This window comes from Cavia porcellus, unplaced genomic scaffold (genome assembly GCF_034190915.1).
Source record: "Cavia porcellus strain 051 isolate PalLab524CR breed Dunkin Hartley unplaced genomic scaffold, mCavPor4.1 scaffold_10, whole genome shotgun sequence".
NCBI classification, from domain to species: Eukaryota; Metazoa; Chordata; class Mammalia; order Rodentia; family Caviidae; genus Cavia; species Cavia porcellus.
This window is the reverse complement of record NW_026947493.1, coordinates 5,953,587-6,025,675: the sequence shown is the minus strand read 5'-3', so window position 1 is coordinate 6,025,675 and position 72,089 is coordinate 5,953,587. Positions and strand designations below refer to the sequence as shown.

Genomic DNA, 72,089 nt, shown 5'->3' with positions numbered 1-72,089 from the left:
CATAAGCACCTGCCTGGCAAGCGCAAGGTTGTGAGTTCAATCCCCAGTACCCCCCCCCCCCCAACCAAAAAAAAGTACACTTCCAGAGGTTCACCTCATGCCAGGGCCCATCTTCTACCAGCACACTGAGCTATGAACTCATCAACAGATTAATGCACAACTGAATGCAGTATGACCCAATCCCTTCCACAAATTACAGTTCCACATTTTTAGGGACCGTTTCAGATCTAAACCATAACACTATGTTATAAAAATGTAGGGAAAAGGGACTGCTGATACCACACTCTCTGGCTTGCCTATCTTTACATTTATTTTTGGAGGAAAATAAAATTCTACTTTACTCAAAATCTACAAAGATTTTGGATTTGCTGTTATTCCTACATTGAAATAGATGTAGGACTATTGATTACATGCTGGAATTAATAAATATACTAAAATTTACAAAAAAGTAAATAGAAGAAAAATGAAAAAGAAGGTACCTAAGTAAAATTCGAAGAGGAAAGGATTCCCAAACTCAAGACATATATTTCTAAACTTAGATTTCATCTCTTTATTGCTGATGTTTCTAAAAGGGATACTACTTATTTTTGTAGGATAATGGTGTCAATTCCAAAAGTTCATTTGTGCTTCTTTGTTTAGATATAGAATGTGTTTTTCTGTGGAAACAAAATCATGGCTTTGGGTTGATTTCCCTATGGGATAGTGTGACAGAGAACAGTGGTAGGTTCTGACGAACACATAGGAATGGAAAGCAGACTTCCGACACTCCTATCCTCACTAAGTTCTCAGCTGTGAGTATTTACGGTGTGGTGACTATATATGCTATTAATTGCTCAGCCATATATTAACTATGATTATTCTTCCTCTGCATTCTTTAAGCTTTTTGTTTTTCCTAGGATTAAGAGTAGTTATTTTCTTTATTTGCTTGTCTTTCTATCTGCTGATCATCAATTTGACCCTAAATTCTCAACCAGTTATCTAAACCTCCTCTTCATGCACTCAGAAACACTACATATTATTTTTTCTTTGTTTTATTTTATGGAAAAAGATGAAACAAAATTTCATAACTAAATAATAGAAGAATAACAGTTAATACATTACATGTTGCTATCTTTAAAGTAGTTGATCAGTATACGAGATATGGGCATAAAAATTTCTGCAGTTGATATTAGTAAAAACCTTCCTCTTTAATGAACTACGAGGCACTAATAGTATAACTGACTTGATTTTTTTGCTTTTCCCTTCTTTTTCTTTCCCTTTCACCCCTTCTGGTTCCTTCTTCCTTTTGAACAGTTTCTTCTCATTTCACAATATCTATTATACATTTTAGAACTTATTTATTCGTTTAATTTCTCACACTAGTGAGACAATATGATGTTTACATGTGTGAGTCTGGTTTATTTCACTTATGGGTATGCTTTCAAGTTGCATCCATTTACCTCTAAAAGTTTCAAGTTTATCCGTCTTTATGGCTGAATGATACTCCACTGTATAAAAATAACACATTTTTAAAAATTTATTCCTTGGTTGATGAGCATTTGGGTTGTTCCAAGAGTTAGCTATTACAAATTCTCAGTTGTCCATCATTTTGAAACTATTCCTAGGCTTCAGACTGGTTTTGACCTGGAATGGTTTCCGTGGGGATTTTGCACATGGCTGTGATTCTGGAAACTCTCGTCATCTCTCCCATGAGTAGGAGCCTTTGTTTCTTGAACCCTATGATTTCTTCTGCTTGCTTTCTTCTCTTTGTAGTGGATTCCAACTTCCTGTGGCAGTCTCCTCTAAGAGCCTTAATATCAAGGGATCATGCATTTCTGGAATGTGAACATATCCTTACATTTGTTTGATAATTTGGTTTTAGATCTGACATTGATTTCCACCAGGATTTCAAAAGCACTCTTCCAATATTATTCTAGTTACAGGTTTGCTGTCAAGAAGTTCAGGCCATTCAGGTATTTGCATTCTTTGCTTGTATTTGTTTTTTATTGTGGTATAAAAATTACTGCTAATTTAGAGATGTAACACTATAACTATTTATCATAGATTCTACAACTCAGAGATCAGAATAGATTTGGCTGAGTTTCCTTCTTTTTAGAGTAAAAATTAAAGTTTTAATGTTGTACTCAGCTGTAGTATGGAGATTTTTAGGGAAAGTGTACTTCCAAACTCTTTCAGATTTTTTTTGTGTGTGCCTGCTTGTGTGTGTGTGTGTGCCAAATTTGTCTTTCTTTTGCAGGACTCTGACCACCATATTTCACATGGTCACCTAGAGGGAACCCTAACCCTAATCCTCCTCTGCTATTTCCCTCTGCCATGGCACCCTAGAGCCAACCAATCGTGCCCCTTTTTAAGTTGTGGGTGTTGGATATCAGGGACAAGAAAGTGACTAAGTTGGTCAAGTGGCCTCCTCTATCTTTACGGCAGCAATGAGGCACTGGATCCTTCCAGTGACTTCTCATCTCTCTGAGTCTCTCTTCTGAGGCCAGCCAGACAAATTTCCTTTTAAAAGACTCATGGGAATCTGCATGCAGTGACATGTGCCTGCAATCCCAGTACTTTGGGAAACTGGGGCAAGGAAGAAGATTGCAAATTCTAATCCAGAGTGGGCAATTTAGCAAGACCCTGTGAAACCCTGGGTTTAATGAAATCCCCAGAGCTAGGGAAAAAAAGCCACCAACCAACCAAACAAACAAACAAAAAGCTCTAAACTTGTTTAGATAATCTCGTGTTAGCACATCACTTTCACAGTAGCACCTAGAGTAGTGCTCGTGTAAACAGATGATGCAGAACTTGGGAGATCCATCTTTAGGCTTTTTCTCACCATAAAGACTGTTGGTACTTTATAAAAGACCTTCCTTCTCTTGCAGAATGCAGAATGCTCTTCTCTCCTTGAGTCCTCTGCCAGAGCCCAGGTTCCCTTTATAGATCCCATGGGACTTAGGAGGAGCAAGAGAAGGGGACGGTGGCTGCTTTGTAAATCGAAGAATTGTGTGTTGGATCATTACTTTTTTGGCATATGTGTTTATTCAGGTTACAAATTTTTGACTATTCTGTATTATATACTTAGAATTAAATGAGCCCTGAATACCTGATTGTATTGAGATAAATGATAAAAGAAATAAATAGAAAATATTAACTGTGTAGCTGAATGCCTAATTTATGGAGATTTGGGTTAAAGTGTGAATAGAACTTAATTAAAAAATTGTGCAAGCCTACCTAATGAGTTAGTTATACACTTGTTTTCTTTTAACTATTTTATTGGCATGAAATCATAATTAACACTATTTGAATTATTATATTGCCAACTCTGATATGAGTAGGAAAGTGATTATTGTAATTAAAACATAAGAAATTGAAGCTTTTTATACTGAACCAATCTTATTAAAATCAAGATGTTAATCAGAAAAGGCTGTTCATAAAGTTGGGAGCGAGTGATGTTTTGATCACATTTCATGGCTAGATGCACAGGAGAAAACTGGCATTGGACAGACGCCTCTACCTCCAAACCCTGGGGATGGCACTTGATCTCCTGATGAAACCCACAGGGCCCCAGCCTCAGCCCCTTGGGGCACTTGATAATTTAGCTTTTGCATGACACCAAGACTCACAAGATTGGGGTTTCCCCTTTGAGGATATTCAGGAAATAAACTCACTCACACTGAGTTTTTCCCTTTCTACTCTTAAAACAGCTCACTCCTGATGTAAATTGTAAGTGGTTTCCCCCTATGCATCAAGCAAGCAAATTATTGGATACCAGCTGGGCACCCTCTGATTTAATTCAGTTTTAACACTATCTACCTGGAGACAGCTTCAGTTCCCACAGGAAGGGAACTCAATCCCCAAACCTGTCCCATATCCCTACTTCAGATGCCAGTCACGCACCCCAGGTAATTTTGTCTGTGCTCTGATGAGCTGTAACTCAGCACTCCCCGCCCCCCTCACCCTGGTTGGATTACTTTGCTCAAGCTGATTAAAAGAACCCAGGAAAGCACTTGCACTCCCTGGTTGATCATGAAGGCTTCAAAAAGGAAGGACACAGGTGCGTAAATGTACAGGACAGGAACGGGGGAAGGGAGTGGGGCTTTCATGCTTTCTTTGAGGGCATCACCTTCCCCAGACCTCTGTGTGCTCAGCTTCTGGAACTCCTTCAAGCATTGACCTTTTGGGTTACCTAAGCACGGCTGAAACATAGTGTGTAGAAACGCAACTGAACAGAGAGGCTAAGACTTATGCTAATAGGTGGGTGAGAAAACCCAGCAAAGCCTGTCCGTTTAGATTCTTCCTTGGTTCTTTGTGCAGCACCCCTTCTTTTCAGGCAGGACCAGTGCTCCAGGGTGAGAATCTCTGAACCTACTTTTCTACAAGGGAGGTCAGACACACTTCGTTACATCAGCTTCAAGACCACAGGGTGAGGGAAGATTTGAGCCATTTTCGTGACCTTCCTTGGGGAAGAGAAATTCTAGTTTCTGTGGCTTTCCTTGCGAATAAAGGGAGCAGATGAGAGGAACCCAGGAGAAGGTCAACCAGAGATACTCTGCTTTCAGGATTGCTTCAGAGGTCAAAAGAGCCCCAACAATATTCTAGTCACATAGGAAATAGCAAGGGCTATGGGTGGAAATCTCCCAAATATGTGAATAACATACCTCCCAAACAAAGAAAGGGTTTTAGATGTCAGGCAGCAAATAAGGCAAAAAGGAAATAAAACTAAATGAAAATGGATACAAATGTCCATGATAAGAGGCTATTACTAATCTATGCCCAATATGAATGTCATCCACACATTGAAGTTCTCCTGATTTATAGACAGAATTTAAATCAATAAAATAACTGTTTGTAATATTAACATTCACTGATATTAAAAAATTTTAATAACTCACCTTTAATACCTTTTCTAAACATTTAAATCCTATATGAGATCTTGAATCTTTTCTGAAATGCCAGGTATCTTAGGCACTTTTCTAATCAGTGGGACAGAATGCTCTACTGGCAATTTAAAGGAGGAAGTCATTTTGGTTCCTATTTGCAAGTGTCAGTCCTTGCATGATCTTCTACTTTTTTTTTTTTTTTTGTCTTTTTCCTTTTTTACCGGTACCAGGGATCAAACTCATGGCTGCCTGCTTGTAAGGCAGGCGCTTATGCCGCTGAGCTAAATCCCCAGCCCCAGTCCTTGCATGATCAATGGCATGGTGGAAGGGCCTGCGCAGAGGAAAGCTGCTCACCTCTCAGTGGACAGGAAGGATTGAGTCAATGCAGGAGCTGCTGGGAAGGAAGAGAAACCAGGGTCCCACCTCCTCCGACCAGACTCCATCTCCTAACAATCAATCAGCTATCATTCCCCATAATCCATGCTCTGTGGGGACCATACACCATAATGTCCAGGAGTCCTCCCTTTGTTTTCTGGATTTCTGAAAAATGATTGGGCAACAGTAAGGACCTGAAGTGTGTGGCTCGTAGGAGGGACCTGTGGGCATCTGGGCCTGCGCTGCATCTCACCCTGTGATGTCACTCACACAGGTATCACAGTCCCAAGAATGACAACTTAATTTAACTACCTGTCTATTTTTGAGCCAGTTTCAGACTTCCAAAAGAGTTGTAAATATAGTTCTGATAGTCTGTGGGTAGTCTTTTCCGAACTTTCTTTTACGTTAGAATCTTACATAACCTTAGGACATTTATCAAAACCAAGAAATTAATCTTGCTATGTTTCTACTAATTAGAGAATTTATTTGTATTTTATCAGTTTTTCTACAAATGTCTTTTTTTTTTGTATCAGGATCTTACATTACACTTATGAATGTCCCTATTTTTTATTTTGAATACAATATAAGCATTACAAACCTGATCTAGATGAGTTACACAAGGGCTTGCTTGGGATTAATTTATAAAGTTAATAAATATTTCTAAGAAGATTGAATTTATAAGTCATGTGATGATCACTGCATGGAAGTGAAGGGGTATCTGAAATTTGAAATACTACAGAGAGCAAAAATACATGTAGGGTCAGTCAATATGTTTCCCCTTCTTTAACACTGAACCAAATCACTGAATGTTAAAGTTAGAGAAATACGAGAGGTCATCTTGTTCCAAACCTCACTTTGCACATCAAGGAACTGAGCTCATGAAAATTAAGAAATTTGCTTTTAAGAAATGAGGTTTTCTCTAGAAAGATTTCTCTACAGATAAGGTTCTAAGTGTGTGGGGTTCTCTCCTGGGACTCCAAAGAGCATTTGAGGAGACCATGAGATTACATTTTCATAATACTAAGTCATTCTTTAGCTTTTTACACTTTCATTCTTTCCTGAGTTGTATTCTGCACGGTATGTACTGTTGAAGCAGCAAATGCAAAAACAGAAAGAAAATATCGGTGGTTTTCTGTTGGCCTTGAGAGTGAAAGGATTTGAAAACATTTAATATGATGACACCAATTTCCATTACTTTTGATTTTAGAAAATATAATTAGGTTTTGAAAAATGTATTTGTCAGGCTTATCTTTCCAGCACCCAATCCGTTTGTTAGCAGGAACATTGTTCTCAGAGAAAACTCAGCACTTGCCTTCAGCAAACTCTGGAGAGGTAAGATGGAGCATGGAACCTTCCAAGCACTTACCTCCCTAGAGGTAAGACCAGCATGTCCAAGCACTCAGACATCTAAAGACACCCAAACATTCACAGCAGATACCTCAAGGACTTTGCCCACTGAGGCATGGGACATTTATAGAATTTTTTTCAAAGAGCTTTGCACCTATTGTTCCTTGCATTCTTTTAAGCTATAAAGAAGCACTCTCTTTGCTCCCTACAGATGGCTTTTTTGTTCTCTGCCATGTTGTCATTACAAAGCCTAATGGTGTCACCTGGCTTCTGCCTCACACCGTTCCTTATAGTACTACTTGTGGTAACGTGCTACATTTGTTATATTTCTAAATATGGCAAATGTTGATTGATACAATCCACATAAATGAATGGTTTTTTAGAAGTCTTCTTTCATGTTTTAATGAGGTGTGATAAAAATACCGTCACTGCTGGTACCAAGGGATCTCCAAAGGAAAGGCAGGCAGGTGGAGTCATCACAGTGTGCCATCCTCCACCTTACTTACTGCTCCAGCATGGTGTGGCTTCTGGCTCTTCTGCAGAGTCAAAACGACAAAGGTAAATGTCTTGAATCAGTTTAGACCTTCAAGGCAGGCAGACTAACACAACTAAAGACAAAAGAGACCTTCTAGATCTGCTTCAGAAAGTTGGCAAGAGTGATGGGACAAGGGCATTTGAAGTGATGGGGAGCACTCTGAGGGGATTTAGTCTTGATATGTCTTTTACTTGAACGCAATTTTCAAACAAGGATTTGAACACTGTGTTTTTCAAACACACTTCATATGTGCCTCAGAGTTCATAATTTCATGTTCAAGGTGGACTTGATTTAACTTTCTGAAGATACAACTGCTTAAGAATATGTGCAAATCAGAATATGTGCAAAAATGATTATAAGCTGGCATTTTTGTTATACCAACTTTATCTAATTATCCTGTAGTTTTTTCAGAGAGTACTTTTTTTTCTTTTTTGGTACCAGAGATCCAACTCATGACCTTGTACTTGCTGTGTAGGCGCTTATGCCACTGAGCTAAATCCCTAGCCCTATAGACCTATTTTCTACACACTGTCTGATTATGTTTATAGAAGGGCTAATGACAAAAATTCCTTTTCTAGAGCAAATGAAAAGGACAGACACACAAAAATATTCTCTGACAGTGTGTGTTCCCACTCACCCTTAAAATCACTCATCCTTTGCTTCCACTCCAACCAATTTTTTACCTGACAGGTTAAAAATTCCAATCCTATAAGCAGGTAGGCTGTTTCCTTAGGAAATGAACTCTTTTAGGGTAGAACTAGAAGTCAGGGCTGGACTGTGACTCTCTGAGAAGGAGTTCTGCTCCAGGAGTACAAGGACAGCTCTGATATCGTTCTTAGCTTTCACACAACATCCTCTGTGGCCATCTCCAGTTGTCCATGTTGCATGGGGACATGCAAAGGTTGAAGGAATCCATCTTCTAGAGTGGTCACCAATCTAGAGAAGGAAAGGTATTCATGGTCTTATGGAGATGGGAAGCTACATGTTTGTGATTGATGGAAATGGTCATTCCCTCCCTTGGGCTCACCCACTGTTCTCACAAATTAGTTATTATTCCCTTAGTTTCATCATGCATGATTTTATCCTGCTTCGTTAGCAGTCAGTGCTTGAAGGCAAGAGTTTGTGTTTCATCCATTATACGAAAGCAAAACCAGAAATCATTGTGATTTTCCCCACCCTTTGTTCTAAAAGGAAAGAACAGATTCAAACCTTTTCCTGATTTCAATCTTTTGTTCCTGAAATCCTGTCCAGTAATTCATCCAAAGGGAAACAATGTTCTAGTTCCTCGTGTTGGTACGTACTGAACTTAAACTTCCGCAATCTGTTCTCATAGCGTGAATCTCGTATTTCTTCAGCAATTTTAGTCACTCTTCTCTGGATCCATTCAATTATATTATAACATTTGGCAAGTAAAACAATTCCATTTAGGAATTAGGAGAGGAGCAGGAGAAAGGCTTGAGTCTTTTATATTATAGCACTGTGACTACACTCATTTTGAGTAATATAACTCTGTGACTAGAGCAAGTGTTGAATAAGTGATTGTGAATTAAAAGAATGCTAAATATGGATCTGTCGATTTTTTTTTGTGTGTGTGTATTTCTCGAGCCATTTACTAACATTTGGTTTCTCCTTTGGAAAACTGATTTTAAATGATAGTAGGTCTTTTAGTGAACTATTAGGTTAATATCATGGATTTTTTAATGTACCCTGTGTTCAGTTAAGCATAGGAAATGATAGAGTAATGTCCAGTGCAGTTAGCTTATGGTGTAGCTTGAGTTGTGTGGATATTGTCCTGACAATATGAATGAAGGGAAGAGGGAGACAAACACCAAGAACTTTATAATAGGACAAAAATATATACACATACATAATTATAAATAAGATTCCTGACTTTAGCATTGATACAACTGGCTTTTACTTCCAATATTAAAGAGTGAATTTTGTTTATAAATTCTTAATATAATAAGATTCCGCATTAAGGCTATAATTGTTCTAAAAATTTGTTTGATGTCTTGGAACTTAAATAGTATTTCCAATTAATATTGTAAGCAATAAATCATAGATTACTCAGAAAAAGTATATACTCATGAAAGGCATAAAGTATATCAGAAGGAAAGAAATTACATTACACAAATATAATTTATTTTTATGTTTCCTGATTTTAAGCTTAGAACAGAATATGAGGCAACATACTGAAATGAGAATTCTGCCAGAAATACGGGCCTTCATGAAAGAGAATTTTTCATGTCTTCTTTAAACGTTTTATATTTATTTTAAAATGGTATATAGTATGTATAAGATATATTATCATATACTTCCTGTTTATATGTCAAAATGAATGTGCAGGGAGGTAGCTTAGTGGTGTAGCATCTGTCTAGAATCCACAAGGCCCTGGCTTGATCCTGCAAGTAAGGAAAGAAAAAAAAAATGAAAACTGAGTCTCTTAAGAAGGGCTAGAGGTGTAGCTCAGTAGCGGTGCGCTTGCGTATCATGCACAGGCTCTGGGTTCATTCCCCGGTACTGACAAAACAAGACAAAACAAAACCCAAAAACACAAAACAGAAACAAACAGAACAAACAATTCAAAGAACTCTTTTTGAGACAGAATCCCATTTTGTAGTTCAGACTGACCCGCAACTCACAGTGATCCTCCTGCGTCAGCCTCTTCAGATATAGTGGTCACTATAAAAAAAAAACTTGCAAAATAGATGAAGATAAATGTGTGTATTTATTGACTAAATTCAGATCAACACCAACTGGAGACTTGTTTGTAGTTTGTTTTCATAGGTAATTTTTAATGGAGAACAATCACTTGTTTACATATTTCTTTGACTGCTTTCTTTCTATCACAGCAGAGATAAGTACTTGAAATATTGCCCATAGAGGCCTTTCCAAAATTGCTTTTTGACCCCATTTATAGTAAAAATTTTTTTTCAAACTTATTTTAAAAATTCATATGAGAATGTTAATTATCATTTCATAACTTTTTTATGGTACTAGGATAGAATCCAGGGCTTCACGCTTGCCAGGCAGGTGCTGCACTCCTGAGTTGCATCTCCAGACCCCTCTTAACATTCCTTTGCTTCAAGAATTATTCTTCTTGAAAAACTGAGAAGCAATCACATCCGAAGTGTCTAGAAAAGGAGAAACAAAAACATGCAAAATACACATTGATTTCAAATTATTGACACGTGCTGTCTGGAAATTTTTCCTCTCTTCTCAAACTCTCAGTTCTCACCTGCTCTGCACAGCTAATAGACCATCTAATTTTCCTGTAGCCTGAAACCATCTGAAGCCTTCAGTGTTTAAGAATGCTAAATATATGATGCTTAACATAAACTCTGGAAACTTAAATGACCTAAAAAAGACCGACAAAATTTGGATTTTGCTCCAAGTAGTCAAGTAAGTTCTCCACTTGGGCCAGATAATTGTAGGTCAATAAAAATGATAGTTTTCTTTTTTCTTGTAAATCTGTGTGCCACTTGATAGCCTTGCACTAGTATAAAGGAACAAAGACTAATGAAGTAGCCTCACTTTATATTTATATTTTCTTTGGTCTTTCTTCATTTTTTTTCCTTTCCTTTCTTTTTTTTTTTTAACCAGAATTCCTTCGTATCTATCTTGTCCCAAAGGCTGAGTGTATGGAATCTGGGGCCAGACTATTGGCTAATGCATATATCTATATATCTATATCTATATATATTCATAGATATGAATCCTATATTATATTTCTGACATGTCACATTTATGATGTACATTATAAAAGGATGAGATTTCCATTTTTTGAAGCAAGACCTTAACAATTACTATAAGAAAACCTGAAAAAATCATAAACTTTAATACATTTTCTGTTTTTTTTATAATTGTGCAGTTCAGACCATATTCAAAACCAATTTTTATTATGTGTTTACCATTTAGCTTGAAACGTTTAATACGTTTTCTGTTTTTTTACAATTGTGCAGCTCAGACCATATTCAAAACCAATTTTTATCATGTGTGTGCCATTTAGCTTGAAGCACTATCTCTGTTATAGTGTTTTACATAATATTTAAATTACACATTTGCAATAACTAGTGCAATCAGGAAAAACAATTTCAAACATAACTACAATTTACTTTTAGTGAATAAATCACCATATTAGTATGAATGGAAGTTGGGTAGTTATTAAAATAGCTAATCTTGAGATTTGGAATAAGGAAAAATTTCAAGCATAACAGGAGGGACTGAAGACAGTTTAACTGGGAAGTTACTAATGAGGGTGCGTAGATCCCAGGATGGTCACAGAATTGAAAATTGATCTGTGAGGTGTCATTTAAAGAAAGAAATGAAAAATTTGTCAGATACTCAGTTTTTATTTTATTTTTTGCAACAGGGTCTCACTATGTAGCACAGGCTGGCCTTGAACTCATGACAATCTTGTCTCTGCCTCCTGAATGCTGAAATGACAGGTCTGCTCCACTATGCTTGGCCAGATACTGTGCTTTGAAAGCAGGAACAGAGAATAAAACTCATCTGCAATATAGTAGCTATTTAAGCTCTATATTTTGGTTTCATTAGAAAGAAATCTAGCACCACAGAAAAGAAATGATGGGTTCTGCTTGTGTGAAGCTCTGCCAGGCTCAGCGTGGCGCCTGCCCAGCATGGCACTAGACAGCACCTCCCTTCAACACTGACTTCCGCCTTCCTCTTGCAAATCCAATAACTGAAAGTCTTTTGGCAAAGGTGCCAACCTTCCTCCAATCAACTCTCTATACATCACTCTGCCTGCCCCTTCAAACTCCACCCCCTGTCAAACAATAAAAGCACCCAGCTTCTTTATCTGTCCTGAGGGAATCTTGCACTTTACTGCAGTTTTTCTCTACCTACAATAAAGGCTTTTTTCTTGTTTTCCTTTCTTTGCTGTTGCTTTCTACTGCTCTGAGGAAAAACCAATCATGTTTGGTGTCATCACTCAGATTGACAGGGTGAGTGGCTCCAGGGATAACGCCTGGTTTGAGTCCCCTCCCTACCGCTGCCGCCCTTACTAGCCCCCATCGAACACTGACCCACCTCAGTTCTGCAGGTGAGCCATCTCTTGCTTTGGGGTTCCTGTCTCATAAATCACGGACTCATGTCAGGAGTCCTCCGACATCCTTTGGGACTCCCCTTCTTGTTCCCTTGGTGATGGCTGGCGGGTACAGGTGTTGGGGGTCTACAGAGTATGTCTCTCTTGCTCAATTCTGAAAAGGGTGATGACTCTCCAGGGGATTATGGTTCGGCTTTTGCAGCCTCCGGCTCACCTCTAATTTGGCCACAATGGAAAATACTTCTTCCTATCCCCCAAAAGATGTATATACTGCCAGACAGCCTGGCCACAAGCAGTGGCCTGCCACCCTCCACACCTAGACGACGTCTGCTACTACAACAGCAGCCTATGCACGGGCTTTTTCTGCTCTCAGGGCATGTGCCTCCCTCCTTTAGTTATGTGGGGTGGCCCAAGCTCTTTTGGCCCATTCCACACCACCAACACCTCCCTCCATATCCCCAAGAGACTTCCTGCTCTTCTCTGGTGCCATCTTGTCCTTCCTTCCCCATCATCCCTTCTCCCTTCTGCTCCTCTTCCACCCTGCATTCTCCGTTTTCCCTCCTGCCCATCATTCCAGATCACTCTGCCATCCCGTGCACCATCCTGCTTGCCACCACCTTCCAGTCATGCATCACTGCCGCTATCTCCATCCCAAAGTCCTTCAAAATGTCACCCCAACCTCTCTCCTGCCCACGAGGTGACAGAAACTAAAGACTTGATCCATTTTCATGTCCTTTTCCCCTCTTTGTCCTTTCCCATGTCTCACAGCCCTTAGGGTCCTTCGCTATTGACCCATGTAATTATGTCAAAGAGCTCCAATTTGTGATTAATTCCTACGATTTCTAGATAGTTATCTTTGATTTAATAACTGTCTTTGCTTTAACAGGTATAAAAGGATTATTCCTTTTGATTCACTTCAAGATATCTCTGTTAATTTCCTACAAAGAAGATCCTCACTAGTCTATTTATACTTACAAATGTAAAAATTGTAAAAGACTTATTGTAATACAAATTGGCCAAATATATTTGTGTGCATTCTGATTTTTGTTTGCCTGTTAAACTGCATATGTTTATATATCCAATCTGTACTGATTCCCTATATATATTTCTTTGTCATATCTACAACAGCTATTTTTTATTTGAGATCAATAAATTTTCCCTTTCCCATGTCTGGATCATTGGTTCAAAATTTAATATGGGTTATACATCTAAAAGCATGCTTCCACCTGAGTTTCCAGCTTGTCAAAATGCTGGTATAATTGGTTGCATAAATTTAATGTAACTGTCATTTACATATCATGACTTGAGTGTCTCTCATCATTCAAAAAATAAATGTTGTGATTCAGTTTTTCATAAGTCATTAAAAATTATTAAGATAATTAAACAAAATCCCTTAGGGTGAGGGAGATTCTTGGATAGGACTTCAATTGACGAATAAGAAACCAACCAGCTGGTGACATTTAGCCAGTTCTCATTTTTTAATGGGAGGCCCCAATGATCTCCATAGCCTTATGAGAGATGCCTCAACTAAAATTATAAAAGTAATTATTGTAATATGTTCACATTTTTCATCACCAAAATAAATAATACAGTAAGATTTTCAATTTAAAGATGCTCTGATATAAAGGTTTCATATGGCTATGACAGACTGCTTCCACATGTACAAGTCTACCAAAAATGTATAATAGAGATTGTTTGACAAAATTTTGATTCTGATTCAGATCTCTGCTGGTAACAAAAATTTATGAGATGTACATCCAATTAAAGGCAAACAAGTTAAGTAAAAGCTTCTTATGTATTAGGGATGATTGAATAAAAGGTACATTTTTAAGGGAAAATTCAAATTCAAATTGTTATAGAATATCATAATTGTCATGCTACAATGTTATGCATGGTTCTCATTTCAGATTTCCTTGAAAAATGCATAACTGTTAACATTTGTAGAGGGATTTAAGAACTAGAACATCCATGATTGAAAGAAATACCTGTTGCTATTTTATGTTCTAAGGTACTTGATATTCAGATAAGGTAGTAATGTTAAGCTTATTGCCTTATTACACTGTAATGTTATCTATATTCTCTTCTGGATGTTGAAAACTGAGATTTAGAGATCAAAAACTAAAAAGATAAATGGGCTAGGAGGACCCCAATATTTTGGCTCCAGCTCTCTGAGGTCACTGAAGACCTAAAATATAAGAAAACCTTTGCAGCAGCATCCCATAACTCTGTGAATCCCTTGTTTTCTGATCAAGGGGATTATGGGACCACAAAAAACTGTAATCTACAATAAAAAATGTGCCTAAGGAGAGTCACTAGGAGAAAAATCTCCCAAGCTTTAACAGAAAGCAATGGCTGTGACTCATCCTGATGGCTGACACTGTCAAGAACTGACAGGCTTCGGAGCAGCAGCAGCGCAGAATCCCGCCCCAGCCTGGGGGAACTCTTCATGGCCTGGGAGCCAGGCCATGGTTCCCTGCCAGGTCCAGTGAGTGGGGCTGCCACAGGGAACCCATCCCAGGCTGGTGGAACTCTTTCCCACACTTGGAACAACACTTGAAGCTCAAAAATACAGGAAAATGACAAAATGAAAGACCAAAGTGCAATCTCAAACATCCAGCAGATCCCAAGAAAACCTAGGAGCCATGTGCATAGAAAAAAACACATGCCACATACCTGAAATACCTGAAATGATAGTAACTGAAATAAAGAAGCAACTCTGGGAAGCCTTAAAGGAAATCAAACTAGAAATAATCTCTCAGGTAAAAGAAGAAATGATAAAAGAAATGAAGGCGATGCTGAACATATCTAAAGAAGACACAGTTAAAAAATTGGAGGAACTAAACAAAAGGATAGAATCCCTGAATGAACAATATAAGAAACAAACAGAATACATAAAACAGATGTAAAGAGGTATACAGCAAATCAAAAACTCCATTGAAAGTTGTAAAAACTGCCTCAATGAATGTGAAGATAGAATCTCAGACCTCGAAGACAAGATTGCAGCAAGTGAACAGGAAAGGAAAGATCTTTTAAAAATAATAAGAAATCAGGAAATAACAATTCAACACCTGCAAGATGACACAGAGAGGAACAACATAAGGTTGATAGGGATAAATAAAAAAGAAGGGGACAACATAAAGGATGTCAAAAGGATATTTAGAGAAGCAATAGTTGAAAAATTCCCAAACATGAGATTGGAAACTGATATCAAGATCAATGAAGCATATAGAACTCCAAATAGCCATAACCAAAATAAATCTACACCCAGACATATAATAACGACCATCCCAGAAATTGAAGAAAAGAATAGAATATTAAAAGCTGTGAGAGAGAAAAGACAGATCATCTATAAAGGAAAATCTATCAGAATCACAGCAGACTTCTCAGCACAAACAATAAAGTCAAGAAGAGCATGGAGTGAACTATTTCAGATCCTAAAGGAAAATGATTTCCAACCTAGGCTGATGTACCCTGCAAAACTGTCCTTCAAAATTGATGGAGAAATAAGACACTTCCATATAAAGATCAGCTGAAAAACTTCGTGATCACCAAGCCAACCCTGCAAAGAATACTGAAAGACAGTCTAGATACATTTGGGAAAAAACCACTAAACAAAGCAGACAATTAAACAGAACAGAAAGATAAAGATGCAACAGCAGAAAGATAACATGTCAACAATAAACCAATATATAACAGTTCAAACCATTAATGTAAGTGGTCTCAATACACCAATTAAAAGAAACAGACTGGCAGAATGGATTCAAGAAACAAAATCCAACCATAGGCTGTCTACAAAAAACCCATTTAACCCAAAAGGATAGTCATAGACTGAAAGTCAAAGGATGGAAAACAATACTTCATGCAACAGGAACCCCCAAAAAAGCAGGGGTAGCTATTCTGTTTGCAGACAAAGTGAACTTCAAGCCAATAATGATCAGAAGGGATAAAGAAGGTCACTACATACTGGTGAGGGGAAAACTCCAAGAAGAAGAGATAACTATCTTAAATATATATGCACCAAACTCCAGAGCACCCAATTATATAAAACAGGTACTAACAGAAATGAAAAACCAAATTAGCAGTAACACAGTTCTAACAGGAGATCTTAACACACCACTGACACCAGTGGGCAGATCAACCAGACAGAAAATCAGCAAAGAAACAAAAGAACTGAATCACACCTGTGAACAAATGGACTTGATAGACATATACAGAGTATCCCTCCCAACAACAACAGAATACACATTCTTCTCAGTAGTACATTGGACATTCTCTAAAATAGACCATATATTAACTCACAGAATGTATTTAAATAAATGCAAAAGGGTTGAAATTATCCCTTGCATGCTATCGACCATAGCGCTATGAAATCAGAAATTAATGATAAAAGATACTGAAAAATTCCCACAGTCACATGGAAACTGAATAACACACTCTTGAGTAATCAGTGGGTCACAGAGGAAATTAAAGAAGAAATTAAGCAATACCTACAAGAAAATGAAAACACAGATACAACTTACTGGAATCTGTGGGATGCAATGAAAGCCGTCCTCAGAGGAAAATATATTGCACTGAGTTCCAACATCAGGAAAACAGAATGAATACAAATAAATAACCTGATGCTACACCTCAAACAGCTAGAAAAAGAAGAGCAAGTCAAGCCCAAAGCCAAAAGAAGAAAGGAAATTATAAAAACCAGAGCAGAAATCAACGCAATAGAGACTAAGAAAACAATGCAAAGAATCAACGAATCAAAAAGTTGGTTCTTTGAAAGAATAAATAAAATCGTTAAGCCCCTAGCCAACTTTATTAAAAAAGGGAAGAAAAAGCTGAAATTCATGCAATAAGAAATGGAAAAGGTGAAATTGGGCTTTGAGAAAATGGTGGCTTGCTAGGGGATTGGGTGGAGAGTCTCTCTGGAGAAATCATATTAGATGCTAGAATATGATAACATGGAAAGGGCCAGATGAATGGATAATGATTCTTATTAACCAAGACAGCACGGCTGGAGGATTTAAAGTCGTGCTGAGACTGTGAAGGCTGATAATGGGAGGCTGCAAATCCTGTGCCTTTAAATCAGCGAACTGACCCGTGGACCCAACAGGAAAAGCTGTGTTGGCTTTTGGTCACTGCTGGAAATTGAGACCTGGGACCCCGAGAAGCAGCCAGGACTGCCCTGCTGGACCAGAGGAGATTGTGAAAGGCTCTGGAACTCTGAAGCTGAATGCTGTGCAGTTTTCTGACCATTCCACGCTGTGCTGGGAGCACAGTGAGGGCGAGCGACGTGGTGTGCAGTAGACCCAAGAGGAAGACCTGCACCAAACCCTGGTGAGTACTGGGGACTGGGTCCCGTGGCCGCTGGGGTTGGCCAGAGAACATCTTGGAACTGGGCAGAGCCCACCACCACGGGGACATCAATAACACAGAGTCTGGTGGAAGACATCTTAGAGTTGGGCAGAACCTAGGGTTCCGTGACATCACCGAGTCACCCTGTAGGGAGGGCTGGTGGAGGCCATCTTGAAATTGGGCAGAGCCTGATGCTGTGCTGGCTTCAGCATCATACAGATAACTAATGGAAGACATCTTGGAATTGGGCAGACCCTCTGTACTGGTGCTCCTGTCACAGAGAGGTCTGGAAGAGAACAGATGGGATTTGGGCAGAACCCTGTGCCACGGTGACATTCGTCAGCTGCTTCTGGCACAGAGAGAACTGGCAGGATCTGCTGGGGGCTGAACCAAGCCTCTGCTTGGGGCACAATAAGCAGATACAAAATAGTCACAACTCTGTGACATCCAGAAAGTACAGCCTAATTTACGGATTGATTGGCACAGAGGCTGGAGGCTAGCCTGTACCGCCCCTGCATCCCAGCTTACCCCAGATAACAGCAAATTGGGGAGGACAGCAAAAACTCAAGTCAGCATGCTTCTGAAAGGCCCTAAGCAATACGGAGAGGGTCAGAGACCCCCAGGACACTCCACTCTGAAAGAATCCAGAAACATGACAAGAGATAAAAATAAAAAAAAAAACTCCAGCTCCCCAACATGAGAAAATAAGCCCAGGAGAAGTAAACACTGAAGAGAACAAGCACAGTAACCATCCAATACTGGACACAACATCAACCGAAATTAAAAAATACCTCCATGACCTCATAGATGAATTTAAAGCTGTACTCCTGATCCAAGTGAGGCAAGATATAAAGAGATTAATTAAAGAAATGGCAAGCCCCGCCCAAGAGAACTCAGATGGAAGAACTGAGGAAATCAGAAAAGAAAGAGAAACTTCTGAAGAATACATAACTTAGAATACATGAAACAGATCCAAAGAGATTACCAGGAAACTAAAAACTCCATTGAACACTGGCAAAATGCCTTGACAGAAACTAAAGACAGCCTTCTGAAACTTGAAGAGAGATTTATGGCATATGATCGTGAAAGAAAAAGCCTCTTAAAAATAACAAGGAACCAGAAAGAAACAATTCAAAGGCTAGAAGATGACAAAAAGATACATAACTTAAGAATAAAGAATGTGAGTGAGGAAGCAGGAGCAACCAAAAATGAAATACAAAGAATATTCACAGATATATTAAAGCAAAATTTCCCATGTATAGCAAAAAGAAATGATATCCAGAAAAAAGAGGCATACAGAACACCAGCTACCTATGACCAAAACAGATCTATGCCTAGACATGTAATAATCAAGATTCCAGAAATACACCAAAAGAACAGAATATTAAAAGCAGCCAGAGAAAAGAAGCAGATTACCTATAACGGGAAAATTATCAAAATAATAACAGACTTATCAACACAAACTCTTAAGTCAAGAAGGGAATGGGGAGAAATATTCCAAGTCCTGAAAGAAAATAATATGCAACCAAGGCTCATATACCCATCAAAACTCTCTCTCAAAATTAATGGAGAAATAAGATGCTTCCAAGACAAGGAGGAACTGTGAGAGTTCGTGGCCACCAATCCAACCCAACAGAGAGTGCTGAAGGACATTCCAGAGAAAGATAGGAAGGGATACCAGGATTCCAGCAACAGTGGCAAAGAGGCCTCAATGAACGGGGCAGACAATGGAATGAGGGAATAAGGTGGACAAATTATAGCAGAAAAGTGGAGTAGCAGACATGAGGCAGAGATGGTATGCTATAGTCTTCAGTATAGACAGCTCTGAAACACTATAAAAAAAGGCAGAGGTCATTGTTAATAGTGTATAAGGATTTAAAAGACACAGTAGTCTTATTACCATATTTAGTTTGAATTTAATTTGTTCTGGTCTGTCCACTGATGTCAGATTTAAGGGCACAGACATCTGACCCCAAAATAGCAGGTTATATCATGGTAACTATCCTTACTTTCCTATTAACTTAAACTGAAATCCTGTATTACTTACATTGTCTTACTATGACTGATCTTAGTTGAATCTGAATCATAAGACTATGGGTTGGCCTTGGCTGATTTTATTTGAATTTGATATGCTTGTTAGTATCAACCCTAAAAATAGAGGCAACTGCTCTGAAGATGACAAGATGTAAAGGATATCCATACTGGTATTAAGTATTAACAGCTCTCATATCCTACAATGCTTTCAAAGTTGTGTTTTTATAAAAATAGGTAATACTATATTTAACTATATTAAGCCAGTTTTGTGGACAAATCTATTGAAAATAACAAGAGAAAACATAGTAACTACGGAAGATCATCCATATTGTGGTCTTATATGTCTTATCCATTGCATGTTTTTCTAGGAATTTGTTTTGCTGTCTTGCTATGACTTGGTTTTCCCTATAATACAGCGAGGATAGATATATATGTAGAAATTCACACACAAGTTTTTTTTTTAAAATTATTTACAGGAACAGATTATATAATGCAAGATGTAATGAACAGATACTCTGAAGAAGAGATGCTAAGAAACCCGATGGTAATTTTGTAGCATTATGATATAAATTCTAGCAATACTATTGTTCGCTGATTAGAATGACACTGGTCTGGTCTCTTGAGTTCAATTTCAAGAGAGATGGGGATGGCTACCACGAAGAGAATGAGAGATGTGATGGTAGTTATTATTGTCTTCCCTAATGTTGGATTTTGAAAACCTAAAAAGCCTTCATCATCCTGTAATGATTTGATTAGTTCTATAATATGCAGTTAGCATATAAAGTGGGTGAAGATGGGGACAACTATTTGTAAGAAACTAGAGACAGTTAGATAGACAGTGAAGCTCTCCAGTGGACTTGCTTTGAAATCTGTATTTCTTTAAATTGTTTTTTTAACTGTTTTGTTCTGTTTTGATATGTTTAATCTTACCCTCTTTGAGATGTAAAACAAGTGTGTAGGACTGATAACCATATTACTGAGTTTTTGCTCGATCATTGAGCAGAACTGTTTGTAGTGTTACTTTTTAAATGTCATTCTAAATACTTTAATATTGTAGCCTGAACAGCTATTTCTAAGATGACAATATGTAACTTATCAACCAGCAATTTCTTACCATTTGTTTTTCTGTAATTTTGTATTATTTCTACCCTTTTTTAAAATCTCCATGTATTTTTTGTTTCCTTTTCTTTAAATTAAAAAAAAGTTGAAATCAGTACAGACTCTACAGAAACACAGAAGATCACCAACACCTATTTTGAAAACCTCTACTCTCAAAGGTTTGATAACACAGAAGAAATAGACAGATTCTTAGAAACATATGAAGTACCAAACCTATATCAAGAGGATATAAAACTGCTGAATAACCCAATCTCTATCAATGAGATTGAACCTGTAATTAATTCCTTACCTACAAAGAAGAGCCCTGGCCCAGACGGATTCACTGCAGAATTCTACAAGAAATACAAAGAAGACCTAATGCCAATACTCCTCAAACTATTCAATGAAATGGAAAGGGAAGCAATCTTTCCCAAGTCATTCCTGGAAGCATATATTACTCTAGTACCAAAACCTGAGAAAGACCCAACTGAAAAAGAGAACTACAGACCAGTCTTCCGAATGAACACAGATGCAAAAATCCTCAATAAAATATTGGCAAATAGGATGCAGCAAATCATCAAGAAGATTATACACCAAGACCAAGTGGGATTCATCCCAGGCATGCAGGGATGGTTCAACGTACATAAATCAATAAATATAATCCACCATATCAATAAAGCCAAAAGTAAGAATCACATGATCATTTCTATAGATGCAGAAAAAGCCTTCAATAAGGTCCAACATGCATTCATGATAAGAACTTTACATAAAATCAGAATAGATGGTCTTTACCTCAATATAATAAAGGCCATCTTTGACAAATCAACAGCCAGTATCATACTAAATGGCCAAAAATTGAAAGCCTTTACTTTAAAATCAGGCACAAGACAAGGATATCCTTGGTATTGACTGACAGCTTTATTTTGCCATATTTGACTGTATTCTTCCCCCCCCCCCAAAGAAAGTAATAAGCACTAAGGAGTAATAAAATCCAAGATGTGTAAATTTTGTTGTAAAAAAGAGAGGGAAAAAAAAAAAGAAAAAGAGCTCTAACGGATATAACAGCAAGTGTGTTTGGGGGTGTTAAATAGCTGACTTTATCAATGTTTTTGGAACATTGAACACAGCTGTTTGCAGTCTCCCTGTTTGAATGTCCACCTTGTGTTCTTTGATACTGTGATTTGAGGAACTATTTTCAAGAAAATAGTGTGTAATCTACTAGCAGGTAATTTCTTACTGTTATGGTTTTTTGTTTTGTTTTGTTTTGTAGTTCTGTATTGCGTGTACCCTTACGCCGCTTTGGTTTGTTTTGTGTTTTTCTCTTTTTCCTCTTAAATAAAAAAAAAAAAAGACAAGGATGTCCTTTATCACCACTCCTATTTAATATAGTACTGGAAGTACTAGCCAGAGCAATTAGACAAGAGAGAGAAATAAAAGGGGTAAAGACAGGAAAAGAAGAAGTTAAATTGTCATTGTTTGCAGATGACATGATACTCTATACAGAAGACCCCCTAAACTCCATTGAAAGACTCTTAGATATAATAAATTCAGTAATGTAGCTGGATACAAAATCAATACTCAGAAATCAATAGCATTCCTATACACTAACAAGAAAATCACAGAGAGAGAAATAAAAGAAACCACACTCTTCATACTAGAAAGCAAAAAAATGAAATATTTAGGAATTACTCTTACGAAAGAAGTGAAAGACCTATACAGGGAAAATTATAATACACTGAAAGAAGAAATTGAAGATGATCTCAGAAAATGGAAAGACATCCCTTGCTCATGGATAGGAAGAACAAACATTGTGAAAATGGCCATTCTCCCAAAACTGTTATACAGATTCAATGCAATCCCAATAAAAATGCCATCAACATACCTTATAAATCTAGAGAAATCACTCCTAAAATTCATCTGGAACCATAAGAGACCTAGAATAGCAAAGGCAATTCTAAGCAGCAAAGGCAAGGCAGGAGGCATCACAATCCCTGACTTGAAGTTATACTACAAAGCAACCGTAGTAAAATCAACATGGTACTGGAATCAAAATCAAGCCGAAGATCAATGGAATATATTAGAAGATACAACCACAACTACAAACACACTCAACCAACTTATCTTTGATAAAGGACCAAGCAGGTTCACTGGATCAACGACAGTCTGTTTAATAAATGGTGTTGGAAAAACTGGCTCTCCATTTGCCGAAAACTAAAACTAGACCCAAGCCTATCACCATGTACTAAATTAAAATCTAAATGGATCAAAGATCTGAATATTAAAACAGAAATACTAAATCTATTGGAAGGCAAATTAGGTAGAAACCTTGAAGACATAGAGGTAGGTAGAGAATTCATGAACAGGACTCAAACCACACGGGAAATACTTCCCAGAATCAATAACTGGGACTACCTCTTATTAAAAAGTTTCTGCAAGTCATAAAAAATCTCCAGCATAGTGAAAAGAAAACCCACAAACTGGGAAAAGATCTTAGTGAACTCCCCCTCAGACAAAGGACTGTTGTCTAAAACATATAAAGAATTAAAAAAAAACTCAGACCCCCAAAATTCAAAGACCCAATCCAAAAATGGGATGTAAGATGAATACACACTTCTCAAATGAAGAAATACAAATGACAAATAAATACATGAAAAAATGTTCATCATCATTAGTCATAAGGGAAATGCAAATTAAAACCACACTGAGATTCCATCCCACTTCTGAAAGAATGGCCAGGATCAAGAAAACCAACAACAAATGCTGGAGAGGCTGTGGGGAAAAAGGAACTCTCCTACACTTTTGGTGGGAATGTAGACTGGTACACCTTTTGTGGAGGTCAGTCTGGAGATTTCTCAAAAAGCTGGGATTGTAAGTCCCATTTGTTCCAGCTATTCCACTTCTAGGCATATTCCCAGAAGAACTGAAAGCCTCATGCCACAGTGATATATGTGCACCTATGTTTATAGCAGCACAATTTGTAATCGCCAGATCTTGGAAACAATCCAAGTGTCCATCAACTGAGGAATGGATAAAAAAGTTGTGGTATTTCTATACAATGGAGTATTATTCAGCTATAAAGAAGGATCACATTGAGATATTTATCAATAAATGAGCACATCTTGAAACCATATTCATAAGTGAAATAAATCAAATTCGCATCTGTGAATACCAAATAGTTTCCCTAGTGTAATAAATGATTCAAATATATAAAAGTATGTGGCCATTATGTGGCCTTGAAGCCTTATAAAGTTTTCACTCATTAATTGGAATGCCATTATTCTGGGCTGTTTGATACTATTGCCTGTGATGCAATGAACAGCTATTTTGAAGAAAACAAGACATCATAATACCTTGTGCTGATTTAATACCATCTTGTTGTAAAGCCCCACCGAACTATGGCTCTTCTGTCTCCATTGGTTTTATCATGATGTATCTTGCTGGATTTTATTATATGTGACAGTATAAACAAAAATTGTTATAGGCAAAGAGATAATGTAGAAACCATTGTTCGTTTTTCTGTTAGCTGGTTCTAAATCCTCTACAATGCTTTCATCCACTTGAATGGTTTTACACTGTCTTGATATGTTTGATGCTATAGTATATGAAGTTATATTCAAATATTTAAAGGAAAAAGACACTATGGTAACTACTATTAAGTCGGGTTATTTGGTAGTGAAGCACTAGGTTGCTGAAACTGTCATGCTTTAACCTGTACTGTTATGTTGTTATGCCCTCTTTTATCTCAATCTCTGCCTTATTCATTAAAAAATTATTTAATTATTTTTTTATTACTTTTTTAAACTAAGGGGAAAAATAAAAAAAAACCAGCAGGATATAATATAGTATCTTTTTTTGATTTCCTATAAACTTGATTTGAATTCCTGTAATACTCCCACTATCTTGTTTTGAATGATTAGACTCTGTTCCATTCTGTATGATAGTATCAAGTATCAGAGTATAGACAACTACTTTGAAGGCAATAAGATTCACTATGATGCCCATTCTGGTTTGACTATTATCCTCTTTTGAAGTTCTGTAATGTTTACATTGTTTAGGTTTTATTAGTCTTGTTCTCTACTGTTTTGTTCAACTTTGTAATACCTAATGAGGTAGACAATTCTTCTTAAGGAAGCAAGAGGCATTATGGCAACCATTGTTGATAACCTTGTACTCTGGTTTTACATCATGTGCTATGTCTATCCTTGGTTTTGACTGACAGCTTTGTTTTATCATGTTTGATTTTATTCTCTTCCAAAAAAAGTAATAAGATCTATGGGAGCAATAAAACCCAAAATGTGTAAATTTTGTTATGATAAGGAGAGGAAAAAAATGTGCCCTAAAGGATACAACAGCAAGTGTGTTAGGTGTGTTAAATAGATGACCATACTAATGTTTTTGAGTGGATCATTGAACACAACTCTTTGCAGTCTCACTCTTTGAATATTCACTTTGTATGCTTTGATCCTGTGACCTGAACCACTGTGTCTGATAGTGTGAAATCTATTAACTGGTGATATCTTACTGTTTTTTTTTGTAGTTCTGTATTACTTGTACCTTTACACTGTTTTGTTTTGTTCTGTTTTTTGTCTCTTTTTCCTTTAAAAAAATATCATTAAGATTGAACATAGAATGCAAATTGATAGGAAAGAACATGTATTTTATAATATCGACCTCCCAATTTATAAAAGAAGATATATGTTCACTTTACTTGGGGCTTTAGGCATTGTAACAGTAATATGTAATTATGTAGAAACTAATCAATAATATATGATATAATCAATATATTGTATATCAATATGTGATATATGAATATTAAAGCATAACAAATAATGAAATATTCAATATGACTTAATATAACCCATTATGCAATGATACAGAATAATTTTTTCATAGAATAAAATGTATTGCTATATAATCTATACAATGTACATATTTCTGTGTATGCACCAGTGCTGTACACCTGCTGATTTATTTCTAGGTATACAATGTTTCTTGATGAAATTGTAAATATGTACACAAAACTTGTTTTGTAATTGCTGATAGTGAATAACATTTTCATATCTATTGATACTGATAATTTCAAATATAGATTCTTAAGGTTTATTTAAACATATCCAAGGTGGTTCCTTCATGTTACTTGAGTGTAAGTCTACTATATTTTAATTTCTTCCTTTTTGTCCTCATAAACCCAGTTTCAGTTTCTTCTCCTATAGCATTAAGACTTCAGTAAAATGTCTCAATCAGTGCTGTGAGAAGCCTTTTTTTTTTTTTATCCCTGATTCTCGGAGCAAGCTGGCTGTATTTTACCATTGAGCACAATCACTCAGAAACATTTCAGTATTTTTCTGTATTGCTAGGATGATGGTAAAGTCCTTCTTTTCCCTGTTCCTATTCGTAACCCTTCTCCTTATGTATTAGGTAAAAACAGTAAACAGATGAATTTTTTTTTCTTTTTTGTCGGTACCAGGGATCGAACTCACGACTGCCTGCTTGCAAGGCAGGATGTTATGCCGTTGAGCTAAATCCCCAGCCCCAAACAGATGAATTTTCTCTGGTGTCTGATCCATGAGCCTACAAGTCCCTAACCATCACTATCTATGATTGAACACTTACTTGTTCAATCCCAACACACAGAAAGTAGTTTCTAAGTCACTAACCTCGGCCCTTCTGGGAAATAAATTTATAAACCAGAGGACAGTGCTCTGTTCTTCTGGCTCCAGAGTCAGAGTAGCCGAGTGAGCCCAAGTCCTGTGCAGACAGGTGACCTAGCTTACTTCCTTCTCCCTGCCCTGCCACTCTAGTTTGTGAAGCAGTTCACTTTGTCAGTCTGATTCCTGCTACAATTAAATCTATTTTGGAACAATAATCAAGGATTAAAAGCTAAAACCAGAGAGGTTCCTTCTGGTGGTTCACTGTCAACCAGATCGATAAACCAACAAAATGCAGGCAGCGTTCACATGCACACATAAACCCAAATTCAGATATTAATTTGAAAACATGCTGCATTCAAAAGTTCACAGGACAGGTGTTCAATGTTTTGCATCTAAACCCTGGTGCTGAGAGATTCTTACACATAGTGTTTTTCCTATAATGCAGCTGCTTAGCGTCCACAGTTATGAAACTGTGGTCTCAGGCTACACAGAGGGGCACTCGGGAGAAGTGGGGAGCTCTGTGCATTCTCTGGAACTTTCTGAAAGCCTAGATGTTGCTGGTAGGGGAGTTGGGGGTACGTGCTATTTGCACAGGATGATGAAATGAAGGAAATTATTTTACTTTCCCCAGCTTTGACTCTGATGAACTCAACAAACTGAACTCCAGGAAACTGCAGAGTATGACACTGACATCAAATGTGGTCCTGTGCATAAGCACGGTGGGGGTTCATGTTCAAATAACCTCTGTCAAGCAGATTGTGGAGTCTGTGTCAAAATGCCAGTGGTCACAGAAATCCCTCCATCTAGAACATCTCAGCCCCCCGCTGCACCATGGAACGGGGCTGGGGTGAGAATTGCCCCACAGGGATGCCTGTGCATCCAGTAAAATCCAACGCCATGAACTTGAGGTGATTCTTCTCATCTGATAACATAGAAAGTGGTTTAAACAGCTATGACTGAGTGCTGAGGCATGATGGGAACCCATGGGGAAAATGCGGTCCAGATGTCTGAGCTAGAAGTGGACAACGAGCGTTCCTAGATGATGAAGAACAAGGGTAAGGATGAAGATGGTTTTGCCAGCTATTGTCTGGTACCAGCACCAGTTTTCGAACTATACCTGTGCCAAGAAGGAATACAGCAGTAGAAGATGTCATTAGAAAAAGTCCAGAACTTTGAATAACTGCAGATTTACAGATCTTTATGGCACATTTATCACTTTGTAAAACTCTGGGATTAATCAGGCGATGCACCAGTGCTGTAGACCTGTGGGAAGCTGTCAGTAAACACTATGACTTTGGTAAACACTAGAATGCTCCAGTAAACACTAGAATGCTCCAGAAACAACTATCCATCAGGGGAGATCCATGAAGAGGAAATGCATGGTGCAGAACCCATGTCTTTCAAGGACAGAGCATTTACATTTAATAGAGTTTTACACAATAATTCGTTTCAGGAAATATGTACAAAAATGAACTTTAAAATTTCAGTATTCTTTATTTTGCAGGAAAGGTATAAGTACTGCAGAGGTAGCTACCAATTTTGATAACATTTTTATCCTTGACAAAATATTTTAGAGACCTTAACAAAGTTTTCTGTACCAAATTTTTTTAAAAAAATAAAGAATTTAGATATATATTATTTGTTTTAATACTTTTTATTAAAGCTAGATAGACTAGGTTAATTATAAAGTAAGAGGTACATCCATTGGTCAATGATAAACTTTAAAGCTTTATTTAAATGTTGAAATATAAATATGCATTGATACAAGTAGTCAAAATCTTTTATCAAAATTATTGTTTAACATGTATAGGCTTATATATACCTAGAACTTCACCTAAAGGGCTCACAAGAATTGATTTTAGCGTGTGTGACAGTATTAACAACTACACTGAAGAAAATGAGACACCATGGTAGCCATTGCTGATTTCCTATCATTTTGATTCAAAATCCAAATAACGCTTTTTTTCTTGGTTTTAGTCTGTTTTCAGTCATTTGATTTCAGTAGGTGTGAAGATATGGACAGCTATTTTGAAGAAAACAAGAGGCATTATGGTAGCCATTAATGATTTCCTAGTGTCTGTCTTGAAAGCCTTGAAGTCTCTCATTCTTGTGTTTTGATTGCTTTTACAGTATTTTGAAGTGTATTAATTTATTGTGTGTGAAGGTATGAACAACTATATGGAAGAAAACAAGAGACATTAGGATAGCCACCATTGATTTCCTGCTGTCTTTTTCTGAAATCCTGTGTATTTGCATTGTTTTACTTTGCTCTGAGTTGTCTGTTTTGTTTTATTCTCTTTAAAAAAAAAAAAAAAAAAGAACTGACAGGCTTTTTCCATGGTTCCAAGACAAATCCTGAGGGAACGTAAGATACCAAGAGGCTAATTTTAATTAGTACAGGTCTCAGTTTAACTTGTTCTTAAACATCCATCAAAAAATATAATCAAAAGATATATTTAAAAAATGTTAAAAGTTAAATATAAAAAGGGGTTCTAATCTTTTTGAAAAATTTTATTTAAAGAAAGACTAGACAAAACAGAAAATAGGTAGAAATAATACATATGTTCAGAGAAAAAAATGAACAGTAAGAAATCACTAGTTGATGTTTATATATTGTTGTTTTACAACTAGTTGTTCAAGATACAAAAATGGAACATGTAAAGTGGGAATTCAAACAGCGAGACTGCAAACAGTTCTGTTCAACTGTCCAACAGAAACTTAGTAACATGGTTGTCAGTTCTATACTTAAACACTTAAACATACATGCAGTTATCCTTATCTTCATTTATGTTGAGATTAAACAAACTAAAGCTGGTTAAAATCATTCTGAACAAAGAATAATAGTATTGCTGGATTTCACATCATGACACTCCATGATCAGCACTGGGTACTGTAGCGTCTTTTTTAAAAAATTTAATTTAAAGAAAGACTAAACAAAACAGAAAACAGGTAGAAATAATACATAATTTCAAAGAAAAAAATAAACAATAAGAAATCACTAGTTGATGATTACAGATTGTCTTCTTACAAATAGTTATTCAAGATACTAAAGTGGAGCATATAAAGTGGGGAATCAAACAGTGAGACTGCAACCAGTTCTGTTCAACTATCCAACAACAACTTAGAAATATGGTTATCAATCCTCTACACTTAAACATACATGCTGTTATCCATATCTTCAATTATGTTGAGATTGAATAAACTCAAGCTGACTAATATTATTCTGATCAAAGAATAACACTATTGCTGGGTTTCACATTATGACACTCCAGGATCAGCACTGGGTATTTTAGTGTCTCTTTTTCTTCAGAGTATCTGTTCATTTCATCATGTGTCATATGATCAGTTTTCATAAACTGTTTATAGATTCTACACATGCACGAGTCTTAACATGTATTTCTATCCTTTCTATATTAGAGGGAGAAACAAAACAAAGCAAGGCAAAACAAAACATATTCCGATAAATGCATGAAATGAAATAAACATATAAGACTGCTGTATGAATTGTTCTACCATAGTTCCTGTGTTGTCTCTTGTTATCGCCAATAGAATTGGCTATATCATCAGACATAGTATAATTGAATATGTCAGTACATAGCAGTATTGATAAAAACACAACTTTGTATATAGTATAGAACTTCAAAAACCGGCAGTTATCAAACCAGAATGTGTATCGGAGAGTCTTGTCATCTTCAGTGTAGTTGCCTATACTCTCAGACTTGATACTATCAATCATATCAGTTTTGAATAAAATATCCTCTGCCCCATTTATGTTATGCTCTTTCTTTGCCATCACTTGTCTGCTTATCTTCTTCATTCTGTTTTCTGTTTCATTCACTGAGGCCTCTCTGCCACTGTTGCTGGAATCCTAGTACTTCTCTCTCTCTCTAGAATGCCCTGCAGTATTCTCTGTAGAGTTGGATTGGTGGTTGCAAATTTCCCAAGTTCCTCTTTGTCTTGGAAGCATGTTGTTTCTCCTTTAATTTCTAGAGACAGTTTTTCAGGGTACATCAATCTGGGATGGAGGTTATTTTCTTTTAGGGCTTGGAATATTTCACTCCAGGCTCTTCTTGACTTGATGGTTTGTGTCGAGAAGTCTGCCATTACTCTGATGGGCCTTCCTTTGCAGGTTATCTGTTTCTTGTCTCTAACAGCTTTTAATATTCTGTTCTTATATTGAGTTTCTGAGGTTTTGATTATTATATGCCTGGGTATAACTCTGTTTTGGTTGTAGATGGCTGGAGTTCTGTATGCCTCATATATCAGAATATCATTTCCTTTTCCTATGTTTGGGAAGTTTTCCTTAATTATTTCTATGAATAACCTTTGTAGTTCCTTTGTTTGTATCCCAGCTTCTTCATTTACATTCTCTATTCTCAAGTTATAGATCCTTTTGTCATCTTCTAGCCTTTGTGTTGTTACTGCTTGTTTCCTTGTTATTTTAAAAAAAATTTCCCTTTCATATTCCCACATTGCAAAATTGTCCTCCAGTTTGGATAATCTATCCTTAGTTTCTTTCAAGCTGATTTGCCATATTTCCATAGAGTTTTTAATTTCCTGGTGATCTCTTTGAATCTGCTTCATGTATTCTATACTTTTTTTATATTCGTCACCAAATGGTTCTCTCCTGTGTTTGAGTTCCTCCCTTCTTCTGTCTGTGTCTGCTTGAGGGGTGCTTAGTACCTCTTTTATTAATCTTCTTATATCTTGCTTTATTTGGCTAAATACCTCACTTTTGAACTCGTCTATGAGGTCCTGAATATATCTCTTTATGTCCACTGGCACTGTGTCTGATATTGCATGTTTGATGTTCTCATTCTCCTTTGTATTTACCTGTCCTGGGTCAATGTTCTCAGGGTTGGGGCCTGGGGACTTTTTGTTGTTGCTTCCTCTTCCCATCTTTTTTTGCTTCCTCTTCCCATCTTTTTTTGCTTTTTCTGGGAGGCCCCAGTTTCTTTCTTTGTTGGTTACAATTCTTCTGAAGCATGCTGGCTAGATGATGCTTCACACTGCCATGTGTTAGTGAGTTGCAGACAGGGACAGGGTATGCTGGCCCCTCCCCTCCAGATTAGTCAAGATGCTGTGGCCTGCACTACTCTATTACTTTGTGCTGCCTCCCTGTGGACCAGCCAAACCTCTGAGGCTCCACTGGGCCAGTGTGGTTATTGGGTGCCACTGCTTCAGGGACTTGACCTCGGATAACCTATTGGGTCTCAGCCACGTCACGTGACTCAGGTGTAGCTGACTCCACCAATCCCGTTCAGGAAGGGAACAATTGACTGAAGTCACTGCTGCCCCTTGTACTTTCCAGTTCTGCCTGATCCTAGAATGCCATCCTCCTGGGTCCTGCTATTTATGGAATGGCTCCACTCTCCTCACTCACCACAGGTCAATGTAGGCTCCCCACCAACTCAGCTCTCCATTCGGCTTGCTGACCTTCAATCTCAATGTAACTGTGCCTCCAGTGAGTCAAAGTGGTGGGACCTCAGACCACTCGGCAAGTCATGGCAGGACCCTGCCAAATTGCAGCAGGACCCCTGGCAAGTCGCGGCAGGACCTGACCAGCCGTGGCAGGACCCTGGCAAGTCACAGCATCAGCCAGTTGCTGTGGGACCTCAGATGGTCAGCAAGTTGCCTTAATTTCTTCTTGGGATGAGAGAATTTATCTCCCTCTGTTTGGGGCTCCCCAGTCTTTATTATGTTGAATTCTAAGTTGACTATCTCAGGGAGCTTCTGTAGCCAGTTGTTATCTATCTGCCATCTTTGTTCCTCCCCATCAAGGGGTTCCAATCTTTTGACTTCTTCTGGCAGTTTCTAGCTATCCCAGTAAATAGCAAGTGTTATGGGCAATTAAAAATAAATCACCATAATATATGTAAAAAAGTCCTAACTGCTGCTATTACAAAAACAAAAGGGACACCTGCTCCCATCTTCTCCCCTTGGTGGGACCCCTCATACTATTTGCTATTTTTTTGCTTATAGCTCCTTGTCTGTTTAAATTTGTCTCAAGATTTCTTTAATCAAGGTTTCAGGCCTTCACTACCAGAGAACTCTGTGTCCTGGTGGAGACCAGGTTTTACATGGGTCCAAGCTGTAATCCCAAGGATTAAATTGCAGGAGTAGTTTAAGAGAGTTGTTGCCTCTAAAAACCGAAGGATGGGGATGATGGGTTCCGCTTGTGTGAAGCACTGCCAGGCTCAGCATGGTGCCTGCCCAGCATGGCACTGGGCAGCACCTCCCTTCAATACTGACTTCTGCCTTCATCTTGCAAACCCAAAATTGAACTCATTTTTTGCCAACACGCCAGCCTTCCCCCAATCAGTTGTCTGTCTGTTTCTTTCTTTTTTTTTTTTTTTTTTTTTTGTACTGATGATGAAACTCAGGACCTCATACTTGCTAGGCAGGCACTTATACCACTGAGCTATATACTCAGCCCTCAATCACCTGCCTGTAAGTCACTCTGCCCACACTTTCAAACTCCACCCCTGTCAAACTGATTAAAAGCCCCTGGCTTCTTTGTCTGTCTTGAGGGGATCTTAGACTCTACTGCAGCCTTCCTGCACCTGCAATAAAGGGCATTTTCTTTTTTCCTTTCTTTGCTCTTGCTTTTCTACTGTACCATCTTGCTTTTCTACTGTACCAGGAAAAAGACAAAAAAAAAAAAAAAAAAAAAAAAAAAAAAAAAGAGACACACACACACAGCCTAATTGAGAATACATTAAAATTTGTAAGATTGAGAAGGGAGGTAGATAAAAAAGTGGAATAAAAAAGGAAAAAGTAGAATTGAGTATATAAATGAAAACTAATGATTGTACCATTATAGAACAAATACTTGCAAGGAACAAAAATGCCATGTTGAGACTCTTTAAAATTCTACATTAGATTTGTTTACAGTAATCTTTTTTAAACACAAAAATTCACATAAGTGGTATTAGTATATTTAAATCAAGAGCCTAGGAAAGGATATAATAAAAACCTCATGGATTCATGACAAGAAGATGAGATTATAAAAATAAGAAAGGAGAAGAAATAAAATAAGATTCATATTGATAATAATAAAATTTGAGCTAAACTATAAAAATAGGATTTTATTCTTAACACATCCTCATATAGAACAGTTCTTTCTCTGACACAGAAGCATTTCAGCTTTTCACTGAATGTTCACCCTCTGTCCTAGAACCAGGCACCCTTTCTGGATCGTTCTGAGAAGGCTGGAACCCACCTGGGTGAAGATCTGGCAAAAGATATTGTGATCCCAGCTGAGAGCTAAGAACAGGAACAAGAGCAAGGCAGACATGAAGAGGTGAGACCTGGGCTTTTCTAGGGGTCCACCATGGCCAGTTTGAGGATGGAGCTGCGAGTGAGGTTAGGTCTGAATCCAAATCTGGATGTAGATGAGGCAGCTCTGAGAAGAGGCGTTAGAATCATGGATGGAAACGCAGCCTATGTGAGCAATACAGTGTTGATTGCTGTCCTGAGGTAGTCGAGCAGGGGGTCAGTCCTGGCTGGCTGCTTGTCATGCAGGCCTGGGCTTCTGGCCTGGAGACCAGTAGGAGACTGGACACTCTCATGTGGAAAACCCTCCCGGGGCATTTAATTTGGAAGAGAACAAAGTTCTGTCCTCCTCCTCCTGCCTCAGATTGCATGTGGAGAAAGTAGCAGAAACCCAGACTCACCTTACCAGGGAAGAGAATGCCTCCTGATGTTCTCTGACCAAGTTAGGTTTGTTTCCAGAACACTGGGGGCACCGGCAGATGACCCCAAGTGCATCCTGAACATCTGGTTTGGGCAGAGCTTCACTGCTAACTAACATTTGGAAAATTAAAAAGGCTGAAGAAAAACGTCTACGGTTCTAGAATGAAGGGACAGAGTTAATTTGGTGGCCAGAGGGATGCAGCAAAGGAAATGAAAACGGGAATTAGAAACGAATGGGTCTTTGCCATGGGTAAAAATCTAGGTCGCTTACAGCTGTACGTACTTTTCCACTTGTGCTTTTGTCTATGAGCTTTGATAGCATAGTTGTCTAATAAATGTTTCATCATCTGAGCATAACAATGGATTTCATTCCAGAACACAATTGTTATACAACAAAAATTTAGTAGGTTGGAGGAAAAAAGTCAATCAACACTATTTTCAGCTTTGCATGGCCTTTATTTGCAGGGAGTGAGGCATAAATGAGCATTCGTTATTCGATGCTTCTAGGGCCTTTCTAGCACACTGCTGTGGGCATGACACATTAGAGTCAGATGTTTGTCTTTCATTACCTGCTAGCTCCCTCTGGAAAGGGACTCACTGGGATTCATCACCTGATGTCTTTGTGGAGGCACACATATAAATCCATGTGGTGAGAGTGCTTGGAGATGTGGTTTCCAAAGCTGACTTTAATAAAAAGTGTTGAGATGAATGATGAAAAAGGGGAGCTTCTGCAAGAGGTATGAAGCTAAGAATTAAAATATTATTTACCAAAATACTTACAGAAAAGCTTTTTATTATTCTTTATGAAGTATCTAAGTACCAGCAGGGAAAAGGGAAGCATGATTTTACTTTTTATATGTCTGCTTTGGAGAAGTTCATGAAGCAACTCTCCTCTTTGCTGTACGGTGAGTTTATAAACATGAAAAAGACTAATTGATTAAGAATCTTCATCTAGGAAAGCTTGCTGAGTTTGAATAATCACTTAAATAACTTTATTAGGCACTGAGCTTTAGAATCTTTGAGTTTTTCAAAGCTCTTGTCTCATTCTAATAAAAATGTGCCAAGGCTAAGTGGCTAACAGTGAAAACCTGTTTTCAGATTATATTTGAAATAGACAGGATATTCAATACTAATAGCCACGCATTGGGGTTGGACTGCATTACAATAATCCATTAACATGTGGCACTTCTTATCAGTTCTTAATGTGCATGTATCCTACTTCTACTGTTGTATTTCTAACAGACTATTCTGCAAGACTGGGTGTGAGCTGGGAGGCTAACTGTAGTTAAGTCTGGGAGGAGATGGGTTTTTTTAGATTAAAAGTTAAGAATGAGAGACACAAACCTATTATATGTAAGGTGCAGTGGTCAGTGAGTGCATTAGTGATCTGTGGACCTGATCTCCATCCTGTCCATCTCACGGAGAAAATAGGTAAAAACTAAGGAAGAGTAGGATCTTTGTTATATACAATAAATATAAGCAGTGGGCTTTGGGGTGGAGATGAGAAGGCATATGCTTTCCATAGGGAAACTGGGCAGTGAAGAAGGGTCTCATCAAGGACCAGCTGTGGCTTCTCATGTAAAGTCATGTCATTGTCCTGGACATTTGTGAATGACAGCACTGTTATCTGAAAAGTAAATTAAATTTGTAGCTGCAAATGGTGGCTTAGAGAAAAAAAAGTGAATGTTATTACTGTGATGATTAGCTTTTTGAGAGTTTGATTTCTACTACTGTACTTTTCCCTGGATTCAGTTTTATTTGCTGTTCCTGGGTCTGTGGAATAACTATGTTTCTCCCCACGCTCTCCCTATTTTAACCCAGGGTTCTAGGTGACCTAGCTCTTCGAAAACCCTCAAAAGCCACTCTTTCCCCAGCATTGGTCTCAACCACTTTTTGAGTGTTTGTGTTTAGGAGAATAGAAAACACAATGGCATGATTTTAAAGTACACAATTTTCACAGCAAGGGACACACTCTGCTCTCCATAATGGATAACAGATATAATAATAAAGACAAGCCCAGGCAGGCCATTGAATCCAAGTCTCCATGTAGACTTAAACTCTCGGGAAGAAGGCAGTGGGCGGAGGAGGAGAGATGGTGTTTGATATTCCTTTTTTAGGTAACTAATGTCTGGAAGAAGATGAGGATTATACACCACACCAGATGCTTGGATAACTTGAGCAACAGCAGCAAGAAGTTAGCAAAACAAAGCTCCCCTGGATTCTATAGGGTGGATTGTGTGAAGAAAGACCCTTAGGATGGCCACATCCCACCCAGCTCCAAACAGAACATTCTAGGTCAGAAGCCTCAGTAAAATAAACAGCTACTCAGCTCCGGTTTGGTGCTTCTGTAAAGAATGATCTGCTGAGATTCCTGCTTCAAAGTGTCATATATTCAGTCAAATTCTTAGCAGCAATGAGTAAAAAAGTAGATAAAAAACACACTTTTATTCCTCTAAGCAGGTCCTAATAGTGTGCTAAGTTGTGAAATGGGATCATAGTAATTGGAATCCGTGTACCAAGGGCCCTGTGTGTGGTACTGAGCTGGTCAATACTGTCATGAGTGAGACGGGTCCTCTGCTCTGTGGATGTTTGTGACTCCTCACAGAGGCAGGCAGGAAGGACTGGCATTTGCACACTGTGGGCACTGGACCCACGGAGGGGAGGCCAGAGGCACCCTGCTCTGCTGCTATGCTGTTGTCACCAGGCTTAGCCCGTGGGGGGCTCTGACCCACCTCAGAGATGGCCCCCTCGACCTCCTTCCTCCTTGATTCGGGCCGCTCTCTGTGACTCCTGGCCTCCCTGATTCTCTTTTCATGTTTTAATGTGTTTTGTTTCTTAGGATTCAGAAATTTTGCTTTCTGTTTTCAAGGTTTTTAATTCATTTTATACTTACTTTTATTTATTTCAAACCTAGCTAGTTTCCATTTAAGTGGTTCCCTAAGACATCTTGACGGTAAAAGTTAGCTTTGTGTTTCTCATGCAGTGATTAAGTGCACACCCTCGAAGTCAGAGGGTCTGGATTTTAATCTCGGATCCTCTATTTCCTAACTGCGTGATGTGGAACAGATCACGGAATTGCTGTGTATCTGGAAGGGCACGGGAAGAGATTTTGCAGAGGATAAACTAATTAGGGCATTGTTTAGAATATAGCGAGCATGGATTAAAAAGGACTCATTTATCATATATGTTTTATTTTGTTATTAAGATAACTATTAATAGATTCTCCAAGTTTTCATTTTTACAGTCTTAAAGAGTTTTATCCTTTTTTCTTTACATGATAGAATTTTATTATTTATACTTATTTGTTTTTGAGCCAGGTACAGACTGGCCATGAACTCAATATGGAGCCCAGGCTAGCCTCAGACTCATTATGATCCTCCTGCCTCAGCTTTTTGAATGCTGGGATTGCAGGCATGTGCCACCACACTTGGCTACATGATAGAATTTTATTTGCCTGTGATAATAATGCCAATAATTCTGTGTGATATACATTTATATAAACATGCGTATCTATTGATTTTTAGCCTGTTAAACTTTCCTGAGGTACAGGAATAAGAACTATATTTAATACTCTAGTTACCTGCACATTATAAAATTCTTTTACAGGATGGAATATCTGTTCTTGTAGTTCGGATATTCCTATTGATGAAGCCTACTGTTTTTGTTTGCAGGACTCTTTTAGTTGATATCATCACTGGCTATTTCATGGCGTTCTTAGATCTTTTCACACTGTATTACTATGCCCATTATCATAAACATATGTTATGTACTATCTGTATATTTACATGCTTTCTACATGTCTTTTCTTACTTTTGAAACATATTTTTATTTGTCCATCCAAAAAGAATTCACAAAGAACTTTGGCTTTATCCAAAAAGACTTTACTAAGTACTTGAGTTTCATTCACACAGACATATACTTGTTTCCTTTAAATCTTAATGTCTTGGGCTGGGGATTTAGCTCAGCGGCATAAGCACCTGCCTCGTAAGCAGGCAGTCGTGAGTTCGATCCCCGGTACCGATAAAAATGAAAAAAGACAAAAAAAAAAATCTTAATGTCTTTGGAAAATTTTCAGTTCTCTTATGAAAATATTGAGTAAAACCAGTAATAGCACCAAGTTTAGAAAAGTGACCAAACTTTCGTGTTTTATTGTTGTCTCTTACTTTGTTATTTCGCATTACATAAAAAAATCACACAGTGCTGATTTTTATAAAATTATTATTTTCCTCTCTGAAATCATTGATGGGACACTTTCCTTGGTGCCACTTCCTGTGGTGGACTTTGCTGTGGTCACTCCCCTAGGTCCTGCTGTCACCAGCTTTTCCGGCTGTTGGGAATGGAAGTGAGAGTTACAGCTCTTTGTGGGAGTAGCTATGCCTTGAATCTTCATCTTGACAGTTTCTCTGTAGTCTTTGGGTGGATGTGGGGATCCACCAACCTGGATGCAGGTTATTTTATTGCGGGCATGTCGAGGATTGAAAAGTTCTAAGTTTGTGGGAGAGCTAGAAATTTTCCAGCTTTTTCCTGACGTTAGATCAGCTGATCCCTTTGCAAATGTGCTTGGAATGATCACATCAACACTTGTACAAGCAGCCCTCTCACTCTGAGCCCCTCAGATTAAGTACAATTCTACTTATCTAATTTACCTGGATTTTCCTGCTGTATTCTGTTTTACCTCAAGGGACAGAAGCACTATTGAACCCTCCTCGGAAATGTGAAGTTTAAGGGAGGAATTTCTTGCTCATTGAATGTGTGTGTGTGTGTGTGTGTGTGTGTGTGTATTTCATATTTTTGAAGAGGTAGCATTTTCATTGGCTATGAAGATCATAGAGCGAGGAAGTAAACATAGAGTGTAAGCCATTCTGGTTTCCAGGTGCTGAGGTCCAGGGTATAGCCATGTGACTGGCTGCCCCTGGCCGAGCCTCAGTTACTTTACTGGGAAAATATCTCCTTAAAAAAAAAATCCAATTTCATATAAATTGATAGATTGTGATCCTCTGGAATTTCATTCATGATGGTCATAGGCACTATCTAATTTAGTGTAAGACTAAAGTGATTGTGTAGAAATAGCTTGATTGAAGCAGCGAAACATTTATAGGAACAGAAAAGAAAGCGTTCCAAGTTTTAAGTAAGCTGCAGTTGCAGTCCATTTGTACAGTGCCGGTAAACCAGATGACCCAAAAGGAGAAGGGCAGCATCTTCCATGACATGTGAATATAGAGGCCTTAGAAACATAGTGATTACCAGGCCTGTCAGAAGTATATGTTTGGCTATTTTGAGTGTATCTGAATGTTCTTTATTTTCTTTTGTTTCTTGATGCTTAGGAGATTCTTTTGAAATGGCATGGTTAGATATGCTACAGAAATCCATGAGAAATGATGTTTTTTTCCCAAATCTTAGGAAGCACAGTTACAATCTTTGGGAAAGTTATGGAATTGAGGATACATACAGTAAAAAACAAACCAACAAAAAACCTCACAAAATGAAATTCATAGGTCAAAGTAAAAGTTTCTTTATGGAACAGATTTTTACCAGAATGAGGCTGTTTTTCTCTAAGCCCTCATGGAGAGAACCTTACAAGTCATTTTTGATCACATTAACCTACTGGGGTGCTCTCAGCTCCTGCTGAACGTCCAAAGAAATCTTACTTAGAGTTGTTTATAAAGGAGAGCTCTGAGTCAAACACCCCTTTCTGGCCTCATACCTCGACATGGCAGGCCTTCGTGCCATTCATTTAATTATTACCAAATATTTTCTGGTCCTATTTTATGGTGGCCAGTTTGTTAGGCGCAAGGATACATTAAATGGCAGCTTTCAGCAAGGCCCAGGGCCTCCTCCCGCTTCTTCCTGTCGGCCCTTCTTTTCACTTCCCAGAAGTTCCATCTGTCTTGGATTTTGTACACCATTATTTCAGCCTCTCTTTTGCTAGCATTCTAAACTTATTTTATCTTTATCTTCCTGAATTTGTGCCTTCATAGCATCTTACAGCTCTGTCTTTTCACGTCTCCAGTTGAGCTTTGCAAGAGAAAACAATTTCCCTGCGGTACTGGCGCCACTGCAACTTTCAATTCTCTGATTCTTTCTGTGCCTCCACATTATGTTTCCCAAGTCGATTCTTTCTCATTGTATGCTCTGTCTACGGCTAATCATTTTCATTCTCCTTCAGCAGTTAGTCTTTGATATCCCTGCTATATCTGAGCACCTTCCACTTTAAAGAGAAAGTCAGAAGGTTCACAACTGTCTACTTTAATGGATAAGAGATCCAAAGTTTCCAGTTAAGTTTAAATTCTGCCATGAATTTAAGTTTATCCTCCCTTCCTCCCTCACTCTTTTCCTTCCTGATATCACTGTGTAGCCTCCTGCCACAGTTCCCTTGCCCCAGCCTGGGGCACCACACCTGGATGGACTTAATTTTTCTGAGGCTCATTTATCTCATCTGAAAAACAATCATTAAATGTTAGACTTGTTTTTCTTTCTCTTGTCTTTCTATCCTTTTTTCCTCCACCTCCTCTTCTTCTTCCTCTTCCTCCCCCTCCTGCACCTATTTTACAAGTTCACCTTTTCTTCCTTTGCCTTGTCTTAGGATAGCTGCAGACTGTTTTTCCCCATCCTGGAGGCCGATAGCTCAAGACCAAGGTGTGGATCCATCTGGAGATCTGCTTCCTGGTTTGCAGATGAATGTGCTCTTGTTCTCCTACACATTAGACAGCAGGGAGAGGAAGCAAGCCCTCTCCTGCATATTCTCTTTTTCTGTTTGCACCAGCAGGGACTGAACCCAGGGCTCATGCAAGTGCCTGAAAACCGATTCTGCACCTCTCCCCTCAGCTCCTCCTGTCTCCTCTTATACCATCATTCTTCTTGCTCTGTGGTCTCCACCCTTACGACATAATCACCTCCCAAAGGCCCTACCCCCTAATATCATCCCATTGGGAGTGGAGAGTTTCGGATATGAATTGTAGGGGTCTCCAAGCATGCAGTTCATAAAACTTTACCTTTGACATTCTGCCCTCTTTCCTTCATCTTATGAGAAGATGTGTTAAAGTTGATCTCGTCAGCTCTCGTTGCCATCCTTCCTTTCTTTAGGTCCTTGCTTTATCCTTTTCTCCTCTCTTCACTATCATCTTTGTGGGCTTCTGTCATTAAGCATTTGGACAAGTGCAAGGAAGGAGCATTCTCTTTTCCAGAAGCCCTGCGCTCTCCTCCCGTGGCTATTGTCCTTTCCTACTTTGCCTGGTCCTTCCTGACTGTGTCCTTTGCTGACTCTGTCCCTTGATGGTAATTCTGTGTGCTCACAGGTGTGGCTCCCCAGCTGAGTCCCTCTAGTTCTTGCTCATTGAGTTCTGACTGCTCATTGCCTTGTATATGACCTGTTCTCGCCAGCACCTGCCCTTTCCATCTCAGCAGTGGGCCCCCTGCTGCCCTTTCCTTTTGGCACAGTTTTTCATCTCTTGCTGTGGGTAAATCCACTCAGTCCCAGCTTTTCCTTCCACATTCTGTCATTTAACTGCTTTCTTGGATTCCTGTGTTTACCTGCTGAGTGTGGTTTCTTCTCAGGTCCATCTTAGCCCTCTTATTTTCTAGCTTCTGCCCTTTTCCTCCATCTTCCAGGTCCTGTCAGGGCTGTGTGCCTTTTTCTGTCACATCATCTTTTGAATCCTTATTCCTGCAGTCAGTGCCTTTCAGGAGCCTCCAATCGTGTAGGCCTCCAAATGGAGCCCAGCATCTCCTCACTCTGGTTTCTTCTTTTGGCGCTTCCAGATTAGAAATCTGATTGTCATCTTTGATCTTTCTGTTTCCTTCACTTCCTATGTCCTGTCACCAAATGGCTAAATCTACCTCCCAACCACAGTTTGAAGTATACATGTTTTTTTTTCAATTCACATGGTCATTATCTTGGTTCACAACAATGTACTATAATTTCTACCCTAGATTGCCCAGCTGGGTACAAGAAACTAAGTAGTTTCTTGGCATGCAGTATCTTGACCTAGCTTCACTGGTTCTTAGTTATATAAGGGCACTATGTATATTTTTGGTGCTTACAAAATCTCAACGCCTGTGCTAAGTTAATCATTGCCTTTTGATTTGGAGAAATGAGTATGTAGATAACAGAAGCTTCTTCAGTAATAATGAAAGTTATTTGAAAAAGAACCAGAACTTTAAAGAGAAATTATATAGATTATCAACTATAATGAAGAAGATAAGAGTTATGAGATATTTGAACAGGTCAGAAAATTTATTAAGAAATCTACTTTCACTGAAGCTTTAATCACTTATTAAAAATAGAGGTACTCTATGAGCAACCCTACTGTTGGGTATGTATTTGAAGATATGAAATCTGTATGTTAAGAGACATCTACACTGCTATGTTCATTCAATATTATTCACAAGAACCATGATATGGAATCAAACTAAATGGTCACTGATAGGGGAATGGATGAAGAAAATGTGGAACAGGGCTGGGTGTGTAGTTCAGTAGGAGAGCTCTTGCCTGGCACAGGAGAGACCTTTGGTTCAATTCTCAGCACTGCAATAAGTAAATTTAAAAAATGAAGAAATGCACACATGTACACAACGGGGTATTATTTGGTCTTACAAAGGGAGGAAATTTTGTCATTTGTGACAAGACAGATGAACATGTAAAACATTTTGTTAAGGGAGAGTAGCCAGGCTCAGGGACACTGGTACGACATGATGTCACTTATGTATGGATTGTAGGAAAGCTGGGCTAGTAGAAGCAGGGAGTAAAATTGTGGCTACGGGAGGGTGGAGGGTAAAGAGATTGGGAGATGTTGGTAGAAAGATACAAAATTTGAGTTAGAATTCCCTATAATGAATGTGATCAATATATACATCAAAAGTGTACCGATAAAATTAATCATTTAAAAAAACCCAAATTTTAATTAGGAGAAGTAAATCCCTATACATCAGCATGGCTACAAACAACCAAAATAATTGTATATTCAAAAATTGCTCAGAGAAGAGATTATCAGTGTTCTCACCACAAAAGAAGGTGAGTGTGTATTAAAGAGCTTGATTTAACCATTCCTCAGTGTGTACATATATCGAAACAGCATGTCATACATGATAAACACAGAGTTTCTACTTGTCAGTGAAATTAATTAAATATTAAAAAGGAAGAAGGTATCCAGACCTCTCACCTCCTTTTCTCCCCAAATAAGACTATTAATCATCTTTGAGGCTGCTCTAGCAAACCATCCTGCAAGTTAATTCTCAGTTGTGTCAGCAAGGGTGGACAGTGATCTCATTGGAGCACCGAGATGCTCAGTATGAGCCAGATGGAAACGTGGCCCAAGGAATGACAGAAGTAATCACAGCTGATGGAGATGAAGTCTGTGTGCACCAGAGGCTAGTGGTAGAGGCTGGGAAGAAATGAGCATACTAGATTAGGCAGGACCTCAGAGGATACTGATTTGAATATTTCCTAAAGATGATGAAGCATTGTAAAAATAACCTCAGCCAGGAAGAACACCACCAAATTGCAGCGCAGGAACAAACCATGGCAGAAGGGTGTAGGGCGAGTGAGCCAGGGCAGTGCTGGTCACAAGGATGACAGGTGAAGGCTGTTGCGAGCCAGGAACAGAAGGTGGGAATGGGAGTGCTTAGCGTAAAGTGGTAAACCCACCAAAGAGGATTACTGTTTGGTTCTAACTCTTCCCACTTGGCTCTAGGCTGCTTTCAGGTTTTCACCATTGTAACTGAGGTGGCGCTAGACATTCAGGACTTCACACCCTTTGCTGTGCTAGACCACGCCACCAAAAGTAGGAATACCAGGCTAACGGCATGGTTATTTTTAGATTAGTTGAAGTTTGAGGTGTGTTCTTTCAAACACTTCTTCTCTAAATATTTTCAATATATTTGCCTCCCTTTTTCTTCAAAAAATACACTTAAAGTAGCTGAAGCATAATCTTTCCTTTTTGACATAGTCTTACAAATTTAATAATCACCAGTTGTGTTTTCCATTATTTGCAGTAGGTCAAAACACAATGTTGCTCCTTTTGTTTGCTTACTTTTCCAAGTATTCTCATTATGAACAAAATCAGCACGTTTGATAACCGCACTAATGATTGTATCTTAAACTACCATTAATATACAGAGGCCAAAACAAAAATTTTTTAAGTAGTAACATTAAAAACAAAATTAAAAGTAAATGAATAAAGGCAGTGATATTTAGAATTTAAATAACACTGATTACTATGTTGAAAGGGAAACTATTAGGTAAAATTAGGGTGTAAATTTTTAATGCTTGATAGAATTCTTTTTGGTTAGCCTTTTAATTTGGTTAAGCCACTGAGTAGAAATGCAAAACAAAATACTTAAATTATATAAACAAATTTCAAATGAAATTCTATGATGAGAAAAGGTGAATTATGAAAAGGTCTTGTATTATAAAACATTCTTTATGGCGGTCCCACTGTGTGAGGCCAAAGAGCCATAGAAGCGTAGCACATAGTGAGACAAGCTGCTTGGGTAGAAATGCCAAAGAGATCAAACTAACCAGCTGTGACAGAATTTTGTCTAACTGAACATGAAGTAAATTTGTATGTTTTATCATGTGAGCCACATAAAATTGTATATCTGTGTTTATACTTAACAGTTCTTCCAACCCAGTTTACTTCCTGTTCTCTCTATATTCAGCTCAAATGTTCCCATTTCATTTAGAAATAAAAATGATTAATGTACAGTATGTATGTGTCATTCCCTAAGATGCATGTAATTACTACATATTCATGCACATACCAGTGTAAACAAGAAAAATAATGACAGCATCAGGGTAAGGTCCAAACAAGACTTACACTGGTTGTCTGTCCCTTCTGGGGATTCTTAGACAGCTTCATGTGTTGTATTGGCTTTGCATCCCTGTGACAAGATGCTTGAGAAAATCAGCTTCAAAAGGAAGCTTATTGTTGTTTCAGAGGCTTTTGGCCTCTGTGGCTTGGCTCCATCACCGTGGGACTGAGATGAGGTGACCATCACGGTGGGGATTGTGGGTCCTGCAAGGCTTTTCAGCTCCCTGTGCCAGGAGGGAGCAGGCAGGAGGCAGGCAGGGGAGGGTGTGTAGACAGGGCTTGCCCCTCAATCCTTCTTTCAGACAGGCTCCACTCCTACAGTCCCCAGCACCTCCCAAGAGCACCCCAACTAGGGATCCAGCCTTCCCTGTGCCAGTCTTCTGGGTACATTTTTGACCCAGACTGTGATGCATGCCCTAATCCCTCTGTTGGATTTCACCAGCTCCTGTGCTCAAATCTCAGATGCTTAGACAGGAGATTGGAGCCTGGCCCAGGAAAATGCCTCTGGGCTGGTCAGGAGTCCATGGAGTGACCCACAGCCAAAATCCTCCCCCACGATGCTTAGGCTTACTGGTGCTGGGTCAGGGTGACTGTAACTAATGTGGGTGCCATCGGGCACTCCTGGTCTAGTGCAATGGCACAGCTAGGAACAGCTGCACAGCTGACTGCTTGTTGATTACAAAATACTTCTAGACTAATTGGTAAAGGATTGAGTTGCTGAAGAGAGCCTGTGGTCCCCTTCCGAAAGCACACACATCCAACAATGCAACTCAAACCAATCAACCCTCTGGCCGTCTTGCTGTCCTGTTCCCCTGGGGCCTTTTTATTTCTCCGCTATTGGTCAGCCAGACGAAGAGTCTACACTGGCCTCTCTGGGGTTTTCTCAGACTTTGCCCATGGTCTCTGGCACCTGCATTCAACAGTAGAGGGGCGTCATTCACTGACTGTGTTTATTAAAGATGGTTTACTCACGTGGGGCTCTGGTACTGTTTGGTTGGCTTCAAATACTATCTCTACCAGGTAGGAGATTTGGGGACTCAGTAGTCTCTTTTATCTTGGTTTTCCTCATCTAAAACGTATATGGTAACGTATTTATTTCAAAGGATTGTTTTCCGACTGATCAATCCAGGTAAAGCATTTAGAAGAGAACTGATACATGGTAGATGGAATAAGTGTTCATTTCTTTGTTCACTTTGTTAATGGTTGGGTGCTTTAATTATCACTTGCCTTTCAGGATCCCACCAGGTGACTGCAGGGGAAAACAAGTAGTCAGCGTGTGATGGCACATGCTTGTAATCTCTGCACTTGTCAACATGTAGTAAAAAAAAAAAAATGATTTTTTGAGATAGAGTCTCATTGTGTGGTTCAGGCTGGCCAAACTCTTTTGGCAAATTACCCTGAAGGAGAACAGCTGAGTAAATGGAACCTCTAGTTTTCATTTTTTGAGGAATCTCCACACTGATTTCCGTAGTGGTTGTCCCAACTTATACACCCATCAAGAACGTAGAAGGGTTCATTTCTCCTCCGGCAGCCTCACTGGCTATCGTTACTGGTTGCTTTTTTGATGACAACTGGAGTGAGATGTAAGTGAGAAGCATATCCATGTTTATAACAGCACGATTGGTAATAGCTAAATCTTGGGAGCAACTTGCATGTCCATCAACAGATGAATACATTTCAAATGTGAAGTACTCCTCTACACAAAGAAGGATAGATTGGAGACCTTTGTAAGAAAATGGATGCACTATGACACCATAAAATTAAGTGAAATGACTCAGACACACAGGATTAAATATCAAATGATTTCTCTTACAGACAAAGCCCACATATAAATAAAGTATAAAATAAAAGATAGACAATACAAAGCTGTAATAATTCTATATTGGCCATTCAAGAGATGTGAATTAAAACAATGGCCAGTGACATGGACTATTTTCTCATGTATTTATTAGACATCTGAGAAGTGTTTTTCTGAGAAGTGTTCATTCATTTTTCAGGTGCCTATTTTTGTTTGCTCTTTTTTTTTTTTTTTTTAAACTTTTTATCGGTACCAGGGATGGAACTCATGACCGCCTGCTTGCAAGGCAGGTGCTTACGCTGCTGAGCTAAATCCCCAGCCCCAGGTGCCCATTTTTAAACTGAATCTTTAAATTTCTTTATATGTTTTATTTTAAATTGGTTGCCAGTGCTTTAAATGAAACTCCACAATGCCCGAGATTCTTAGGAAATGTGTAGCACTGGTACCACTTCCTGCAGGAGACTGGCTCTTCTGCTCACGGCAGATGTGTGTGGCTTTTACTATCAGGCTGCTATTTGAGTCTGCTGTCCTTGAACCATGGTCATCTAAGTGTATCCCTTTCTGTATATCATGAGAGTTTTAAAATTCCATAAAAACATTTGGTTGCTTGCTCCAGTTTGTAAGGTTTGTTTGAAAAATGATGTTTCATGTTTTATTTTTATGTTTTCTGACTTTGTCTCCGTCTCTGGGTTGATGAAGTCAGGTGACATGGAATGAAGATGACTCTTAATGTTATATAGGAAAGAATTATTTAAAGTATGTAGTAGAGAAAGAATATGGAATTGATTTAGTTGAGCAAGTTGTAAGATCTTTGTGGACAATAGTATACACTAGAGATGGAACTCTGTGTGTGTCAACTGCCTGCAGAGATGATGTGAGAAGCACCCTAAATAAATGACCCAGATTTGACTTTCCATTCTTCTTTGTCAGTCATAATGGCCTTGAACAAATTACTTAAAACCCATGGGCATATTTCCACTTTAGCAAAAATATCTCTAGTAGCTCTTCTTCCACTCTGGCTACTAGTATTTTTTTTTTCAGTTTAAAACGGCAATTTTTAATGGAACTTGTCACAAATATATAAATAGGCTAATTAAATGTCTAATCAGTATTGGCTATGAGTATGAAATGAGATATGAAATATTTCTTGGCTATGGAAATAATTTTAAAATATGAAATTTTCGCTAAGTGTGCTTCCATTTATTTATTTATGGATGAGACTGTGCAGGACCCATGCCACTTCATGGAAAGGCAGAGCTGGAACTCAAGCCTTGTGAGTCTTGGTCAGTAGAATTCTAACTGAAGTGTTGTTCCTACTGTACCTAAGGATGATTGAAAGATTAAGGAGACAAAGTATTTCCCCGAAGATGGAATAAATCAGCAATCCAGTAAATGCGTTCCAGTTATTATAGCAATGACTATATTGTGATCACCCTAGTACAGAAAAAATAATCAAGGAAGAGAAGAAAATGAATTTTTCACTTATAAAAAAGCCTTCCTTTAAAAATATTTATATTTAATAAGATGCATAGATTATAAACTTTGGTTTGGGGCTCATATTCATGAAATTCTGCCGTTGGTGTCTAGATAAACCGTCTTTGTTTTTGTCTTAAGAAATAGTCCCTTTTGGCCTCATTTATATGAAGCAGATGAATGCTTTTAAAATGAACTTTATCTGAGCTCGGACCTCTGGAGTTTTGGAGGCAGAATGAGGTACTGAAAATCAGACCTTTATGGAAACTGCACCTTTCATATACATTGTGGCCCTGGGTAAGTTACTCTGAGTCTCACTCTTCTCATGGGTAAAGTGGAGATTCTACTTCCCATGGCGAATGCCAAAAAAATGCACATTCCGCTGGTGGGTGGAGTTTGCAGCTGGGTCTTGAAGTTTATCTCGTCTGGGTCCTCCAGTGTACAAATAAAGTGAATTGTAAGCGCCAAATTAATAAAGAGGGTAAGGTACTCTTATTCCTTTGAGTCTTACATACTTGTACAAAGAGGTCTTCTTTAGAAGATCATAAATATGAAGAATGCTTCACAAAAATAAAATTATATCCTGCATATTTCTGGCAATACAATTTTAGAAATGAGAATATATATGTAACAAAACTTTATAGTGTTGTCAAATTGTATCAAAAACATACTGGGGAAATTTATGCAAATATTTGAATATAATCCTAAGTTACTAAGAGAAAATATATTATTTTATCACATAGGAAGTACCATAAAATCCAAATATAAGATTATCTGGAGTACATGAGGCCACAATTTTCTAATAAGTGAAGGCACCAATTACAAAGCAGGCTCTATTCCGTGAAACTTATCCTTGTTCATACAGGACTGAGAATAACAATGTGTCACAATTAGATGTAAACATAGAAAACACGAAAATTCTTTTTTTTTTTTTCTTTTAGCCTTCAAAAGGTGAATTGATTTTATGGAAAAATTGGTGCAGATCTTCCCTGGCAAGTAGCCGGGACATAGATGTGTAGACTCTTCCCCAAGACAAGGCACTGCTTAGAACCTGCTCTTTGAAGAAATGATAGCTCAAAGCATTTAGAATATAGTGTTGGAGCCTGACCCCATCCCTGTCGCTCTCCTCAAGGCATGATGAGAGGACTAAAAAACTTTGAAAACACCACTGTTAATTTAAAAACAAGTTTTTTCTAGTGCCAGCGTGTGTGTGTGTGTGTGTGTGTGTGTGTGTGTGTGTGTGTATGCTAGGACTCCAGGAATTCTTACTGTCTGCACTGAGGCCACCGAGCTGCCCCTTTTGCCTGCTACCTCACCGCCCGGTCCCTTGCTGCAGTAGCTTGTCAGTGGCTTTAACTAGAAGGCTAAATGAGGACATTCTGCTTTAAATGTATTTCTTTAAAATTTTCCTGGCTATAAATTAGTTTGAGTATGACATTTTTTGTTGTATGTTTGTTTGTATTTTTGACACAGAACTTCACTACGCAGTTCAGGCGGGCCTTGAACTCATTTTGTAGCTCAGGCTGGCCTCCAACTTGCCACAATTCTCCTGCCTCAGCCTCCTGAGTGCTAGAATTACTGGCATGCAACACCATACCCAACCAGAGTATAACATTTGTTTTACCCATTTAAAACCAGTTACAGAATAACACTTTGTGAATGAAAGTGCTTTTTTGAAGCAATGTAAATATTGGTACTAGAAGAATATGAGAGGATGAGTGGAAAGAGAGAAGACAATATAACCCTTTGTGCTTATACTTTTGGTCACGAAGATTAGCAATCCTAAAATATATCATAAGCTTTTTGGATGAAATGGGCTTTATGGGATTATTTAGAATCAAATAATATAATATATTCCAAAGTAAAAAATATAGACATGCTGAGTAATTAGACAAGGTCTTAATTTATTTAAGGATATTTTCTATGCCACCTATGAAAGAAAATAAAGATCCAGCCTGCAATGTTCAATCAGATGGAATGGTGGCAAATTTTATCTCCTTATAAAAAGTCTCCCGTGCACATTTGGAAAGCTAGCTATCCAATGTCATATAATGTTGCATCCTAATTTAAATGTTTATTTGGAATGGTATTCAAGGTTTTGCTTACTTATTTTTATAGCATGCAGCAAAAGATGAAGATAATGAGACTGAAGCCAGCAGGATGAGTAAATTAAGAAGGACAAGAAAGAAAGTCAGCAAAACACATCTCTGTTCTACTCAAGTGGAAGAAATGAATGCATCGGATTCAAACGGTATCTAACTACTTGGATCTCAAATATGGTGTGGTCAGTGATGATCTTTAGTTGGTATTTTTTTCCCCATACTTACTTGCTTCTTTCTTTGGGAGAAGCAGAAGAACAATAAAGTGGAATTTACTGCCACATAAGTGACATAAAAGACAAGTATGTAATATAACTACGTAAATCTTCAAATAAAGATCAAACTATTCAGAATTTAAGGATGGTGAGAACTAGGATGATTGTAATGAGTAAACAAGAAAAAGAATGAAGCAAAGAACAAAAGTAAGTATGTAGAGAATCATACTGCTGAGGTGAGAAGGAATCCAGAGATTTTTACTGAGGATTTGGAAGGCAGAAAACAAGAAACAGATGCAATCAGCTTTCTTAGCTCGTGCTGTGATTCTAGCCAGGCTACAGCAGGTTTGAATTAGTGCCGAATCTGGGTGTTAACTTGGATGACAGCAGTCTCAGTGGTAGGAGCAGTGGTGTCCCAAGGCAGAGGCGGGAGGACTACAGCGCATGGGGACAATAAAGAGCAGGCAGACTTTTCCTAAGGTTTAGGATGTGTGGCAATGGTAGACCACTCTCAGTGTTCCTCATTTGACCCGTCACTACCATTTTCTCAAGTGTTCCCCCGCCTTCTCTTTCTCTGCTTTCAGGCCTTGTGTAGGACCTGGTATGAGCTAGGCAAGCTCTCATCCACTGAGTCGAACCTCCCATTCTCTCCATATCACATAAGAGATGACATTGAAAACAATGGCAGCATGTTTTAATATTTTCCTTTATTGCTACAGAGAGGACTGGAAACCAAATGGTGTGCCACGCACCAGGAGACATGAGCAAACCTACTGAATCTCATCTATCACACAATGACAAGGACTCCCAGGATCAAACTACAGTGATAAAAGCACCACCTCCTAAAACAGCAACCAGTGTTCTAGTTGGTGAATCTAACTCAAACTCTGGTAAGGATTAACTGCTAAACTTTCTAGAACAAATGGGCGTATGGTTCTGGCCAGTAATTCCAAATTCATGTTGGAAGTAATGTGATCTTGGCTGAGGAATGCTAGCCTGTGGTAATGCAAAATAATTTCTAAATCTGTCATTTTCAAAGTGCATTGCAGTTTTCTTTACCCTCTAGGCTGCTTATCTGAAAAGTATAGGCATTGTAGAGGAAGAACTCTGAAGTCCCTCCTCTCTCTCCCTCTTTCACTTCCTTCTTTCATTTGTACTTGGGATTGAATCTAGGGCCTTCTTTCCTTCCTTCCTTCCTTGCTTCCTTCCTTCCTTCCTTCCTTCTCTCTCTCTCTCATATTATATTTTGAGATGAGATCTCTCTGGGCTGGAATTTGTGCTTTTTCAGTGTACTGGGATTCCAGGCATGCATACCCATGCCTCGCTTCAAGTCTTTTCTAAAAGCAAAATTGAATTGTCTTCTTCTAAGTCTCTGGGTTACTGGTAGTGCTATAACTATTTTGGTACATGAAGTGTATTGGTCAGAACTCTCTTGGATAGTAGATAAAAGCATAAACATAGAAATATAAAAATCAACAAATAAAATGTGTTTATGAAATTTTGATAAGGTATTTTTTTCTTTATGCTAAGTACTTTGAATTTTTTAAAAAAACAATACATTTTTTTCAAAGTTAAGCCTCTGTTCACACTCTCCCTACACTATTGTTATGGCTGTTTTTCAAGCATTGTACCTGCTTATTGTTCTACCTAACCTTCTACACTGTGGGCTAAGGTGATATGGCCAAGGGCAGGGTCATGCTGGTACTTGTGGAGTAGTCTCCCTGCAGCTCTGTGGTGAAGTGCTGCATGCCCTTGGGAAAGACCATGGCCTACACAAAAGCCTAATATACCACAGTGTACACTCAGTAACATATTTTCCATTAAAACATGGTTTTTCTGAAAGCCCAATTGTCTTTTATTTTTTGTTGTTGTTGCTGAGGACAAAATACCCTCCACCCAAAGTTAAATGAGGAAAGTTTTATTTATCTCACACTTTGTAGAGGTTTCAGTCCATAATCAGCTGGCTTCAAGGGAGGGTGGCATGGCAGGCAGGCCTTGCGGAAGAGAGACAGCTCATGGCAGGTAGAAGGTAGCAAAACATGCAAGGGATGACCATAGCACTTTCTATCCTTTATAACTTATCTAGGTTATTTATGGTGGGTGGTGCTCACACTTTAATCCTAGTACCTTTAAAACTAGTATTGCACCATGAATCAACTCTAGTATCACACACTCTAGATCCAGCCATGTCTGAAAAACCCCATTTATTACTGTATGAGGATTTAGGGAAACATCTAGACACAAGCTGTAACATTTCATATCTGGCCCCTTAAAGACTCATACACAAACCTTTATGCAACACGTGTTTAGCCCATCGCCAAGAGTTGCCATAGTTCTTTTTTTTTTTTTAAATTTTATTTAAGGAGAAAAAAGAAAAAAGAAACAGAAAAAGGGTACAAATTATACAGAATTTCAGAAAAAAATAAACAGGAAATCACTAGTGAATAGATTACATATTGTCATCTTAGAAATCGTTGTTCAAGTTACAAAATTAAAGCAATATAGAGTGGACATTCAAACAGTAAGACTGCAAACAGTTCTGTTCAATGATCCAATAAAGCTCAGTAATATGGTTACCTATCTTATACACTTAAATATACATGTAGTTATGTCCTTTAGAGCACTTTCTTTTCCTCTCTTTTGTACAATGACAATTACACATTTTGGGTTTTATTACTCCCACAGTTCTTATTACTTTTTTTTGAAGAGAGTAAAACCAAATGTGACATAACAGGACAGAGTTAGTCAAATCAAAAGGATGGACATAATACATAGTGTAAAAACAAAATACAAGGTGATCAACAATGGTTACCATAATGCCTCTTGCTATCTTAAAAAGAATTGCCTATATCATCAGTTATAATAAAATTGAACAAAACAGTTAAGAAAACCAATAAAACCAAAGCATTGGAGACATTAGAGGACTTCAAAAGAAGATAATAGTCAACCAGAATAGGCGTCATACTGAATCTTATTGTCTTCATAGTTGTTACCTATACTTTCAAACTTGGTACTATCAAACAAAACAGAATAGAGGAAAATCAGTCAAAACAAGATGGTGAGAGCAATATAGGGTTTCAAATCAAGTTAATAGGAAATCAAAGTGGGTTACTATAATATATCCTGCTATTTTTTATTTATTTTTTCCCTTAATTAAAAGGATAAAAATGAAAAAGTAAATAATAAAAAAAGGAGATTGAGATAAAAGAGGGCATAACAACAAAACAGCGCAGGTTAAAACATAACCATTTAAGCAAAATAGTGTTTCACCACAAGATAATCCCGACATAAAAGTAGTTACCATAGTAAGATTTCCTTGAAATCTTTGAGTATAACTTCGTATACTGTAACATCAAACATATCAAGACAATGTATCACTACTTTTCAGCAACCAATTTTTCCTCTGGTTAATCTTTACAGGCTGTAACTTTACTGGAGCTTCCTTTTTGGTCAAACTCAAAACATTTTAGATCATTCTAGTGGGCTCTTTGCTCTTGATTCTCAACATAAATCTGGCTAAAAGCCCCCAACAATAACCATGCCTAACATTGGACTGCCTTGAAATTTCTTCAACCAGATTAATTGGTTCATCATCCTTAATCTTAATCTCAGGCAGAGTCTCTGGACATGAGCAAGATGTAGACAAACTTTCTGCAAAGGCATAACATACATCATCTGAAATCCAACAGCCAATGCAGTCCTTCTTCCAAGCAGAAAACTCCTGAGCCTGGTCTTTACTGGCATAATTTCTGTCAGAATTCTGGTCTTCTGGTCTCTGACCAAAATCTCCCATCCAGTACAGCCTAAGGTATTCCAGATCTACTTTTTCAGCTGCCATCTTAGAACCTTTCCAAATTCTTTCCACAACCAGTCTCAAAGGCTCCTAAATCACATGGTCAGGCACAGTCAGAGCAACAACTTCACTTCGCTGGTACCTAATTCTGTCTTAGTTACTTGGTGCTTATTGTCTTACTCTAACACACAAAGTTAACTGAGGAAAAGCTCACAGTTTGTGAAGGTTTCAGTTCATAATCAGCTGACTCTCAGGCAGGGTGACATGGTAGACAGGTGTAACAGAAGAGAAATAGTTCATAGTGGGCAGATGGCAGCAAAACAGCAAGGGGTGACCATAGCTCTTGCTTATCCAAGTTACTTGTATTTTATATCTTATCCAGTTACATAGGGCAGGTAGCACTCCTATTCTTAACCCTAGTGCCCTCAAATCTAGCATTTTATTATGAATCAATTCCAGTGCCACACTTGAGATACAGCCACCTTGAGAAAGCCCACCTATGACTGCACGAAGTTTTAGGAGGACATCTGCACACAAGCCAAACACCAACTGTCAATCAGCCTGCTTTTCATAAGTGGCCATGGCTTGTTCTCTGTAATAGAAATACATCCTCATTGTCACTAAACACAGACATTTCCCAAGACCCTTTAATTGCCATAGATCTTTGAGATTTTTTAATGTTTTCTTATTTTTTCTCTCTAAACACAGCAGTAAAACTTCCTCTACAAAGGCACATTGATTTAATGTATTAATCTTCTGAGGAGATAGGACAGGGGAATACCTCTCAGGAATCACACTGTACAAAAAACAAACGGAGCCTTGAACTGGTGATTATCTGCCTGCGGTTCATCATGTGTGGCTAAAGGAGGCTGACCAAAAGGTTTAATTGTAGGCAATGAGTGTGATTTACTTGAAACAAACATTTATTTCAAACAATGATATAGCAAGATCAGTTGATCACTTGGAAATGAAATTAGATTGGATAGGATTTTGATAATGTTGAATTGAAATTTTAAATGAAATATTTGATACTAAGGATGCATTTTAAAATAAATGGTGCAGAATTTTACTTATTAATTAGACAAGATCAAACTACAAAGGAGAGATGAACTCAAGTACTTGTCCACCCATGTAATAATAAAGCAGTGTTTGTTGAATGCCAATCATTGGCCAGTACTGATACAGACACCGAGGAAAGAACAACAAATCAAAGTAAGCCCCTGTTCCTTGGGGTCAAGAAGCAAATGCAGGGTAACAGACAGGAGACAGGATGGTACAACATGACACGCAGTAGGTCATACATGGAAACAGAAAACAATGAATAAAATGAAAATGAATGACACACGCTCCCTGGCTGCAACATTGTTAGGGTACAGTACTACCTGAGGGACCTCAGCATGTGACTGAATTTGGAGACAGGGTCTTGAAAGACCTAGTTAAGGGGAAATGAGGTAATTAGGATGGGTTCTAAGCCAGTGCAACTGGTATCCTCCCAAGAGGACATCAGGACAGATGCACAAAGGGACAGTTGTGCAAATATATCAGAAGATGATCCAGCCAATAAGGGTGGCCTCAGAAGCTACAGGCCCTGACACCTTTCATCTTCAACTTCCGGTGTTTAAAACAGTGGGAAGAGAAGTTTCTGTCTCAGTCTCACAGTTAGGGGGATTAGTTACGGCAACCCCAGAAAACTGATAATTATTTCCATGGCTTGATCAACTTACGGGTATTAAAATGAATCAGGAATTGGACCTGGTTACACTGCCACGAAGTCTCACAAGTTTAATATTCTGTCTTGTAAAATTATTCCAATTTTGCATTTGATAGTGTGTATTTTGCCTATAGTTTCTTACACAGTAATTTAATGTTTTATGAATGCAGGAATTTTTCTGGTTACTTTCTAGGTACACATCCTGTATTAAGAATAGACAGTGATAAAAAATTTGTTTTGAATTGGTGAATATTTGTACTTTAGAATAATATAGTAATATGCATATCTTTGCAGAAAATTTAGAAGATACGATATGGGAAATAACTAGTAAGATTACCTGTCATACTAGTGAACCAATAAAATTACCATTTTTCTTTTATAGGAGAGGCCTTCTTTACGGTTTATACAGAATTGCTTATATGTTTAGAATACCATCATTTGAAAATTTGCATATTATAGAATGCTCATAGATTGTATTTTATTTAAGGAGCATTATTCAGGATGGGCCAAATATCCAATATTTCAGAATAGCTTGGGAACACCAAAACTGCTAATTTAGCATGAAACATTGTAATCGCTATGGCTTAACTATTCATGTTGAATGGAAGGGAGGTATAAAGGCTTAGGAATCTCAGAGTAGCCACGCATGTCAGCGAGAGGACATGTTATCCTGTTGGAAGAAGCAGTAATTTGTTTTTCTCATGCTTCACGTATTTAAGATCTATCTTATCTATGTTTTTAAGCTGTCAATCTTTATGCTCATGCTTAAAGCCTAGTTATATCTGGAAACAGGATACTCAGGAATCATTCAAATGGTGGCTGTTCAGTGTCGGATGTGACAGATGGTGTTCACGCAGAACTGATGGAGGAGCGCTTTCCAGGGTTAGAGTGAGCTGTCTTACGTTGTGTTCACTGTCTGCCAGCAGCTGAGGGGTGATGTGTCACAAGCCTGTGTAGTAGTTGCTGTTCTTTCATTGGGAAAGCAGCAAAGACAGGGTGAGGAAGTTGCCGGGCAAAGGCAGTATGAAAGGACAGCATACTCTTCCTCTGTGCTGCTGTGCTATAACTCTCAGAGGCTCCAGAAGTTAACATTTACGACGTGAGTTCTGCGCCTGGGCTTCCTACGTGCTAGCAGATGTGCTCATTCGTTTCGTGATCATGAACCCCCTCCATCCTCCCCACCAAGAGCCCGGAAGCCTGGTCCCTAGTTTCCAGCTCCACAGCGAACCCAGTGATGTGAGGTACCTCTTTGGGTCTCAAGCTGATGAACTGGTTACATAAGGTGATTTATCTCCAGTTTTAGAATTTGCAGACTAATTTAAAAGTCTTGAAAAGGATGTTTTATTCATTTCTGACTTTAAGAGTATACACATGAAACTTTTAATTTCTCCTAGGTGTTTGTTTGTTTTTGTTTCAGGAATGAAACTCAGAGCCTTGTATGCTTGCCAGGCAGGCACTGTGCCAATGAGCTACACCCTCGGGTTCTACACTCTCATTCTTAAAAAGAACACCAACCGTTATGCAATGTGCTGTAATTTCCAGAAGTGAAGGAATGTTCAGGAAGTACCCACACATGATGTTGGTACATCCTTATGTGAGCTACGTTGACTTAACGTAGTCCTAGGGGTAAACGGTTTCCCAGGCTGGTCTGATGCAGTGTTTTTGGGAAGATGGCAAAGGCCGTGAGGGAAAGCTAAGATGTCCACGTGGTGTGAAGATTCCCATGATGCATGCGGATGAGTTCTGCTAATGGCCATAATGACTCCTTCCCTAGGCTCAAGTCTCCTTTGGCTTGTCAGTAATCCTAATTGTGACTTAGAACACCCTTTATTTTATAGATCATGCTGGGAACAGCACTCAGATTTTGACTCCACCTCAACTTTCTTCTAAAATGAAGCATATTAAGCAAGAGATGGCCAAAAATCACCTTCAGTTTGTGCGTTTTGAAGCGACAGACCTACATGGTGTGTCTAGATCCAAGACCATCCCCGCATACTTCTTCCAAGTGAGTTTTGTGTACAGTTATAACTGAATGTAATTTCATGACCATTAGCAAGCGAATGATCCTTATTATTTGTCCTTATTTCCTTGTAATCTATGCAACAATTCAAGCTGAAAACAATACTTCATCTTATATTTCCCCTTGTCTCTCTCTATTGTTCTCCAAGGAGCTTAACATATCCTCTCAGCTCTCACACAATAATTCCTGTACCTAATAGAAATAGAAAACCAATTAAGACCAGTAATTTTAGCCCTCCTGCCTTGAATAATTTCCCTCCACAGAAGTATCTTCTCTTCTAATTGCAATTATGAAGATTACATTTTATTTGACATGAGAAAATTGCAACAGGAGACCCAAGAGCAAATATGAAAGGGAAACATGATTAAATAGAAAGAATTTGCTAGATAAAAAAATCTATCCCTGTCAGCTCTAATTCTGATAAGAAAGTACTATATTGTTACTGGATGACTTAATGAATATTAAGTTCCTGAAAATAATGATATCAAGAAGCATTTCATTTTGCCATGCTTTAAGACTTGCTAAGATTTTAGAGGGGGTCAGTTTGTGGATTTATTTTAAAGACTGATTTGTTGTGATACTTAAAAATCAGGTTTTAGGAAGGGATATTGGTCAGCACTATTTAAGAATGTATAAAAATTAAGCATTCTTGAAACTTAACTACTTTTAGAATGTCTTACACTTATCATTGTAATATCAAACTGTAATTTTTCTTACTTGTTTCTATGGGAGGAAGCAGAGTATCTCAAAGAAACTTTTTGAAGGGTTCTAACTTGTTTACATTTGTTTCTAAGCCATTTTTTTGGATTTGACTATAGATAGTTTTCCTTCGTCATTCAGTGAAGAACACATGGCCATTAATTCTGATAACAGAGATGAACTTTACTGTGGATTGGTCTAGAAGACAATTCTCAGGAACCTCTCTGGATCAATAAGGATGCATACAGTCCCTGAAATTCATGTACTGCCAGAGACTCGATGTAAAAATATCATAAGGCCTTTTTTCAAATCCTAATAATTTATTTCACTGATGATATTGCTTCAGTTCCTCTGTGGAACATCTTTACAAAATATAACCTCACATCCTGTCTATATATGCTGAAAACTGATGTAATTTTTTTTTTTGCCGGGTAGTCCCACTATGTAGTTGAGACTGGCCTTGAACCCCTGGCCAGCCTGCTGCCTCTGCCTCCTGAGTGTTGGCTTTACAGGTCTGTGCCACCATACTGGGCTCTTTTGTTGTTGTTGTTGTTTTGTTTTTGAAGATTGAAATAATTAACATAAAAAGAAAATTTCTGCATTTTCAAATTGTCATTCAAAATATTTTCCATTAAATAGTTTAACAGCCATTATATCAGAACTCCCTCCTCTTTTATTCTTTCTGGAGTTGAGCTAGGAAAAAGTTTGTTTAGCATGGAATTTTGATATACTCATCACATACCCCTTAATTGATATGTTTATTCTTTTTTTTTTTTTTTTTTTTTTGGTACCAGGCGCTTGCAAAGTAGGCACTTATGCTGCTGAGCTAAATCCCTGGCCCTGTATGTTTATTCTTGTCTTCATTTTTTTAATAACTCACTTTCTCATTTCATGACCTAGTTATTTCATTCTCATTTAATATATACTTTTTAAAAATTATTTTTTATTTTAAAAACAAAGAATAAAAACAATGATACAGAATTTCAAAACAGATTAATAGGAAATTAACATTGGTTAGTATATTGTATATTGTTATCTTAGAAGTAGTTGTTCAGATTACAAGATGTAGGCATAAAAATGATCAAACAAACAATGAAAGCACAAACTCCTTTTTGATGAACTGACAAAGATTAGTAGTACAGTTATTTATCATATACACACATATATGTGAATATATATGCAAACATACAATCTTTCCCCTTCTTTTTTATCTCCTTTCTCCTATACCAGTTGTTCTTCCCTTTTGAGCAGTTTCTTTCCCTTTTACGTTTACAATATTTATTGTACATTTTGGATCTTATTTACTCTTTCAGTTTTCTCCACTAGGGAGACTATCTGGTATTTACAAATGTGAGTCTAATTTATTTCGCTTATGAGTATGGTCTCAAGTTGTCTCCATTTACCTGTAAAAGTCTCAAATTTATCTTTCTTTATAGATGAGTAATACTCCATTGTATAAAAATACCACATCTCTTTTTTTATCCATTCTGTGATACTTTTAACAAAACAGTTTAAATTCATTTGAGAATGTTTAAAGGTACAAATCCTAATGAATATATGTACCTTGAATATTTGCAATTTAAGATTAAATCACCTTGGGGGAAGGTTTACAGTGACCAGGCATTAGAAGCAGCTTCATCTGTGCCAGCTCAGCGTGTGCTTTGTCTACACAAATAATTCTAGATGGGAAACTCGTTAGACTAAGTGAGGAGTCCATCGTCTGAGTCTGCCTGGGGCTTAGCAAACAGTAATTTAGATCTTTATAAAATAATTCTGAAACTTTTTGGTAGGAAATAAAATGTCGACTTGGCCATTATCAGATTAGCCCGTGGGGTCGGAGGAGAGACCGTCCTTCTCCTCGCATCCTGCGCTGGGGAGGCAGGGACGGCTCGGAGAGCGAGGGGGAGCCGGATCTGAGCCTCATCCTCGCTCTGCTGCGCCCACCGCCTCTGCCTTCGCTTTGATTATTTCTTTGAGCTAAGTGTCATCCTTACTAGATTAAAAATATACATTGGGTAGAGGGAGCAGGCTCTGTATATTGAACCAGGCCTTGCACCCAGATCTTTTCTATTTTAGCTTGAGACAGGGTCTTGCTAAGTCATTAAACTTCCCGGACTGGGTTTAAACTTGTGATCTTCTTGCCTCAGCCTTTCAGAGTGCTGAGATGATGGGTATGTAGCACTGTGAAATAATTGATTTTAAAAAAATATTTAGTGAAAATAAAGAAGACTGCTTTATAATTGGTTAAAGCACGAGTAACCCATGATAATGTTTAAAAGAGCTTAGAAAATGTTAAATACTTACTGATATTAGCACATTTAAGTCTTTTGAAAAATTATTTTTTTTATTAATGATTATATTCATTGTGGCAAGCAGTACACATACACCATACATCGTAATTCTTTTGACTTTGCCCTTTCATTCTTTCTCTCTCCCTCATCTCTTGCCTACTTCCCATTTGCAAAGGATCTACCTTCTTGTTTTCTGTTGCCTATCTTTTACTGTGGTCTTTAAATTATTTACACTATGGCTTTCTCATGTAAAGAGCCCATGTGATATTTAATCTTCCATACTTCATTTGTTTCATTTAGCTCTGTCTCAAGATGCACCCACTTCCCACAAATGCTCATGCTCATCCCTTTTTATGGCAGCGTAGCAATCCATTGTATGTAAATGCCACATTTTTAATCCACTCATCTGTTGATGGACATATAGGCTACTTCCAAACCGGCTATTATAAGTAGTGCATTGAAATATTTCAACCAAATTATAGTCAGTCTTTTGTTCTTTTGTTTGTTTTTGTTTGAGACAGGGTCTCTATACTTCAGACTGTTTTTGAACTCATTGTATGGCTCAGGCTGGCCCTAAATTCATGGAGTGACCCTTCTGCTTTAGTTGCCTAAATGCTAGGATTATAGATGTGGACTACCATATTCATCAACACTGTCTTTGTTCTAGCCAAAGGGTACTTTTTATTTAAATTAAATAATGTGGGTTTTTTTTTGTTTTTGGTCTAATTGAAATATGATATGCTATTCAGAATTCAGAACTAATGTTTGGGTTATTTCAACAAGTAATCTTTATTGTGGTCCAAATTTCAGTTGTCATAAGGTTTTGAATTATTTTGCAAAAATTTTTATTGCATTTAGAGTGAGCTATATTGAGGTGTTGTACATCTATTGTCAGGAACCATAGATATCCTTCTGTACCTATATATTTTCTACAACTGATAGAGAGTAGTTTGTCCAAACAATAATAAAAAAATGACAGTACTAAAGAAGTATGCTTAAAAATATGGATCCAGTAAGCTAGAGATCAAGTTTAACTTTGCTTGTAGCTTTGGAGTGTGCAGAGGACTTTGGAATTAAAATAGAAACCAGCAGCTCCCTGTTCACAGTGATGGGAAGACAGTGCAGATTTAAACTGTGGGAACTGCAAATTTCATGGGTAAAATATCTGATCCCTCATTTCAGATACTTGTAGAATTAATATACAGGAGGGAAAGGACACAATTTCTTTTCTTTTCTTTTTTTTTTTTTTTGGTACCGGGGATCGAACTCACAACCTTGTGCTTGTCAGGCAGGCCCTACACCACTGAGCTAAATCCTCATCCCTTTTCTTTTCTTTTTTTTTTTTTTTAAGGACACAATTTCTTGCAGTGAGTATTTGAGTTAAAGAATTCCATACTGAGGTGCTTGCTCTGAGATCCCGTGGTGTGTGTGTACAAGTCCTTGAATAATTTGAAAAATTAAGTAGGCACCAAAACATGCTTGTCTCTTTCAACTTTATTGCTGATAAAAGCAAATGTGGCTGAGCCAGTCGATTGGGATTTGAAAGCATGTGCAGTGACTGTGGAAAAAGGAGGCAGTGGCTCCCGGGCACACTCAGGGACCCGCTCCTTCCCCTTCATCGGCGTCTGCTGTCCTGGTGGTGGTCAGGCTCTTTGGAGTCTGGGAACAGCGGAAGAAAACAGTTTGGATGGCAGAATGTTAGGGTGTTTTATTAACCTCATAAAGCTCACTAGCTTAATGAAAACCTCATTTTAAGGTCAGGGCCTCTTCTCTACACATTAACACAACCTTGAACACGTGAAGCTTTGTTGATATTCTATACAATTTCCAGAAATTATTTTATGTATCTCTTCAGTTTTATAATCTCATCACTTCCCGGTTTTGTGGTGCACAGCAAAAGTTAAATAAATGACCAAACCCACTGAAATTCATACGTATATGGCTAGAAAGTACCTTGGCAATGGTCTCATTGAAACTTCTATTTTATGGATAAGGAAACCAGGGTTCATACCCAGTGAGTCACCTAACTTCACATCTATTACTAAAAGCACAATGACTCTAGGTTAGATCTGTGGATAGATAGTTCACGCTGACTTGGAGGTCACAGTTTTTGGGAAACTGTAACTTTGGAGATACAGGTCCACAATCACAGACAAGTGCTTTGGGGCTCCGTGAGACTGTGAGGTAGCTAATTCGTAAGGACTGTGTAAGTGAGTCAAGAGAAGAGTGAAACTGCTGAAAGTCTGACCACAGTCAGCTTTCTGATGAAGACTGAGGAGAGTTTCTCTGCTGCAGAATTTTGAGAGCCAGTTCACACTGGAATTGAACAGAGGATGCCATAAGCACAAGCGTTCCAGCATCTCTTGATATGCTACGCATTTTTTGGACATGTACTCAGGAGTGAGAGAGCTGGGTGACAGGGCAGATCTATTTACTATGCTATTCACAGTGCTACAATATGAAATTAACCTAGATTCCCATCAGTGGATGAATGTACGAGGCAAACGTGTGTTTTCACAATGGAATATTGTTCAGTGAGAAGAAGAGAGATCCTATCACTCACAGCAACATGAGTGGGGCTGGAGGTCATCATGTTGTGTGATATAAATCAGACACAGCAAGACAAGTACCACAGATTTTCTCTCACGTTTGTATACTTAAGAAGGTTGGTCTAAATGTAGAATACTGATTAACAGAGGATGGGAAGGGGCATAGAGAGAGTTTGAATAACGGCCACCAAAACACAATCAGTGGTTAGGGCATTGTTGTGGTTCATTACTTTTTGTATATTTTATGAATAGCTAAGAGTTACGATTGAAGGTTCCAACATAAAGTGATGAAAAGGAGATTAATATGGTTTATGTCAGCTGGCCCGACCAAGTCTCATGCAATCATGGAGGGGTCTGAATCTAGCATTGCGATTGGTTCGTTGTCTAACCCTTGGATTGGTGGTGTGAATGCGATGCCTGCCCAGGAGTGGGGCCAGCATACAGTGTAAAGTGGAGGGGGTGGGAGAGTGTGTGTTTCTCTTTTTTGCTGCTGGTGCTTGCTGTTTGCTGCACTGTGAATAGCTGCTCTTCAGCCATGTCATTTTGCCTTGGAGCCAATTGAGTATGGACTGAAACTTCCAACCTGTAAGAAATAAATCTTCCCTCTCCTAACTTAGCAACTATACTATAAAATAAAAAGTACCTTACAAAATACCTTTGATTATGATGATTTCAAAGATTTTCACAAGGCTTTACTTTTGTCTTTTGCAATAAACAGGTTTTCTTAATCATTATATGTGCATTTATAAATGTTTTATAGCTGTTTTCACATCTAGGAGCATATAAAACCTTCTGGGCTTAAAGTACTCCTAGTTGATAAAAGTGCTTTTGGTGATTTTATTCTGAAACACTTCATTAACAAAGCTTTTTCTCTACACTTCTGTTTGCATTAGTTAATTTCTCCTTTTCCTTCTTTAGGAAAAAGTGATCCAGGGTGTTTTCATGCCCCGAGGCTACCTTGAATTGATCCCCAATCCTAAGGATGATGAAGTGAATCACATAAGAGCCACATGTTTTAACAGTGACATCGTCCTGATGCCGGAGCTGTCGACCTTCAGAGTGCTGCCCTGGGTGGAGAGAACGGCCCGGGTGATCTGTGACACCTTCACGGTGACTGGGGAGCCCCTGCTGACTTCCCCCAGGTACATGGCCAAGAGGCAGTTGAGCCAGCTGCAGGATGCAGGCTTTTCCCTGCTCTCAGCCTTCCTCTATGACTTCTGCATTTTTGGCGTGCCGGAAGTTATCAATTCAAAGACGGTGTCTTTTCCTGCTTCCACATTTCTGTTTAATCATGACCAGCCCTTCATGCAGGAACTCGTGGACGGCTTGTATCACACCGGGGCCACGGTAGAGAGCTTTTCCTCTTCTACGAGGCCCGGTCAGATGGAAATCTGTTTTCTGCCCGAATTTGGCATTACTTCAGCTGATAATGCATTTACTCTCCGAACAGGTGTCAAAGAAGTGGCCAGGAAATATAATTACATTGCCAGTTTCTTCGTTGAGACTGGCTTCTGCAATTCAGGTGTTTTGTCCCACAGTGTCTGGGACCTCAGTGGGAAGGAGAACTTGTTCTGTAGCGGCTCTGGGTCCGGGCAGCTCACGGTCCCCGGGAGGAAGTGGCTGGCAGGGCTTCTGAGACACTCTGCAGCTCTCAGCTGCCTGATGGCACCTGCTGTCAGCTGCCGTAAGCGCTACCATAAGGACAGCAAAGACCCGAAGCCCACCGTGCCTGCGACCTGGGGCTACAATGACAACAGCTGCGCTTTCAACATCAAAAGTCACGGTGGGAGGGGCACCCTGATAGAGAACAAGCTGGGCTCTGCCACCGCCAACCCCTACCTGGTGCTGGCTGCCACCGTGGCCGCCGGCCTGGACGGGCTGCAGAGCTGCGAGGATGCCGAGCTTGATCTCGGACCTGCCGACAGCACCGGGGTGTGCCAGCCGCCACTGGCCGAGATCCCCTTGAAACTAGAGGACGCCCTCGTGGCCCTGGAGGAGGACCAGTGTCTGCGACAGGCTCTGGGAGAGACTTTCATTCGGTATTTTGTTGCCATGAAGAAATATGAGCTGGAAAATGAAGAAACAGATGCAGAGAGAAATAAATTCTTGGAGTATTTTATTTAGAGTGAAACACTTAACTCTTCCTTTTGAGACATTGTTTTGACTTAAGCTGCTAATCTAGCAGCAGGAGAAGACTGAACTTTCCTAATTAACCACTGCTCTGCAAATGCTTACTCTCTTTTCTGTTGTCCTCATGGGATCTTTGTCAGGTGAACTGGGGTTGCTGAGAAGGTTCTGTAATGGATCTAAACAATAAAAGTCGTGGAGAAGCTTTAACGAGCACCTATCAGCCAGTTGTCGTTTTCTTGCTTCCTTGGTTGGGAGACATATCCAGGAATGCAGTTTTGGGACAATAAATATATTTGCATGTGAAAAAACGATTAAGCTTTAGAAAGGACAATGACTACAAAGGCAAAAATTTCAAATATAAACACAGTTTGTGACCTGGGGAAACAAACACGTTCCTGGAATCTTACCAATGGAGGCCTGGTGAGGACCTGGATTGCAAGCACCATCATGGTTTCCCAAATACATCGGGTCTTATAAAAATATGTCATAATCACAAGCAGCAGAAGTCTGCACACTTTTCTTTGCACGCTTCTCCACTAGCTCTTGAAATGCTCAAGGACTTCCAAGCTATGAAAGCCTCGAGAATCGAACCCCCAGTAAACAGAGAGCTGGGAATGATGAGATAAGATTTTGAAAGTGATCAGTCTTTTTAAGGCAGTGTCCTTTGTAGAAGTGCAACACATGGAGGGATGGGGGAGAGGCAGTCAGGGATGTGTGGGGTGGTGGGCACCTCCTCTTGGCTTCCTTCTTTGAAGCTGGACATTCCTCTAAACTGCTGGCCCTCTGCGGAGTGTGAGAACGGCTGCCCAACTGCCCAGGGCCTACTGAGCTGCCTGACTCGGTCCTGACATTACTCATTCTGCTGCCTACAGAGTTGAGGCTCCTCCAGAGAATGTTAAATGCTCCAGGCCTTTGTTTAAATGTGATAAAATTGCAACTATTACTAAAGTTTAGCATCTTTTGGGAACAAGTAGAAAACCCATTTGTTAGCACATGAAAACACTGATATACTGCTTAGGAGATTTACATTCAATTAAAATTGACTGTGGTCTCCATCTAGATGGCAAATGCACAAGCCAAACCACAGAGTTTGGCTCAGTTTTTCCTATTAAAATTCTTAGAATTTAGTGTGTTAAATCATGAAAGTCAGGCTGTCCTTCACTAATTGCTCTTTCCCCTTATGAGCAGAAGAAGTGTGTTTGGTAACAAAAGAATAAAATTCTAGAGTTGTTTAAAGGGTGGAGAGAAAGGTAGCCCAGGGCAGGTGGGGAAGGAGCCAAGGGTGTGGGGTCAGCAAGTTTTCACTCTTTTTCTGCTCCCAGTAATAAAATGGCAGTGTGTCAGAAGTGGAGCCACTGTGAAAAGCAGAAATGGTGCTTCTGAGCCTTCGCTGGGTTGAAGGCAGTCTCAGGATCAGGGCAGCCAACGCTGCCCCGGAGCACTGAGATTCAAGCTTGCAGAGCTGAGCTGCCCAGGAGGACGGGCAGGCACCTCCCCTCCCCTCTCCCATCTTCGCCTTCCTTGCCGATGACTGCCAGGAGAGTCCCACTAGAGGGACTTTGCAGAGCCGAGTTTGATTTGTCTACATTCTTTTCTACCTGAAAGAGAGAAAACAAACTTCTGTGTCTCTTATGATGCAACAACTTGACTCATTGCAGCAACATACCTTCTGTCTTGCTTGTGTATATGTGCATGTAAGTGTACAAACATGTTAGAGAAAGTGTGTGTGTGTGTGTGTGTGTGTGTGTGTGTGTGTGTGTGTAATATTTGCAGGATATGGGGATAAAGAATAAAAATAGAAGAACCAGTGAAAGACTTTCATTTCTACTTCTAGGGAGGAAAATCTGAGGTGCTCACAGGAAACCACTCATGCAAAAAACTGTATTCTCGGGGCTATGGATTTAGCTCAGTGGCATAAGTGCCTGCCTGTCAAGTACAGGGTTGTGAGTTCAATCCCAGTACCAAAAAAAAAAAAAAAACAAAAAAACAAACAAAAAACAAAACCAAAAAACAAACAACAACAACAACAACAACAAAAAACAACAACTGTATTCTCTCTCATCCTAAAAGAACTGTATGCACTATTCCATAGTTCATCGCACATCATGAAATGTGTTCAGTGCTTTCGGTTGGTTTTACCACAGTGAGTAAAATGTGCTGTAAAGATTCTGCTAATCACAGTGTTTGCAGCCTTTCTTTTTCCTTACACACTGTGACAGTTAACCTTAATTATGCCAACTTGATGGTTTAAGAAAAGCCCAGGAGATTAATAAAGTGCACTTCTGGGTGTGTGCAGGTGATCTGTGCAGGCATAGCATTGGGTACTATCTTAAGTCCTAACCTCTTTCTCTCCAGCTCTGTTCCCAAACTTCATGAAACAAGTAGCTTTCCTCTGCCGAGGCCTTCTGCCACGATATTTCTCTCTTAGAACCAGACAACCTTGGCCTCATCCCTCGAAAACCATGAGACAAGGTAAACTTTCAATTGGAACCATTGGGTCCTCCTTTCCAAAAGTAGGAAACTAACTAACACTCATATTAGTAGACTGTTTTTAAAAATACAACGATGCCAGTGTGAAGAAATAATGTAACTGTGGAAATTATTGTCAGTGTTGAGTGTATAGTAGTGAGTTGGCAGAGAGGGATTCAGTCATATATTACAAATCAGTTTACAGATTTCAGTTACTATTTGTGTGTGTTGATGGATATTGTTAGTCTTTAATGCAAGCCTAAATATTGACCAAGAAACTTTAGGGATAAGGAATAATTGGAACCTAATTAGATAACTGGTAAAGCTCAGTTATCTGTTTTTCTACTTCTTTTATCTATTTCCAATTTTCCTACTGATGAGGTGAATTTCTGCTAATGCTTCTATCTTCTTAATGTAAGTGAATAGGGCCAGACATTTATTAAATATTATTTATTGAGCGATTTGTGTGTGTTGTCTTCTGCCATAGTTTCAGGGGAAACCAAGACAAAGATAAAAAACAGACAATGAAAATGTTTTAGATTCGTGTATCTTAAGAAGAACAAAAAGTATCTTTTTTAGATCTGATACTAAAAGAACTACTTGGAAGACTTTATGGGCTTTGGAATCTCTTTAAAGAAATTGCTTTCTTATTTTCATTTACCATAATTGTTCTAATCAAAGCTTAGGGGAAAGTGTGACTACTGAATTTAAAGTTGGTTATGAAATGAGTACACATAAGAAATATAAATTAAAACCTATATTTTAAGACTAAAAACTAAAACAGCATCATCATAAGAAGTTGCTATTCTCAAGGGTATTTTATAATCTAAAATTTCCTATTTTAGTGTCTGAATAACAATAAAGTTTAAAATGATTTTGAAGGGAAGAAAAGATCTAAAAGCTTTGATATAGATAAACATTGAGATATGTAGTTACCTCTGAATTTACCACCGACACAGAACCATCCAGGCCCCTGTATAACATAGCAGACTGACCAAAGTGTGGATGATACAGGTTTTATTAGACAGCATCACCAACTCGGGCTCCCTATAGAAGGTTAGCATTTGCTTCTAACAGGACTTATGTGTGCAACTTCCATGGTGCAGCTGTCTTTATTATTTCCTATAATTAGTGGTTTACATTGCATTTCCTAATTAGAATGCTAGTTCCAAGGATGAAGGGCACACATCTTATTCATGTTTGTCATATTTTTTTATTCCTTTGCAGGTGTTTTCAAATGTAATACATGTTTGATGGAACCATGCATATGGTATAAGCATTATAGAGCACATAGCATATCCCCAGGGAGAGTGAGAAATAGAGATGTGCACAGCTGAGGGAATTAAGGATTTGAGGATTTTATTGGCCCTTATATTTCTGCCATCACATGGTTGTGTTCAAGGGCAGCTTCTACAAGCTCTTGAAAAGGCACAACTGAGTAGCTTGATGGGATCATAGTTAGAGGGCAGAGGAACATGTTAGCCACGGGGAAGCTTTCAAGAGCTTTCTTGTTTGTGGAATTCCTTCACTTTGGGCTCCCAAAATAGAAGTTAAGCATCATCTTTCTCTTGCAAACAAGATATAAGACTGCCAATCAGAGGCAGTCATGAAAACTCACATAAGCTTTATAGAAAATGACTGCATCTGGAGAGAGAGAGAGAGAGAGAGAGAGAGAGAGAGAGAGAGAGAGAGACAGAGAGACACAGAGAGAGACAGAGAGAAGGAAGGAAGGAAGGAAGGAAGGAAGGAAGAGAAAGGGCAAAATCAAGCTCCTTCTCCAGGCAAGCTGAAGGAGACAGCATGGTGGCATTACGTGCTGGCACCTGGGGCTGGCATCTTGGGGCTGGGTCGTTGGTGTCATCTGGCAGCGCTGGCTGTAAGGTTTCTCAGCAACCGTCAGGCAGAGCTTCTAGACCTGAATTTCTGGAGCTCTCAGATTCTACAAATTACCTAATATCTTTCAAATATTCCTTCTCACCCCCTAAACTCCATTGAAATACTCTTAGATACAATAAATAAATTCAGTAATGTGGCTGGATACAAAATCAATACTCAGAAATCAATAGCATTCCTATACATGAACAACAAAATTACAGAGAGGGAAATAAGAGAAACTGGACTAGTCACATTAGCAAGCAAAAAAATGAAATATTTAGGAATTACTCTTACGAAAGAAGTGAAAGACTTATACAGTGAAAATTATAATACACTGAAAAAGGAAATTGAAGATGATCTCAGAAAATGGAAAGACATCCCTTGCTCATGGATAGGAAGAACAAACATTGTGAAAATGGCCATTCTCCCAAAAATGTTATACAGATTCAATGCAATCCCAATAGAAATACCATCAACATACCTTATAGATCTAGAGAAATCACTCCTAAATTTCATCTGGAACCAGAAGAGACCTAGAATCTCAAAGGCAATTCTAAGCAGCAAAGACAAAGCAGGAGGCATCACAATCCCTGACTTGAAGTTATACTACAAAGCAACAGTAGTAAAATCAACATGGTATTGGAATCAAAACAGAGCTGAAGATCAGTGGAATAGATTAGAAGATACAACCACAACTACGAACACACTCAACCACCTTATTTTTGATAAAGGAGCCAAGCAGGTTCACTGGAAGAACGACAGTCTCTTTAATAAATGGTGCTGGAAAAACTGGCTCTCCATTTGCCGAAAACTAAAGCTAGACCCATGTCTATCACCATGTACTAAATTAAAATGTAAATGGGTCAAAGATCTGAATATTAAAACAGAAACACTAAATCTATTGGAAGACAAAATAGGTAGAAACCTTGGAGACATAGGAGTAGGTAAAGAATTCATGAACAGGACTCAAACCGCACGGGAAATACTTCCCAGAATCAATAACTGGGACCACTTCTTATTAAAAAGTTTCTGCATGTCAAAAGAAATCTCCAGCATAGTGAAAAGAAAACCCACAAACTGGGAAAAGATTTTAGTGAACTCTCTCTCAGACAAGGGCCTCTTGTCTAAAACATACAAAGAATTAAAGAAACTCAGACCTCTGAAATTCAAAGATCCAATCCAAAAATGGGCATCTGAGATGAATATGCAATTCTCAGATGAAGAAATGCAAATGGCAAATAAATACATGAAAAAATGCTCATCATCATTGGTCATTAGAGAAATGCAAATTAAAACCACACTGAGATACCATCTCACTCCTGAAAGAATGGCCAGGATCAAGAAAACCGACAACAAATGCTGGAGAGGCTGTGGGGAAAAAGGAACTCTCCTGCACTGCTGGTGGGAGTGTAGACTGGTACAGCCTTTGTGGAGATCTGTCTGGAGATTTCTCAAAAAGTTGGGACTGGAAATCCCATTTATTCCAGCTATTCCACTTCTAGGCATATTCCCAGAAGAACTGAAAGCATCATACCACAGTGATATATGTGCACCTATGTTTATAGCAGCACAATTTGTAATCGCCAGATCTTGGAAACAACCCAAGTGCCCATCAACTGAGGAATGGATAAAAAAGTTGTGGTATTTCTATACAATGGAGTATTATTCAGCTATAAAGAAGGATCACATGGAGATATTTATCAATAAATGGGCACAGCTTGAGACCATACTCATAAGTGAAATAAATCAATCTCGCATGTGTGAATACCGAATAGTTTCCCTAATGTAAGTAATGATTCAAATATATAAAAATATGTGGTAATCATGATTCCCCATTAGGTGGCCTCGAAGCCTTATAAAGTTTTCACTCATTAATTAGAAAGGCTTTATTCTGGGCTTCTTGATATGAAAATATTTGAAGCTAGAGTATATGAAGTTTTACCCAAATATTTCAAGGAAAAAGACACTATGGTAACTACTATTAAGCCAGGTTATATGGTGGTGAAGTACTAGGTTATTGAAACAGTCATGCTGTGACCTCTATTGTTATATTGTTATGTCCTGTTTTATCTCAATCTCCCCCTTATTGTTTCAAAAAAAATTATTTAGTCATTTCTTATGTTTGTCTTAATTAAAGAAAAAATTCAA

At 38.5% G+C, this 72,089-nt stretch overlaps 1 protein-coding gene across 4 annotated transcripts; it reads left to right on the top strand.

Annotated features, from left to right (window-relative positions):
* Positions 1-34,690: 34,690 nt before the first annotated feature.
* Lgsn (lengsin, lens protein with glutamine synthetase domain) lies at positions 34,691-65,817 on the top strand. 4 transcript variants are annotated; one of them, XM_063256845.1, is made up of 6 exons: positions 34,692-34,916; positions 48,232-48,387; positions 50,209-50,341; positions 51,124-51,294; positions 57,747-57,913; positions 64,386-65,817. In XM_063256845.1, the coding sequence occupies exons 3-6, from the start codon at positions 50,251-50,253 to the stop codon at positions 65,589-65,591; spliced, it is 1,635 nt and encodes a 544-aa protein (XP_063112915.1). In that variant the 5' UTR covers positions 34,692-34,916; positions 48,232-48,387; positions 50,209-50,250; the 3' UTR covers positions 65,592-65,817.
* Positions 65,818-72,089: the final 6,272 nt, after the last annotated feature.

What these genes read in the sequence shown, in the direction of transcription:
- Lgsn (XM_063256844.1), top strand. Translation starts at nt 50,251, where the DNA reads ATGAGTAAATTAAGAAGGACAAGAAAGAAAGTCAGCAAAACACATCTC. An exon ending in GAATGCATCGGATTCAAACG is followed by an intron (nt 50,342 to 51,123) that starts GTATCTAACTAC and finishes TTATTGCTACAG; the next exon opens with AGAGGACTGGAAACCAAATG. An exon ending in TGAATCTAACTCAAACTCTG is followed by an intron (nt 51,295 to 57,746) that starts GTAAGGATTAAC and finishes TTTATTTTATAG; the next exon opens with ATCATGCTGGGAACAGCACT.